At 41.8% G+C, this 72,089-nt stretch overlaps 1 protein-coding gene and 1 long non-coding RNA gene across 2 annotated transcripts; both read right to left on the bottom strand.

Moving 5' to 3' along the window:
- Positions 1-37,197: 37,197 nt before the first annotated feature.
- Positions 37,198-42,777, bottom strand: LOC108641973. The gene is made up of 2 exons (XR_001922363.1): positions 39,152-42,777; positions 37,198-37,694 (listed from the first exon to the last, which is right to left on the bottom strand). It is a non-coding gene; the product is annotated as an uncharacterized LOC108641973 (long non-coding RNA).
- Positions 42,778-44,658: 1,881 nt separating this feature from the next.
- On the bottom strand, positions 44,659-61,384 carry FEM1C (fem-1 homolog C). Its single transcript, XM_018086130.2, has 3 exons — positions 61,347-61,384; positions 60,084-60,813; positions 44,659-47,200 (listed from the first exon to the last, which is right to left on the bottom strand). The coding sequence occupies exons 2-3, from the start codon at positions 60,625-60,627 to the stop codon at positions 45,891-45,893; spliced, it is 1,854 nt and encodes a 617-aa protein (XP_017941619.2). The 5' UTR covers positions 60,628-60,813; positions 61,347-61,384; the 3' UTR covers positions 44,659-45,890.
- Positions 61,385-72,089: the final 10,705 nt, after the last annotated feature.

Below are 72,089 nucleotides of genomic sequence, written 5' to 3'. Positions count from 1 at the left end.
TGCACTGCTAGCCTGGTTGCTGGTGTGGTTGGGTGAGGAGCAGAAACATCTTTGGCTCTGTGTAAGCACTGCTCAGCAGTAATGAAAACATCTCTGTAATATCAACACTGTGTTCAGCACTAATACAAACCACAGCCCCATACTAGCTACTGTGAAGAAATTTAACTTTATCCCAGACAAAACCAGCAGAGCGTGGAAATACCTACCTCTGCTCAGACCACCTCCTCTCTTTCCAGCAGGAACCTGTTCAGGACACAGACATGCCAATGCTTTAAGTGTCAAGAGGTACATCATGACTCACCAGATCTGCATGTTTCATGTGAACTCACTGGCTGTCCCTTGGTTTAGGTGAGCTGGTGTTCCTGCTCAAACCAGGATACTCAGCAAAACCTTAGGGTTTTGCTCATTTATTATTTACCTCTGATGTTCTTCTCATTACTGGCTGCAGTACTAGTACTAGTCATTACTGGCTGCAGTACTAATACTAGATGGGGCTCAAGAAGTCTTACATGACAGCAGAAAAAGGCTTCACTGATAAAAAGAAAAACTACCTCTCAGATGAGCTCTGCTATGGTGATGCACTACAGTAATCATATTAAAAAACTGCACAGCCTAAACACCATGTGTGGCAGATAACTTCTTACCAAAAAAAAAAAAACCCAAACAAAACAAATAAACCAAAACAAAACCACCACACCTTTCTAAAGTACCCAGAAGGCAACCTGCCAAGCAACTAGAAATCATCCCCAATTCCATGAGCATGTAATGGAAGTGCCCAAGGCATTTGACTCTTGGGCTACCCAAGGACTTGGAGCCCTGTTTACCATGAGAAAATATCTACAGAGACATCAACCATGAACTGCTCCGTGCATGTAACTAGGGTTCACATCTGTGTGGTACAAAGCAGGTGCGATAACAGTCAGAACCATTTGTTTGCCTTCAGGAAGTTCCTGGCCTGGACCTTCCTTGCTCTGTGGATAAAGTGAGACTGTGCCCTTGTCAAAGAAGCCCTAAAGGAAGTCTCCAAGAGGCATCTGTTCTGATTTTACCTCATCACTACAGAATACTGCTACCATGTAAATGCCCAGTTAATCTAATTTTAGGATACTACCTTGTTATCTTACAGATGCCTGTAAGCCACAGAATATTGCTACACCATCCAGATGGAAGAGGAAGATGGAAGAAGACAGATATTTATTTTTTTTCTTTCTCTGAAGTCCAACTTTTCAATGGGATTGCTGTGGTTATTTTTCATCTCCCTTCATAAAGGACAGACTAAGTGAAATAATTACAGACCTTCTCTGATCATTCTTATCTCCTAGAACACAGAAAATACAACAGAGCACTCACTGATTTATCTGTACAAAGAGAAGCAACTAAGAACACATTCAGGCAAATCCCCTCCTGTTTCCCCCTCTATAGTTATTTGGAGTAAGTTATTCATACACTGTATTTTTCTGAAGTTTGTGTTATCATTACTAAATATATGGTGACCCAGTATTTACCTCAGTAAGTAGGTCTGAGAGCTTTACGACTGTTACAACTTCCGTGTAGGAATATTATAGATCAAAGAAGATTGTTCCAGCTCTAGTGAATTTTTGTAGTATCATAGCCATTGCATTCCTCCCTTGTGCTTGCAACCACTACTTTGGTTAACAAGATATACTCTGACATAAAACAGCCTGAAGAGTAACATGGTGCTTTTGCAAAAGCAGGGTCTTGATGCACCGTTTTGCGTAAAATATCTTCCCAACAATCAACAGCTTTAGCAAGAAAGCATAGAACTATCAGTTCTACTTATACCCTTCTGAAAAGAAAGTTTGTACATGCCTATGTAACAGTCCTCAAAATTGGTTGATGACTCTTTGCACACCTCATGTGACAGCTATATGTCCAAATACCCAGTGTGTGGGAGACATAGTCTCTGTGCAGCCCCCCAAATTTATCTAGCACAACAGTTTGTGCTAGATATTTTCCACATGAATAAGAAATAGTGAATTCAGTGCAAGGTTGGCTGGGTGTAATTCCTCAGCCTGACTTATGCAGAGATTCTGAAGGGTGACCAAAAAAGCATCTGGCTCTGAGCTCTGGTGGTCATGTGTACTGGGCAGTAGGCATGGGTGGCGTTTCCAAACTGGAGTGTATGAATGTGTTAGCTAGCAAGCTGTTAGTGGTGATCAACAGACTTAGGAGCCTGATCTATGTCACCTAAGGAAAGTTCATAGCTTTTGTCTGGTCCACAAATAAAAAAAAAATCACTGTTTTTAAGCAGGTGTGTAGAGATGGAGAGTTAGCACTTTTAGTGCATGTGGAGCCATAATCTTTAAAAAATATATATCTTAGTTGATCCAAGTAGGTTCTCAGTTTTCCTTGCAGCCTTTCAGTTCTTAAAGGGGGTTATGAAAAGAGTGAGAGAGACTTTTCACATGGGTATATGTGAACATAGGACATATGTGACAGATCTCACATAGGACAAGGGTGGACAGTTTTAAATTAAAAGAGGACAGATTTAGACTGGATATTAGGAAGAAATTCTTTACTCAGAGAGTGGTGAGACACTGGCACAGGTTGCCTAGAGAAACTGTGGATGCCCCATCCCTGGCAGTGTTCAAGGCCAGGCTGGATGGGGCTTTGAGCAGCCTGGGCTAATGAAAGGCATCCCTGCCCATGGCAGGGAGTTTGGAACTACATGATCTTCAAACTCCCTTCCAACCCAAACCATTCTATTATCCTAGGATTCTGTGATTCCCTAGATGTGTTCCCATGATGGCCAAAACAGGTGTGTTTTTCCAGCCATGCTAGCTCTGTGAAATTATGGCAGAAGCAGTCCTAATACTTCCTGAAAGCTTGTTAGGAAGCTGGAATGCTTGATGCCGGGTTAGCTGGCCAAAAAGGTTCTAGGTTTCCCCATATGCTTTACCTTGGCTAGCTAAGCTTATCTGAAATCAGAATGCATATATGCATCTTGGAGTCTTTAGAAAAGCACAGAAACTTATACCACCAGCTCTCTATCCCAGCAGAGACAGGGCCTCTTCCCTAAAGGACAAAGTAATCACAGAAATGTGGTTACATGGTGATTAAACTGTAGTGTGCAATTAATATGGCAGTTTTAGAACTCACTTGGACAAGGGTTCAGTAACAAGATCATGTGGACAAAAACATAATTTTGATGGTTCCTGTCCTGGAAGGGTGGAAGTGGGGCTTGAAATCAAAACTTTACTGGTTAAGAGAATTTCTGGGAGCAAGGGCACCAGTGGCTTTGTGCCAGTGTCCAGATCCTGATAGAAAAATGTGTACTATTGCTCAGATTTGCATAGCACCAGAGCTGCAGGAAGGGGAGATGGCTCAGCCACTGGTCCTGCCACGACAGTTCTGAAATTCAGCCCTGGAAGCCAGCAGCTGTGCACCCCATTTGCCAAACCTGCACTGTGGCATGTGAAAACATGAAAAATGCATTAGCCTCACAGTTGTAGCTGCATGAAAAGTCTTGGATGCAAAGGGCTTTTGATGCAGAAGATTTTAAGTTGTCATTAATTACAGAGACATTTTTAATGTCTCCATTACATCCAGAGATTATATTACAAGACATAATTGCTTTTAGAGTGCAATTAGGCTGTAAAATTACTATACTAAAAAGTAATGCATTAATAAAATACGTATTCAGGTATTTTGTACATCAGTGCCTTTTAGAAGATAAGGAACTGCTCTGTGTTCAGTGCTGTTCCCAAATAGCTGTGATAATTTTCTGGTTTCTGCTGTGACCTTTTTATTGTTCCACTGAATCCTCCCTCAACCATGTGACAATATTGGGACTAAGCTGTGATGCAGGAAAAAGGTAAAGAGTTGTTCTAGTTAATAAGAATGGAAAGACATGGGATTTTCTATTGACATTGAAGACTTGCTTTATTATCTTTTACCAGGAAAAAAAAAATCTGCTTAGAGACGAGACTCATACTGCAGACAAGAAATGGTTCACAGCTCGTAGCCTCCCTCCATTTAGTGCTGTCCACTGTGGAACAAAGGAGAAACCTGAAATTCTCACTCCCAGTTTCTCAGAAGAGGGTAAATGTGGCATTAGGTCTCAGCTCAGCCCCCAGAGGTACCTGGGTCTCAAATCCAGCAATTCATAAAAATAAATGTCACTTAGGCTGGGAAAGGAGGAGAAGGAGGAGAAGAAGGAACTGTTTGTGTAGCCACTGAGGAATGTTACTGTGATACAATTAATCAGTTGCATCTCTCTGCACTTAGCAGAAGGAGTATTTTAAAAGGAACTAAAAGATGCAGTAGAAGATACGAAGGGTAGGAAGCATGCTGCATGTTTGATAAGAACAGGGAGTATACTCAGCCTAAAACCACCCAATTGTTCATTTGCCCTGAACTGAAGCAGGCGCTATGATTTTAAAATGTTTTTGTTTAACTCTTGTTAGTACTGAATATGTATTTCTGAAGACTGTGAAGTAACTATAAAACTGCCATCTTCTATGAAGAATTACTTCAGTGTGCAAGCACAGCCCCTTCTACCTCTCCTTCACCCACTGATGCTCCATGCTAACTCCAGCCTTCTGACCCCTGAGCATGTGTTGTGCTCACAATCCTCCTTACGCTGAAGCACAGCCTCACTGAGACACTAGCCCACACTGGGCCAGAAAAAGGACTGTTCTGGACAGTCTGCCTGGATGTGGGGGGGTCCTGGACATAGTGTTGGTTCTCACAGTCCTGTGCAGACCACTGCATGCCGTTTCTCCCTGTGTGCCCAGTGAGTGCCAGGTGTCTCCCAACTCCTGCTCCCATTGCAGCACCCTTGGTGTTTTCTAGTGTCAGCTATGTTGGATTTCCCAGACTGATTACCATGCTGCTATTTATTTGCTAGAACTGGAATAATTTCAGTCCTGGCTGACTCAAAATCTTCACTGGAAACATCTCTGCTCCAGCTTGGTCCTTGGTGGAGAACATGCACAACAGGTAGAATTTCATAAGCAACCTACACAAAGCTCCCACAGAAACCACAGGTACTTTCTGGGATTGTGGAGTCTGCTCAGTGAGGAAACCAGTGCTAAATATAACAACAAATTGCTGCTTAATGAGTAAGACTTCATTTGGCAGAAAAGATTCCTCCACCGACTTCACTGGCATAAACACTCAAGGTGTAGGAAGCCTTGTAGTAAAGAGGATAAGGAAGGCGGGGTGGCAGGGTGGGACTAGGGGGGTGTCTGGAAGTAAATAGTCTTAATTTAGTGTCAAGCAGATCCTCCAATATTTTCAGAACCTGAACAAGTTCATATATTTTTGTAGAAGGACAGGAAAATGCCTAGGCCCGACACAGTCATTTGAATGTGACAAATGCAGTGGAATAAAATGTCTTTATTGCATATTATTCCTATGGGAAATAAAGACATTTCCATAGGAATAAAATAGTATTGCAAACATTTTCTATGGGAAATCAAATGTAGAGCAGCTGATTTCGAATCGCAAAATTTACTGAAGGGGAAAAAAAAATGATGAAGTGTCCATGGCATCTTGCATGAAAAAGACTGAGTATCCTACTGTATCTAGAAAATATATTCTAAATATGCTTAAGATAGGACAAAAGTACCACTGCTGGTACTGGTGATAGAGTTGGCTAGTGGCTTGGGAAATCACAATTCTTGCAGGTTAAAGTGGAACTGGAGGTCAAATTTTCTCTTCAGCAGGGAAGTCTGAAGTTAGGAGCCCAAGCTGTCCCCACAGTGCACAGTGTCCTTGCAGACACCAGTGTCCTCCCCAGCTCTCTTGGGAAGTTTGCTCTGTTTGCTTTTGCTATGCAGTGCAAATTGGCAGCATTCATTCCTGGTCTGTATGTGGTGGTAGGCTGAAATGATAGCATATAGGCCTGAAAAACAGGAAATCTAATTATTGGAATGCTGCAATTAATATAATAGGGTGATTGAGAGTCCAACTGGTAAACAACTAGATAATTGGACAATGAGGAGGATGTCTGGAGTCCATCAAAGGCTGTCTAAGGCCTCCACAGGGCACCTGAGGTATTTTATGACAGAGACATCCAAATATAGTCCTTGAAGATGTACAGCATGAACTGAACACATGGTGCTGCTAATGACAGATGCTGGAGTACATGCTTTGCCTAAGGACAAATAATTACCCAGTTAAAAACGCGTGCTAAGTGCATGATAGATAGTAACAACAAAAAGGCATGATGCAAAGCGTCAGAGATGAATGAAACATAAGTCCCAGGGAGACAGCGATGTGGACTGCCTCCATGGCTTTTGCCTCATTTACAAACACCCAGGTTGCTCACACATGGTCCGGTGCCCAGGCAGCTGGCTCCCCACATCTCTTCTGGGTGTGCAGAAGCCCATCCAAAAGAATTCAAAACCCATGCACCTTCGAGTGCTTCCTCCAGAAAGTGCCTGGGGAGTGGAGGGGAGAAGCTGCTGCCCTGTCATTGAGGTGACACTATTAGTCACTGCTGGGAAAACTCAACTCTACCAGTGGGTGTGAGAGGAGGGAAGGGAGGAATAGGTTGGGAAAACACATAAAGGCAGACAGGGTTAATCCTAGTGGGGCTTATGCTTCTTCCCTCTCCTGTACCCCTAGAAATTTCAGAAAACTCAGGCTGACTACATAAATGCACATGCACAACAAAGAATTATTTATACAGGTGCAGCAGAAGGGAGTTTTTGCATGGACATGAGTGCCATTGTCAGAATGAGAGTTGCCAGGGCACAGCCATGGGTGGCTGCAGCCTGCCCATGTGGTTTTCACCAAAATATGAGCCCAGGCCATGCTGAAGTGGTAGGGTGTTTGTTGCCAGGGATGTAGCTTTCTCTTAGGCCAAAAACAAAAAAAAAAGATAAATAAATGTATAATGATTAACACCAAAGCTGTCCAATCAAAGAAGCTTGCCCCAGACCCCAGCAGACAGACTGCTGGCCTTGGAGACTGAAAGTCCAAAGTCTTGCACTGAGTGTTAGGTTCGTGCTTCCTTTCCTCCTGGAGATGTTCCTTGCTGCGTGGATGATTCAGCACCTGCTGGATGGCAGCATGGCAGGTTGGATAGACAGATGGCTCAGGTGTTCACCTGAGGCACAAGCACTGAGTTCAAACCTGCGCCCCAATTAACAGGTGCCAACACAGAGTGAAACTGCTCCACTCTGGGAGCTGAGGGTGACGATTAGATCCCTCATCCCACAGCTGGGGCAGAGAAGGACTCTGCACTTTCACCCACTTGCCTTCCCTCCCTTTGCCCTGCTCAGCTTTAATGTTTGTCCATCCTCCTGTGCTGTAGGAAGACAACCAAAAAGCTGGAAGAAATAGTCATGATGGGAACAGCATGTATTTTAGGGGATTTACATTCCAGTAGGGAAAACTTGCATCAGATACAAAAGTATCAGTACATTGCACTTCATGAAAGGAGGATAGTGACCTTAAAATGCTTCCAGGATCAGTAAATAAAGTAAAAAGAAGAAATTTGAGGAACAGCGCTAAATTTTAAAATGCAGTACATTATACTTAGTCTGTCACCCTGTTCTTTCTCCTTAAAGAGTTAAAACACGGTTTGTGAGAGGAAGAAGGTTAATATAATTTATATTAGAAATTATGATCATTATGGCAGAGAAATCAGGGCAAGTATTTTTATTCATGCCCACGTTTTAGAAATGACAATTTACTTTTGTAATGCCCTTGGGACTCTGCTGAAGAGCTGTAAATGGTATTATCAGCCATGCCTCAGTGAACCGGTAGCACAGACACACGGGTGGCATGCTGGCAGGGCAGCAGCTCAAAGAGAGCCCAAGCAGGATAGCAGGAAGAGCCACTTTACATCCTGCAGCCTTGTGTGTTGCTTCTCCACCTGCAGGTCAGTTGTCAGTGGGGTTACATCAGGGATGAATTGATCTGTTATGTGCAGAAGTTTTCAATAGCCATATTGTTGCTATCGCTTGAAGACAGTCATGGCATATGGGATGTACTGAACACACAAATTCTTCAATTATTCACCAAATGCTGTGAAATTTGTAGGTGGCTTGGTACTCAAGCAAACAGCACTTGCAGCTCCCAATTACTAGCAGGATGCCTTGTACAAGCCCACAGTGTACTTGAGAAATTAGTGGATAATTAGCATAGATTGGGAGAGTTGAAACATTTCAGATTTTTCTACAGGTCTGTTGCTAACACATCTGAATGTGTAATGGCTAGTTCTGAGTATGTTTATAACACCCGGTCTCCAGCTCTTTAAGGCAGAGCCCATCTCTCAGCATGGGCATAGGTACATCCCAACCAAATGATGCATTTGGGCTCCCAAAAATCTAGCTCTTGTAATCAAGAGCTAGTCAATTCATAAAACACAAGCTAGTCTTGTCAGAGAAGGTTTTGTATAGAAATGTTAACTCTGAATAAATGCTATGTTATATTGATTGAAAAATGTGCAAACAGAAGATTTCACAACTCACCTTTGGTAGGATATACAAAGAGGAACACAGTGTATGATAAAGCCCATGTCAAAGGATTATTTAGCAAGTCCTGAGGGGAAATGGGATCATATAAGCCACTGGGAAAGAGTCATAGAAAAGCAAGGGGACTGTCCTACAATATAGGTTATGACAGCTGGGACTGAGTACGTTATTTCTGATCTACTTAAATTGGCTTAGAATGGTTTTGCCTCAGATTGAACTAGAAAAATAAATTGGGAAGGAGCTGCTTCCCCAGCTCTGAAGAGGGTGGGGAAAGCCAGGTGGCTTGGGATGTGTAGAAGGTATTTTGGGAGCTACAGATTAAAAGAAGACAGAATTCTTGTTACTGTGTCATATTGCAGGGACAGTTGCCATAGCATCGTTTGCTCTAAGAATAGATTTCTATAGCCCAGCAGCAGGTCAAAACATTTATAAGAGTTCGGATTTTTTTCAAGTCCAAATCAAACAAAATGCAGGACCCTGTACAGAAACTGCTGAAAAGCACATAAGGTAGCTCTCAGAACCCATCCCCAAACTAGAATGAGGTGGGACAACTTGAACACAGACATTTGGTGTTTGACAAGAGCTTCCACAAAAATCGGAGACAGTCTGCCTTGCCTGAACCTTTAACTGGGAGACAAAGAAACAGAGCATGAACTGTGAGGCATCCCATTCTAAAGCAGAAGACTTTGTAAATGAGGGGTATATCTGAGACAGAACAACAACCCAAAATGATTTCTTCTCTCATTCACTGATTTTTTCCTTGATAGGGAACTTGGCAACTCTTTGCACTCCTTATGGTGCAGAAAAGAGATTTCCAAGTCCAAATCAAGACTCTGTTCTCTCTGCAGTTGTCTCCAAGATGTGGCTGGCAATCCAGATGCCCCAGTCAGAAGCAGGTCAAAGGCATGGTAATACAGTTGCCCCTTTCAGGCACAGGAATAACTTGCGCCAAAGCAGGAGTTTGGAGGCAGTAGCTAGAAGCAGGTTGCCCAACTGAGCTTGCATTGTGCATTGATGCAGCATAACTGTCCTTGCTTACCCAGCAATCATCAGGTAGAGTCAGAAAGATGCTGAGCAGCACAAAGCAGTTCCCAACACTGTGTTGAATCAGAATCTGATCATGGAAACATGCAGCTAATAACAGACCTTCTGCAATGCAATGGATCTACCTTCACTCTCTCACCTGGGCCATAAGGGCAAACTGCACAAGTGTCTCTCATGACATGGAGTGAGGTTGAAAAGGGGAATTCAGACTGTTCTTCAGGAAGAAAAATAAAAGTTGATGACAGTCTCCATAAAAACAACTCCTTTTGTCACTTAGAACACTTCTCACATAAAATAGTATTCATTTATGATTATCACAGTTTCACACCTCATCACTCACTTGATTAAACCCAAGAGACTTACTGCAGAGACAGGCAAGATGTGGGCAGAGAATGCTGCCTTCTTTTTAGCACTTCTGGAGGATTACAGTGGAAATGTCAGATACTGTGAGAAAAGGGTGAGCAAGAAAGAAAAGGCAACCAGTAGAGTCTGTCATCTTTAGAGAGTATCAATTAAACACAATGACTCTCTGGAAATATGTGATACACTCTGTGCCGCTGAGCACTACTGCAGAACAAGTAGCTTGTTCTGTGCAGGGCATCTGCTAATTGCTTATCTACTACTCTCATCAGAATATCATAATTTTGAAACTTGGGTCTATAAAATAAATGAGATGGCCAGGGGCTTAGTACTGACAAAAAAAACCCCTTCCAGACTATTCTTAAAACTCACCAAGGCACTAATATCTTCTTATTATTCTTTTCTGATGTGTTTGAGCTACACACAACCTTCCCCCAGCATTAGCATGATGAAACATTTTTTAATTCCTCACTGTGATGTTCGCAAGAAGACGTTTGCTGACTAGATGTATTTCATGAACATCTGTATGGTGCCTCCTCTTTTCCTTTCCCCCACACATTTCTATACCAGCTCATCTTTGATTCAATTAAATCTCATCATTTTAGACGAGGATATAGGCTGGGCTGCAGTGGCAGCCATGTATGTACCTAAGTGATTTCCCATAAGGCTGTGTAAGAGAAGTCAAAGTGGGATATGGACCTGTCCTAAAGTTTTTGTGCCTTAGTGCTTGTCTTATTGCAGTGAATAGTCATCAGCATACTGAAAGAGGCACCTGGGAGGAAACCAGAATGTGCTATTGACAAAATACACAGCATGCCTTCCTCTTAAACACAGCCTAACTTACCAGTCCGATGAAATGCACAACTCTGCTTGTGCTGACCTGTAGCAAGGATGATTTTGATAGCACAGCTCAAAAATAGAAGCCAGTACAAACAATCAGTGTGGAGATTTCTTATTATCTGGAATGTCCCATATCAAGCTTGTCTTTGAAATCGAGTAGGAGTGTGGAGAAATGGATCCTCTAAGCATATGAAGCTCTTTGCAAACAGTACGAAGGTGGAGCAAGTAAAAAGGAAGAGGATAGGAGTAGAAAACAAACAAAAAACCACACCAAAACAGCCCCAGTCGGGTCACTTCTCCAAAGACATTGTGTATGGGCCAAAACCAATGCTTTCTGTAGAGCACACACCTGTAGGATAGGGACTGTAGCCAGAGAGGAGCCACTGGAAACGGGCATATAACTCCTCAGGCAAAAATCCTTGCATCAACTGCATGTGAGACTGGGTCAAGAACCTGGAAAACCACTTTAGCTGCTGTTCCACTGGAGTGTGGCCTGTGTATAGTCGTGCTAGGCATCACTAGAGTACAGAGTTTCACTCAGTGCTGCAAGGCTTTAGAGTGGAGGCAAACAGCACTCCTTACCAAGCTGGCGAGTCTGAATTACAGAACGATGTTAAACCTGCAGCCATTCTCACTAACATATGCTTTAAGTAATTGCCCTGCCTTCCTAAGGAACACAAGACTCACCTGGGAATGTACCTGTTCTCAGTGCTGTGGTAGGGTGGGAGGCATGGAGACCCAGCCCCTGTACCTGCCTTTCTTACAGGGACATCCCAGTACAGAGGTGAAGAGCCTTCCCTGCACCCTTTCAGTTGGTGGGTTTATCTGTGGGGTTTTTGGTTCCCATCTGGTAGCTTTTCTCTAGATTAGAGGTATGTTTTATCTACATGACTGCTGTGAAGTCTAATGCTTACTATATGGGAAATGTAGTGATGATGCTACAAATTATTCTGAATCATTCCTTCTATAGAAATGACAGGATTTGGGTCATAAAAGGCAGAGAAACCTTATTTATTCCTGGACATCTGGTATCAAATGAATGTGTGCACTTGAAGAAAAGTATCTTCCAAATTAAAGAGAGGAGAAACCTCATTTCCCTTTAACCTGCTACTTTGCTCCCTATGGGAGTGCTCCTTATGGGAGATACTCCCTGTCTCACTGATCTTTGCTAGTGACTCCTCAAACAGTTTTCTTTTTCTGATAGCTTCTTTTGATACTTATTTTCTTTTTCTGATACTTCCTTGTTTTCTCTTTCATCTTTCCTTGCTCCTTTGCTTTCAAACTTTCTTCACTGCTCAGAAGTGTGCACAGTTAACAGCTCCATCCCTGTCACTTGTCACTGCTGCCTTTCCCAATTATCTGTCCCAGTTTCTGTGGACACCTCACATTGAATTAGTGGTGGGGGGAGACACTAAGCTTGGAGGCAGCAGTGGGGAAGGAACTGAATTTGTGGCCACAGCCTTGGGAGGCCAAACCTATGTGATGAATGTTCTCAACACACATGGCTGCTGGCAATCAGAGGAGATAAAAGCACCCATTGTTTTCCTTTCATGCTCTAGACTCTCCCAGCGATATTTTTGCTCACTGTGTTTTTTTCTGCCTCAAATTATGCAATTCACAGGAAGCTTCCTCATATAAGAGATTGTTGAGAAAATAACTGTTTACACAAATCAGCTGCAGGCTTAAAGATGTTACACACTGAAAGAAGTCAGCTGCATCTTCTTGACATATCCTGTTGGTTACACTATGCTAAGATGCTGAGACACTAAGTCCATTGAAATCTTCATTGTTTTCTGTTCTAGCAACACTGAAACATACAGAAGATGGACAGAAGACTTGTCCTATGTTTTTATAAAAGTAGCATTATGATTTACAAAACAGCACTCAGAGCAAAAAGCAAACATAGTCCATGTGAAGATTTGATGGTACTATTTTTCTATACTAGGGCAAATAAATAAATAAAATATTAATGGAAAATTATTTTTGTGCGGCCTGTGTAAGGTAATTAAAAAAATAAATCCCAGAAATCATCAAGAAGAGCACCTTGTGCATTTCCTCTTTGAGGGACTCTCCACAAACTACTCATCTTCTTGAAATCTCAAACCGTGAACCACTGGAAATGGGAAGGCAAAGCATGAGGAAAATAAAGTTTTATAGATACAAGTAACACTTATCATCTCTGGATGGCATCACATTTATATCCAGTGATTATAGTTTGGCAAACTGCTTAGTCAGTTCTCAGAAAACAATTTAGGAGATTTAAACAACCTCCAAATTTGGGAAGCCCCACTTTAATAGAATTCTCATTACAGACATCTCTTAAAGAAATTTCATTTTTAAATGCAGTTTTTCCACACTTTCATTCAGACAAGAGTTTTAATTTTTTTTTCCTTGTTTTGGCTGACCTAGATTTCACCTAAGTTCCTAGTGTCCTTCTGGAGAAAGGGGGTTACAGCAGCTGCCCAAACCATGGGAGCTGACTTAGAAACCAAGCCAGACAAACAAGCAGGAGCCTGCCATCCAGGTCAAAAGCAATCTGGCTTAGCAAGTGTACTTCTCCAAACACAGAGGATTTGTACTTCTCCAAACACAGAGGATTATGCTGGTTTTGCTGGGTTTTTTTATAGAGGAGGACAGTACTTCCAGAGTATTGCATTGCATGGTTTTGAAAGTAAAAATAAAATGTCCTGTGAAAGGCCAGTGGAAAAGAGCTGAAACACATCCTATCTTTATATTTCTGCTCCACGGGAGTGTTAAACAAGAAAGATCTGCAGCACTTTCCACAGCGTCCCTTTTCACATGTGCTTGGCTAAGAGGCCTCTGGTACCCCAGGCTGTGCTCTGAGTGCCATGAGAAACACTGACAGTCAGACCTGGATGGCTCCATGGTGTCATGGCCATCATACACAACCTTGGGCACTGCAGGCCTGGGTACTGAAGGCTCCTGAAGGTCATAAACTATGCTTACAAAAGTAATTAAGACATTTTATATTTATATTTAACTTTCCAGATGGATCAGCACCAGCCACTTGCATGTCATGTGTCACCCCAGTGACAGCACCACTGAAGAGGTCACCAAGCCTTTTGCATGCATGATCTCACCATGCTTGGGACCCTTGGCTGGAAGCTCCAACCAAGCTGGGACTGCTGACAGAGAGCACAGCTATCACACCTGTGTGAGTCCTACCGGGATTTATCCTCTGGGAACGAGAGCCAGAGGTCCTTTTGATGACTGCCTGGAGAAGAATCTACTCTCCAGTGCTTCTGCTCCTGCTCTGCAAGGTAGTTGGGGAAGAAACATGTCTTTTGTCTTCGTTGGTCCCCAGCACCTCTATAGTAACCCTTCATGGCACCATCACAGTGGCACTGAGCATGAAACTGTTTGCAAGATGGGATTCAGCCCTGCTGAAGCACAGATACTAAAGCTGCGGATGATCTCAGCTGAGGATTCACAGAGAGAAGGGCAGCCTTAATCTCCCTCAGGAACACAGGCAGAGTCATGTAGTTGGAAATAGCAGCACGCGTGCAGTAAACAAGCACAGCATTAGCTGCTTCCATCCATGTGCCAGCACTACCTGCCCAGTGCAAGGGGCATCTCAGGCCCATGATACCCACCACATGAGCCCCAGGCACTCAGTTTCCCTGCCAAGCACCAGCTGTGTTTTTGCTGTGTGCTTGCTGCCTGTCCTTGCAGAACTTCACCTCTGCTATCACAGGTTGTAGCATTATCTGCTCTACACCAGCAGCTCAGCAACCTGGGAAAGACGAAATCATCTGCAGCAATCAGCCACTTGCCAGGAAGAAGAACACACTGTCCTGAACTGACCAGAAGTTCAGCTGAGCTCTTAGTGATCAGCACTGTCACTGATGCATCCACTGCTTACTGAAATAACTTTTATAGCCTGTTCTGTCTTAGTATAGCAACTGAGTATCTTAAGAGAAGCTGCCTTTTTGCAATTTGTAAATTTGTTTCTAATGCTCTAAATTGCATTAAGGAGAACTAAAGGAATGGGATTATCATCAGCTCAGGCAGAGGTCCACTGCTGACAGGGCTGTTTCACAGACTGTGTCAGACCGAACTTGTGCACTTGTCAGTGCACTTTGCTCATGAGAGGTTGTCACAGATCACTGCCGGCCATGGAAAAATCAGCTTTAACCTGAAACAAATCCAGAGAGAGCTGATGGGGTGGTTTGTACAATCCAGACAGGGGACACCTGTAGTGTCCACATTAGGATGCTACATGCATCAGCAGAAGGAAGCTGCTGTGGGAGAAGCAAATCTGTCCACGCACCTCAAAACCATGCATGGAATAGAGCCAGTGCTTAAGGCAGTCTCCAACCTCAATCACAGAATGGTTCAGGTTAGAAAAGACCTTTAAAGACATCTAGTCCAAGCCCCTTGCCATGAGCAGGGACATCTTTCCCTACACGTGGTTACTCAGAGCCACATCCAACCTGGGCAATGAACACTTCCAGGAGGTGGCATCCACAGCTTCTCTGGGCAACCTGTTCTAGTGCCTCACCACTCTCACAGGAAAGAATTTCTTCTGAATATCTAATCTAACCCCATCCTTTAATGGTTGTTTAAAGGCATTCCTCCTTGTCCTATCACTATGCTATCTTGTAAAACATCACTCTCCAGCTGTCTTGTAGGCCCCTTTTAGCTACTGGAAGGTGCTGTAAAGTTTCCCCCGAGCCTTCTCTTCTCCACCACTGATCATCTTTGTGGCCCTCCTCTGAACTCAGTCCAGAAAGACCACAACCTTCTTGTGTTGGGGACCCCAGAGCTGGATACAGCACTCCAAGTGGAGTAGAGCAGAGCAGAGTAGAGGGGCAGAATCCCCTCCCTTGCCTTGCTGCTTTTGATGCAGCCCAGGATATGATTGTCTTTCTGGGCTGCAAGTGCACATTGCTGAGACATGCTGAGCTTTCCATCCACCAGTACCCCAAAATCTTTCTCTGCCCTTAACCCCTTCATCCTTCAGCCTGCACTGATACTGGTGGCTGCCTTGACCCAACTGTAACACCTTGCACTTCACAAGCCTCACATTGGCCCAAACCTGTCCTCAAGCTTGTCAAGGGCTCTCTGGATGATTCTTGCTAACAGGGGTGCAAATAGAAGGCTGGTTCTGCATTTATTTCTGCACCAGTGAGGTTTTAGACCCCAGCAGCTTAAGTGAGAGAAGACCTTGTCCACAAAGCCAGCTCTACAAGCCTGGCACCCCACACTGTCCCTGGACACATTGTCCCCTCTGTGGCTTCACAGACATTCTCTGGCACCCAGCAGTGACAGCTCTGCACAGAGCATGGCAGGCTCCCAGGAGGGGAACAGACGTTGCTTTGTCTCCTCACCCATCACCCATGGGTTCCTGTGGGTGCCAACACACAGGACTGGCTGCTGATGCCCTGCCACATCCATATCCAGATGAGCTGGGCTGCCCAGCCAGGCACTGCAGGAGGGGTGACTGCTCAGAAGTGGAGAAGCGATGCTGGCAGCTCACTGGAGGGGACTGCAATGTCCTGCTCCTGCAGACAGGAGCAATAATGCAGGATGGTCAACCTCTGCTCCTTCTAAATCTGACCAGCAATGATGGAGACTGGCTCAGAGCCTGGGTCAGCTCTCCTCTGCTCAGGCCACCAGCCAGTGGTGACAGCGTGTGACAGGAAATGCAAGCGCTTCGTTGGGGCTTAAATTGACCAGGCATTAAATCATCCCTCGTTAGCAACTAAATGATTTCATATATGTCCCTGGCTATACTTTGGAAGGGATAAACAAGTGATTATTGTTAATCGTAGCAGGACTCAAGTAGTGGTATGGAAGTGGAAGTTGTGGGCTGGCACTGGCACTGCCCCTGCCTCCACATCTACTGCAGGCAACAGAGCCATTTCACATTTGTGCTTCTCACTGCTGCTCTTTAATATTTGATCATCAAGTTATGATAAGTAATCCTGGGACAGCCCAGGTGCAAGTTATACTTCTTCAGACATGGATCCTATTGCTGAAATTGTTCTTGGTTTTGGTTACTTAGGTTTTTGACATTGGCTGAGCCAATTAGAAAGAACAGAGAAAACAGCATGTTTGATGTTAGTTTAACAATACTAATCTCTGTTCTCCATCTTCCTATTATTCCATTACTTTTCCTTCTCTAAGGACTGCATAGCTCCCTTATTTGGGATTAATTTATGAACAAAAATGTTACATTTCATTAATCATGCTCTCAGTTTTTTTAATTGAAGTCCTTTACTCTTGCTTGCCATAAAAAACCTCTTGCTGTGCTTTTGTGTGAAACTACAGAACAAAATATGCTCCTTTCTAATGTTTTTACTTCTTTTTGCTTCATTGCTTACAAACCCCCTTACAGAAAATAAGTTTCTTTCCTGATGTAAGTCACTCTGTGTGGCAGCTTCCAGCAGCGTAAGAAACCTTTCTGAGCTGCAGTTCCTGGCACCACTGATGTTACCCACAAAGGTAAGCTCACCTTTTGTATGTTTGGTCACTTCCCTAAGTTAAAGGCTTTTTCTTTCTTATGGATAAAGTGCTGCACAAACGTATGTGTGCATGTGCATCTATCTGTTTAGGTATGTTCTGTGCTTACCCACATACACTCAACACGAGTGCACTAGGACTAAGATTTCCCATTCCACACATTTGAGATGATTGCTTTGTTCAGACCATGAGCAGAAAAAGAAACTGCACACACCCAGTACTCTGTAACCCATTAGTCACATACACCAAAGCCACTTTACAGCTTCAACATATCAGCTGCCCCTGGACTTTAATTCCTTGCCCAGAAAAAACTGCTGAAACACATACAATCTAAACCGGCTTCAGATGATAAGAAACCAGAGGGAAAAGTCAACCATAAAGTAACAACAAGTACAGAAAATGTGCCTGAGTCCTTGGGGGGAGTGCAGAAAGGAAAGAGGACACAATTCCAGATTTGCATCCCTTGCTTTTAAAGTTGACTTTTAAAAGGGACAAGAAGACTTTTAAATGGCTTTCTTGGGCACAGGGTGGCATGGCAACATCACTGACCATGGCTTGAGAAAATTTTGATCCTCAGAGAGGGCCCAGGGTCTCCTCTGACAGAGGGTACCACTGCCACCATCACCAGTACTCCAAAGGTGACAGTACTGTCACAGCAACCACACCACTGCTCTGGCTATAATATCCAAGGGTAATATTCCTTGGGAGGGCTCATCTTAGTAGCTGAGGTACTACAACAAATACACAAAAGTATGGCACTTTGAAGGAGAAAGGCATGGCATTTCTCCAGCTGGCTTTCTATCTCTGTTTAGCTTAAAGAAATTCTATTTTGAATTTCAAAAGTCTCCTGATAGAGAGAGCAGTGGACAGGGGAGAGCTAAGTTAGTCAAAAGTGCATAGTGAGTCCCTGCAGTACCTGCTGGAACAGCTTCTCCATGCAGGTGTGTTAACTATACTTGACCCCCTCCCTGCAAGTACAATCACGTCATGCCATGAAATGATACATAGGGCTCAATAGCAGATGCAATTCTATGCTTTGGAGTATTTATACTACACAGACTATTAATCTTCCATGGGCAGGCAAGTGATCAATGGTGCTTTTATTAATTTTTATCCAAAGTAAAACTGAGTTCTAGGTAGGAAGGGGGCATATTTTTTTCCCTTTCTTTAAGAAAAGCATTTTGGAGATGGATCTGATGAAGCTGTTGACCTTCCATGTTGAAAAGGTTTCAGTTTGGGTAAGAAATAACCTCTTTAAGCACCACTTACATTAAACTTCACCCCAGACTTAATCAAACAGAAATGTGCTGTTTGAAAATTAATAGTACAGTCATGCCATTTGAAATGCAGCAGTTCATCTTCATGAAGTAACTCTAAGACAGGAAAATGCCAGTCACAAAAGCAAGCAATTAGAGAGTTCAGTGGAGCAGAAAAGGGTAGGGCAGGCAGCGGCAGGGGGGGTCAGAACAAGGGTAGGATGATTTTTACAATTTCTCATGCAGGTAGCTTCACTAGGGGCCTTGTTAGAGGAGGTCTTACACAGAGCATAGCTCTCTGAAAACTGCTGAAGTAAAACTATGGTGATTTCAAGGAGAGAGATGGGGAAAATGCAAGCTTTTAATATTCAGGAGGGTCAACTTGATGTTACTTACTTATTTATTTATTTATGGGCAACTTTATTTGTGATGTCAAGTTGAGCGCTCAAGAGACCCATTCTGGGATCTAGCAATATGTTTACTTTGATTGTAACTATGAGGTATTTTTAAGCAGAGCAGAAGGAACTGTGTGGTGACCTTGCCTCATGCAAGCACCACATTTGCAGAAGCTTAGAGAAGTATTTTTGTCCTTGGAAAGGTGCACACTTATTTTAGCTGTTAGTTCCTATATTAGAAATCATCTTTTCCTGTAAAAATGCTTTGAAGTAATAGAAAGCAGAAACAGTATCTTATAGTCAAGTTTGGTTTCCATAAAGAAGCTGCAGCTGACAGCACACTGCCTGAGACCCCAAGAGACCCCTGGCTTCCTTCCTCCCTCCTCTATAAGTTTCCCGTGTTGTCTTGTCAGTGGACTATTTCTGTTTCCTCTGTTTCTTTGCCTACCAGTACAATCTCCTGGGGATGTTTTGTGACTTAAATCATTTGCTTTCAGGCCCCAGGATGAGAGGCTCCATGAAAGTCCAGTGATAAATACAGTCAAGATTGCAATTTAATTAAAGTGCTCCAATTATTTAGGGAAGAAAAAATATAAACCAGAAGCTGCCAGATGTTCTTTGCAGCCTTTTTTAAATTTCTCTGTCAATAAATTAGCAAGAGTTTGTGCTTCTGGGAAGTTTTCTTCAGCTTTCAGTCTCTTCTTGCATCTCCTGTTGGAGAGAAATCCAAACCAGCAGTACTTCTCTTAATAGTTATGTGAATAATTTTCTTCAGACCTCTGGTCTTACATAAAAAATACTGACACAAACAAAAAAAATGTACTGATGTTTACTCTGGGATAGACGTCACCATTAACTTGTTTTTCAGCCAGGGGAAGACATATCTAAACCCCCTCCTTTAAAATGCAATTCAGTCATTGACAAAAGGGTGCACCATAGGGACAGAAGGGAGAATCATAGAATCACAGAGTGGTTTGGGTGGGAAGGACCTTAAAGATCATCTAGTTGCAAGGACCTTAAAGATCATCTAGTTGCAAACCCCCTGTCATGGGCAGGGACACCTTCCACTAGACCAGGTTGCTCAAAGCTCTGTCCAACCTGGCCTTGAACACTTCCAGGGATGAAGCATCTACAGCATTTCTGGGCAACCTGTTCCAATGTCTCGCCACATTCATAGTAAAGAATTTCTTCTTAATATCCAATCTAAATCTCTTGTCTTTCAGTGTAAAGCTATCATCCCTTGTCCTGTCACTACATGCCCTGGTAAAAAAGCCCTCTCCAGCTCTCTTGTAGGCCCCCTTTAAGTATTGACACAATAATGTCTCCCCAAAGTCTTCCCTTCTCCAGGCTGAACAACCCCCCACTCTCTCAGCCTGTCCTCACAGGAGAGGTGTTCAATTCCTCTGACCATTTTCACAGCTCTCCTCCTAACTCACTCCAAAGCTCTGTTCTTCTTGTGCTGGGGACCCCAGAGCTGGATGCAGTACTCCAAGTAGGGTCTCACCAGAGCAGAGGGGCAGAATAACCTCACTGAACCTTCTGGCCATGCTGCTTTTGAATTGTGAATTTATCTTATCCAAGTTGAAAGAGTAAAATAAATGCTCTGAATACTGCTGTGCTCAGTGTTGTGTATATTGTCCTAAATACCTTATTTTGTATGAGTTGCTATAGAATTATAACTCAGAAGACCATGGTAAGGTGTTCACAGTGCAGGGCAAAGCTGTGTCCCCACATCCTGTGACGTACAGGACACACACTGCACTGCCTGGCACTAATGTGGGGGCAAGGAGCTGCCTTAGGCTCATGGCAAATCCATGGCCACAGTGACTTCTCTAGCATTTACTGGGTTTGCCATTGACTTGATGTTGCACAGATGAAAAATGCGAAAAGAAGGGCTGGGATCAGCAGCTGTACCCCCAGCACAACCCACAGGCCGTGCAGTCTGCACCACTAACAACAGCTGCCTGAGCTGTCTGCCTGCTGCTCTGCTGCTCTCCCCCCTTTAGAGGTGATGATGTCTGAGATTAGGGAGGAATGACCGAAATTCCCCATAGTGACCTCCCTTCAAAGACAGCCCTATGAAGTACTGGCTTACAAAAAAAGAATGACTGGTTGTTTTCTCAGCAGAGAATGTCTTTGAAGAGTAGCAAAGGCACATAGCAGGGAGACAGCCATGTTTCACTTTGGGAGGTCTTTCTATTTAGTTTAGATGTTATAGATAACAACCAGGAGGCTGGAAATAGACTAGGGAACACACAAACCTTTGATTATAACTAAATTCCTGCCTATTAATGATAGCTTAATTTATTTTGATGGGGCTTTTGGCTTTCTTTGGGATGTGCTAAATATTTACAGCAGGCCTCAGACTCTGAAGTGGTCTGTGCAGCATGTACTGCTGGTCTGAGGGTCCAAGGATGTGTGCAATGCCAAGAGCCTCCTTTACTGGGTGCAGGCTCTATCACCCCAGGAGCTGTTGATTTCAAGCTTATAGACAATAAGTAGTAGGGTTCTTTTCTCTTGAAATTAATCAACCTGGATCAACAACGTGTTGGTTATACTTGCTACTTAAAAACCTTTCATGGTCACACATGTCACCCTGCTTGTTACTTCCCAGTTTTCATACTTCCACCTTTTCACAGCAACCAGGACACAAACTATTCTAGCAGCTCCAGGACCCAAACTATTTCAGGTTTCACATGTGAAGGCCCTTGCATCACTATAAATCATCTCTGGCCTCCAGGCTCCCATCACCTATAAATTCATCTCATAAATCAATCAAGGTCTTCATCTGCAAACCTCTCAGTGTCTCAATACATGGTATATTACTTGAGGCCAGTCTCATCTCTTCATAGCAGCCCTTGCCAGCCACAGTTCAGGTACTAAACACCCACAGATACAAAAGTTTCTGTTCTTAAAGGGCTAGAGAAGAAACTTTTGAGAATAGGTCCAAACTTTGTATTTCCTTCCAAGGAAGACCTGTTTGTGTCTAAGTGTGATTGTCATCATGTAAAAGTGAATCAAGTGCCAAGTAATATTCAGAAAAATCCACACACAAGCCCACATACTTGTTACTAAGGGGGAACACATTAAACCTCACTCCATTTCCTCAGACTCCTCCTTCACAATTCCCAGTGGTACTTCAGTTGGCAGAGATGGACACTTTGAAATGGGCAGCGGGGAGAACTTTTTTTAGTACCAGTTGAGGCTGATTTTCTCCTGCACTTTTACTGTCAGATTTTTAAAGGCAGACATAAGCCCTACATGCGCCTATTTCAAATTTCACACACATGGTTTAATTGCTGTTTCAGTTAGGCTAATTTTCAAACCTTTCCCCATTAGCTTGCTTGCTCTAAAAGGGTACAGTTGAAGGTGACCCTACACAGGTCACCGCAGTTTCCTTTTCTTACTGCCTCATAGCTCTTTACACTGAATTTCATTAGTACCTACTAACTCAATACACATGGTCTAAGTAGGTCATTCTGAATTTAGTTACTGCCCTCCTTTTGTCTAAACCCAACCTTGTTATGCCTCTGTGGCTATGCTGAGCTGCAACTCACCAGGGAAGGATTGCTGTAGGGTCTAAACCTTCCACCCAAAATCACCGTCAGCCCAAGGAGGGTAAGGTCAATCTCACTGACCTCTCAGCAAGCTACAGCCACTGTCACAAAGTCCCTAAGACTGACACAAACATCATATAAAAGAAAGCTGATCTGCATTGCACAAAATGAGAAGGAGAGAATGCATCCATCCCAAGCCTGTGGCTAAGGATAGACAGTACACCATGTCTGCTCTAGCACTGTAATAGTTTTACCACCTAGCCATCAGTATAATTTTCTAACACAGATTTTGATTTCCCAGCCAGATCTCTAGCCAGCAGACTGGTACTTGAAATTTAGTTGCTCTTTCTTTGCAGAATGATTACACATCTTTACATTCAGGCTTTTGCAGGCCCCCTCATAAATTTGACACATTAGTTGGTTTGACTTTCTGCTCCATTGGTGACATGTAACAAATTCATCCTAGCCTAACTGGTGATTACACCACCATTTGTACAGACCTCAGGTGGGACAGAAAATTACACAGCAGGAAGTCTTAAAAGTATCAGAGTAGATGACAATCAGGGAGACGACAGCCCTGATGTTTCCACTGATTTGGAGTGGAAAACCAGACTCAGTCTTCATGAAACAGAAGAGTTTGCAGGTGTCAGCTTTCCAAGATGTCATTTAAGCCTGTGGCCTCCAAATATTTTTGGTTGCTCAACCCCTCTCAGTAAACAATCTTTGAACTATTAGGTACGTCATAACACACACACAAAACCAGAGATGAAATAAAAAGGATAAAGTAAACACTGTTTTAAAACTAAAATTTTCTTTTTTATTAATGGTACAAAAGTTATTTTCTTCCTGCACCCCAATGGACTGTCTTGCACACTGCCTCGAGTGCATACCCTGCCGCTTGGAAGACCACTGTTGTACCCTAGCAGACCAACACGAGGGAGAGAATCCACACAGCAAGCTGTTGAAAGCTGGTTAGAAGGGGAAAGGGACAAAAATAGCACTGTGCAATGAACACTGTGCTCATGTACTACATGTCTGGCTATTCTAGGGTTGAGAGCAGCACAGCTTCTGAAACAAGATCTTCATTAACTGCTCTTCTCAGGGCTCATTATCCACAGATGTTATCGGCGCTCTCCAGTGCCAACGCAGACAGCTGCAAACTGTTTTCCAAGAGGTGCAGCAGGAAGGAAATGAGCAGGCCCAGGGAGGGATTTTGCTGGTCCTGGTTTTACAAAAAGGAACATAGGGTGAAAAAGCCCATTCTTAGGCACTTAAGCAAGCAGTGTGTAGAGTGACACAGGTCAGATCTGCCAGAGCCCTGCCATTGGGCAGGTTTGGGTGGCAGGTTGGGGATCCTTGGTGCAAAAGGCAGAGCTGCAGAGATGGCAGTGTGCACTCAGCAGTACAAGACAAGATGAAGCAAAGCAGAGGAACAGCTTGCTGGCATGAGACCAGTCTGGTCCCATATTTCAGTCAGACATCAACCAGCAATAAGTGCTTAAGGCAGGAGCATAAAGGACAACCCAAGTATGAAACAGTCCTTTCCCTAGCATGCAGTCTGGAAATCCACAGTTTATGGGCTCAGGTGCATGCAGACCATGCAGTGCTTCCTGATAGTGTCAATTTAATATGCCTAATCCCTTTCTATACCTGCTGGTACTTTTGTTCACTTCAGCCCTATGGCAAATTTGCAATTAAGAGTGCAAACTGCAGGCAAAGTAGCACACGTAGGCAGCACTAACAGCCAGCATTGGTACTGCTTCCAGAAGGACCTTACTGGTCACTTCCTACTGATGATGCAGCTTCAGCAAAAGCTTTAGCATCCCCTCCCCTGGCCAATGCAGGGACTCCAGTCATGTTGATCTGAGTGTCAGTGGGTAAATTCTGCTCCTGAACACATTAGACAGCAGAAGCATACATTTACCTGGAGAGTTTCCAACACTCAGCTCTTCTGAAATGGATAACAGTTTTTTAATACTGAACCAGTGTACCTAAGCTAACATCTTTCAATAATGTAGCCCTCAGTTGCAATTTAATTCGTTCATTCTGAAGCCCCTAAACACAATTGCTTAATTTATTTTAGGTAATGTTTTTGGTTTACAGTCAGTTGGTGTTAAATAGGAAAAAAAAATGCAACTAACAGTCCCTTTGGGAGGGACTTGACTTTTAACCATGTTAATTTCTAAAAGTGGACAAAGTAGTGCCATACTTGCTAGTACTGTGGGCTGAGCTGTTGTATCACACTGAAGCTGTATTCAGAAGCTTTGTTGGTAGAAATGTAACAACAAGTCTTGGCAATATCTCATCTCCTTTCATACATCAGTTGTTTTCTGTGTCTGGTCTAAAACCAAGATTTCTGCTACTGAGGCCACCTTCCTCCAGGTTAAAACAGATCTGCACCACTCATTTCCACCTCAGGACAGAGTGGGAAATTTCAGCCTGAAAAGTAAAACCTTTAGTTTCTACAAGATCACACCCTGCTTAAACTTTAAGAAATGCTTCAGGAAAGGTTTTTACAATGCAACATTTTATCCAATTAAACACAAAATTAAGTAAGTCTCTAGAATACTTTAGGAAAATCAATTGGACTCCTCAGAAGTGAATTTGCAAGAGTAGCGGAGAAGCCCTTACACCTCACCAGCTACTTCAGCAGGCACCAGTGGGCACTCACTGGTGGTGATCCTGCAGCCACCTGGCATCTCCCACTGCAGATCAGCTGCCAGAGGAGCACACCAGCACTTCGTTTCATTCACATCTCTCCAAAATAAAAAACTCCCCTCAAAATAGCCCCAGCTGAGCAGCCTGGTCCACCAGACCTGTCTGTTGAGCAGGTGGCAGGCAGGAGGCATCCAGACTTTCCATCAAGTCCCTTCAGTCACTGCTGCTGCTCGCCAGCAGTCTATAGTGACAGACGGCCTGGGAGATAAACCCCCTGTACGTGCCATGCCACAAGCAGCATATGCCTGTCCCAGAGCAAAAGCAATGTTTGCTTTTTCCCTAGTCATGGTGAGTCCTTGTTCCCAAAGGCTTTTAAAACTATGGAAATCTGAAAAAGGCAGAGAGAAGGGGAAAAGAGAAGGGAACAGAGGAAACGACCTCTCTGACTTCTATATTTGTTGCAGTTGGTTGCAGTATTTTTCTCCTGAGGACATTATGAGCATCGATTCAGTCATGACCAGACAAATGAACTGCAACACAACCCACAGAGATTAGAGTCAAGTGGGCTGCTGGCAGTATTATGATATTTGGTACTAAGAAATGTATAGACACATAAACCAGAGAGCTGGTATAAACATAATCATGGTAGGAGGGAGAGGCAGGTGACATAATCAAGCAGCTGCACTGTCAGAAGAAGTTTATATAAATCTTTGATCCCTTATACCATCCCACAAACATTAGTCCCTCTCATCAAGTTGTGACTGTGCTGCTAGGAGATGGGGTGAGCAGTAAGAAATACATTTTTGGAACTGGTATTAAAACACTACTGAAATGCTGTGAATGCAAGACAAACAAGTGTCTAACAATTTGGTCATTATGAAGTTTTCTTATAGAACTGTTGTGTCGGTTCCATTTAATATCCGATTGTAACCTTCTTTGAATCCAGTGTTCCTTGGAAATGAAACAGACATTGCTTCCTCACAAGCTTTTGGCCAAGATTAGCATTGCACTCACTTCACATCAGTCACACACTTCACTGGGGGCACATGTCCTGCCGTTGTCCAGGGGGAGCAGGGAGCATCAAGTAAATCCTTCCCATTCAAATGTCTCCATGCTCAAGTAACTTACATTTTAACAAATGCAGACATGCTAAAATGCTATGGCAACACTGAGGTTGTGACATAGAGGAAGTGGAGCAGTAAATTCAGCATGAAGGATTACACATAGACCACTCCTTCTGTTACAAAAGAAAACCACGGGGCCATGACCGGGCATACAATTAGTCCCAACACCCAGACATCCCACTCGTGCCAATTCATTTTACTACGTAAGTGCTATTTAGTGGCTCTGTAATGCTTTGTCACCTGGTTTCCTAGGATAATTTTCAACGTTATGGTTCACTCCCTTCTGTTTCTCATATAGCCTCGAGGCAGATCATACCCTGAGGTAGCTCACTCCCATCAGCAAAGGAAAGCTAGAAATTTCTATTATGCAGACCTCACGCTTCTCAGCTACTTTGCTTGCTAGGAGCATTAACAAGTTTTTATCAACAAAATTAAGGGCATGTCCTAGTCTGGGTTACAGCATGCCAGAGCACCCTGCAGCCACTGGTTTCCCAAGAAAGTGGCTCCTCTATAGACAGCAAAGGGCAGGAGAGTACGCCTGTGTCTCCTCCTGTGGTCTGGACTGAGCTGTGCTGTTGATTAGCTAGCTAAAAGTTTCACTGATCAAGAAGGTGTTTGTAAGATACAGGCAAAGCTGTAAGTACATCCTCTATGTCCTGTGCCTACAGACAGACCTCCCTAATGTCTTGGGTAGAGGCTATGGAGATATATATTTTAGGGGACATGTCATATAATGTTCTACAGGAAGTTGAAAAATATATTCTTAATGACAAATGACCCACTTGTTTGCTTTACTAAACTAAATTTCATGTGACTGACTGCAATGGTTAGGTATGAGAAGTCCTGAGGTTGAGCTCACTAAGGAACAACTGGGTGAGGCCATCTAGTTTGTTTTGGTTTCAGTCATAGAGGTGTGCACTGTCATATTTCACACACAGCTAACCTCTAAAACATCTTGTTCCTTTTTCTGCTCTCCAACGCTCTTTCGGCCAATTTAGTTGCCTCCAATTTTTGCAACAAAAATTCACTCTTTGGCAGTGTTCAGGTCAGAGTAATTTTTCTGCTCAAACTACCACATTTGATTATGGACTTTGGTAACTACTAACCCATTTTCATGCTAACTAGCAAAACTGACAATACTGTACAAGATTTAAAACACACAACTCTAAACCTGCATATTGCATTTTAATTCATATCTGAAACCACTGGTGTAGCTGTATATCTGGCCCCAGTATTTTCCTGTGGACAAAGCCCTGCAGCCACTGTCAGTGCTAATTCATGGTATAGTGATTCAATGCCAAAGATGATGACTGTACTGAGAAGCACTGCTGAGACTGTATTTTCTTGGTGCAGTGTATGTTGCTTAGTGACCTGTCACCAAAACAAATGCAATCACTCGTATATTTAAAGAGCAGCCTTTTCTGAAGGGTCCAGCATTTTGTAGGGACACCTGTTACTTGCATGCTTGAAATTTCTGTCTTGAAATGACAGGCTTGATGTCGTACTAAGGCTGGTTAACACTTTTTATAAAGCAGTTGTGCAACATGTGCAATCCTCTCTGACTCATCTCGCACAAGAGCTGGTTAAATCACACTTCAGTGTGCAAGTCGTCAGACTGACTGCAGGAGCAAGAGTCAGTAAAGACCTACTCTCTCCCAGACACATGGTAGTTTATATGTTTATTTCGTATTTCTCCATCGTTTGTGGAAGCTGAACTTAAATGGCACATTTTCTATCAAAACACATCATTCAGTTGCATATGAACAAGGACATGGGGCAGTATCTGAGGGAGAGGGTTTCCCACCAGCTGGAACTCAAGTTGTCCTGCCTCATCAGATCACCCCACACAGCCACAGCAGGGCTGAGTACTGAAGTCCGGCTCATGCAGTGGGAGAGCTCTGCTCTGGAAAGGTCACACCTCGTATTTTGTGGCTGGGGGTTAAGTGATGAACTCAAAGATTGTGTGGGCAGGTTGGAGGGGCATGGCAGCCAGTGCAAGCTCTGGTAGAAGAAGGGTCCAGGTATACTGGCTTGTTTCTCCTCATACTCAACTCCAAAATTAGCTGAAGTCTCAGTAAATACAAATTGAGTAATAAATTTATGTAATAAGGCTTCAAATATCTGTAACAACATAGTGAATGTCAACAAAAGAATGGGAACTTAAGAGTCACTGATATCCATGCCCACACCTTATCCTTCTCACTTCAGTCTGTCACCCACAAAATATAAAAAGCCTCAAGCCTAACAAAACAAAAATGAATAGAGATTAGCATGCCTATCATATCTGATGGTGGCTTTCTTCTAATTTTAGAGCTTGAGAAACATTCCTGAAGTTGTCTTAAACAAGCTGCGACACCCTTTCTTCTAGGCTTTTGATGTCCTATTTGAAATATGAAGGAGCCAATTTTTTAAGAATACAGAAAATTTTTACAGAATACAAAAAACATATTTCTTTGTATATTTAAAGCAAGTCTTTCCCATTTACTTCAGTTCCATCTGTAAAGATAAGACGGGTTTCCAACATCAGGTATCAAGTAGGTAAGCACCTGGGAAGTGTGAAGGGCCCAGGGAAGTATAACTGCCTGTAAGAATTTAGGCAGAAATCACTTGCTTTGCATCACCAAACTCATGTAACTGAGTCATGTGTCATCCCACTGGCCTGGGCAGCAGTCAGTCACCTTAACCACAAGGCTATCCTTTTGCTTTTCCTGCAATTGTCGGGCCCTTTTGCTACAAATATCTCAGCTCCTGCAACAGCAGCTTCTTGACTCACACCCAGAATCACATCCTGTCCAAGGAACGAGGAAGGGTTTTGTGAATAAATAACTTGATCATATAATTATCAGCAGCTTGATCAGCCATGTGCATGTGGGAATACAGAATGAGACTGCTGGCAGTCCATACTGAATTTTTAATTGTTTGACTTTGTCATTATATTTTCCCATTAACTTTACTCTTCTCCATAATTATATACACCCTTGTCTATCCACATAGAAGAATTACTTAGAGAAAACTGTTCAGAGAGAGGGATTAGATGATGCTGGAAGAAGCGTAGAGTCAGAGGGGTGAGGGCAAGTGGTACTTGGAGTACATCTGGTGGCTGAAGAATAGTCAGTGACAAGTAAGCATAAAAGAGAAATGAGACCAATATGGACAATCAGAAAATGCTGAGGAAGGAAACCTGCAGTTTGATGATCTATTAAATTAATATTAGGGGAAGAAAAGCACAAATCCAAACAGATAATGTGTCCCTGGACAACCTGGTCTAGTGGGTGGCATCCCTGCCCATGACAAGGGGGTTTGGAACTAGAAGATCTTTAAGGTTCCTTCCAACTCAACCAATTATATTCTATGATTCTATTCTATCTTAAACAATGCTTACAACTTACAGATAATGTGTTCATGGAGCTTACTCTCCAGAGGCTGGTGCATTGAGCTAGCCAGGAAAAAAAGCAGAAAGACTCCATACATTGGTCTGACTCTTGCATAAGTTTTACTCTGAAGAGCATAAATGAGAAGTTTTTTTCTCAAAATATGCAGCAGAGAGGCCAGATGATTCTGTAAGAAACATTTATGATCAAGATTTTCAATACCCAACTGGATAAAGTGCTGAGGGAACCTGACCTGGCTTCATAGCTGGCCATGCTTTCAGACAGAAGTTGGACAAGAGACATCATGAGGTCCCATCTGCCTAGATTATTCTGTGAAACACTAACTAATGGCACCAACAGCTAGAAAATATGCAGTGTCTTATGTATGCTTAACATTTGGCTGACAGTCACACATAAAGTACATTTCCAGTCTCCTTGACAGCAGTGAAGCTACTCAGAGGAAGAGGTTGAGCATGAGTACATGCTTAGGTATCAATCTGGTTTGATGGGCTGTGATACTATAAAATACACTGTTTCAAAGACACTCTGATTTTTAAGTTTCCAACAGCATAACAAGGATGAAAATTGGCTGAAAAGCATGACTATAGTTAGCCTAATCATAAGTTCTCTGTACTCTGCGACAATCTTTTATAATATTAAAGGGATTAATATGCCTGGCAAAATTTCACTTTGCACAGCTGCATACACAGTGAACTCCTATCTTCGCAGGAACAGTTTAATCCTATTTCAACATACTGTTGCTTGATAAGAAACAAGAACACCAATAACTCCAAACCTTGCAGCTGTAAAATCCTCCCAGGAACGAGAGAGGACAAAGTAATCACAGGGCCTCACCCCTGCACACTTTACAAGAACACCCTTTGGAGCTGAGGACTCCGTGAGCCTCTACAGTAAGGCTCCCATAGAAGCATTTCTCCCATTTCCTATATCCATGGTGACGCTACTACTGTCTCCATTTTGATTCCTCATACACAAAGTGAAATATAATCAAAAAATAAAAAAATAAAAAAAGTCATCTGCTTCCATCCTTTTTGACTTGAGAAATTTCTTAACTTTGCAGAGGACCTGTGCCAGACTGCTGGCACAAGGGTCCCTCCCTGATTTATGAAGCCTTAATCCCACTGCTGGAAGGCAGAAGGATTCCCTGCTGCTGAGCCACTGTATCTCTCTCCTCCTCTGCCCTTCCTCAGTCAGGTGAAGTCCTTACAGTCTTCAATGCTGTCTGTATTGTAGTAAGCAAAATCTAGCAAATTTGATTCCATAGTACCTTCAAACACTAAGAAATACCTTGAGTTCCTGGAGGACAAGGAGGGTCCCAGAAGCCTGTCATTGTAGTGCTTCATTTGCCTGACATGTTTTCATGATGCAAACTTCCCTGTGTCAAGCTCTTAATGCAACTTAGATCTCCTCCCAGAGAAGACTCTTGACCACAAAGGGCAGAAAAATGGTTATTTTAGCTGGAAGAACACATTGCCACCAGTCAACTAGTGACTTCTGTACCAAAAGGAAAGAAGAAAGCAGCACAGGTACCCTTCCAAAGAAGGTGTTACCCTCACAGCTCATCTTTAATAATGTAAGCTAAAGGAAGTCTGCAGGAGCATTGTAGAGGAGTTGCATGCGAGACAAGTGTGGATTCCTGGGGCAGCTGCATCCGGGCATTCTCACAGCACCAGGTGGGAGGCAGTGGGAATCAGGAAAAACAAGGAATATGATGGCACCCTCCAAAGCTTCACTAAGTTTTGGGAGCCAGTGCACCACTATTAATAATCTTGACATTTCTTTGTCTTTCCTAGGAGCTTTAGCTGGTATTTGCATGCTAATAATGCTGTGTATCATTCTCATCCTGAAGAGATGGCTGGAAAACAATTCCAAATGCCAAAGCTTCAGGCTGACTGCAAACAGGAGATCTCCACCACCAGTTCCGTCCTGAATGCTGGCATCACAGCCACAAACAATGATGTCTTTATTTAATTTTCAAAAACACAGGTCAGAAGTTAAGGAGTATGCAAAGGAGATACTTGGTAGTTTTGCAACCTGCTGCCTCCATTCATTCCTGCTGTTGATAACTCACACTTGCAATTTGCACTATTTCAGAGGTGCCTCTTCCCAATACATGTTCTGCAGCACAAACCACAGGTAGGGCTATGTTTTGGTAATAGCAATTACATACTGAGGTACATGCCAACTACACCATGTTCTCCCTACTGCAGCATTTCACTGAGCATGATGAAGAATTGCTGTGCTTTGACCTCTCTGACACTGGAGGTAAGATATTGCTAGTCTTTATTTCTGTGTAGAATCAGACAAGTTCTCAGTTAAGTAGTTTTACAAGTGAGCTAATTAAGAAAATGGCATTTCGACTTTGCAGTTAGTATGATCCTTTTGCAGCAAAACACAGTCGTTTTGTTACGGCTCGCTTTTACACACAGTAATTTCATTTAGAGAAAGAAAAAATCCAACTGGCAGAAGATTGTAAGAAAAAAAATCCTACAGAAAAACCTGAGTCTGTAGGTGTTCCTCTCAAAAACATCATATCTTTATCAATACTGGAAAATACTATTCTTCCTCTTTCCATCCAATGAACAGCCTCAATGGAAAGGCTGAATTATCTGCCAGATTTAATCCAAGAGATACCTCAGCAGGGCAGCAAGGCAAAAGTATATGTGGTGGCCTGCAATTGATAGTAAACTGCTCACAGTGCAAAAGGAAATAAAGGCATTTGGGTGTTTCTTTTCTCTTCTGCGCTAGGTTGTCACACATTTTTCTAACCATAGCAAACCAGAAAAAATAGTGTCTCCTCATCTGTATCTGCAGTTGCATCATATGCCATTGGATACACAAAATATAGCTATGTCTGTGAAAATCAGTGTTCTGCTTAGCACATACCTTGGTCCAACCACACTTTTTTCCCAAGGACAGTATCAAACAGCCACACAAGCCATAAAACAATGACTGTTAACACTTCTGGTTTTCTTAATGCCTCAATTTAGCTATCTGGTATCTCTGCACTTGCCTCAGTCACTTTAAGTGACTCCATTTTGCCTTTGCTACGTTGGGCAAATGAAAAGAGACATGTTAAAAGCACAGTTAATGATTAAGGAAGGTTCACAGCTCTCTACCTATAAGCACATGCATGCCTGTGAACATGCCTAGTGTTTTGCTGCAAATGCACAGGCATATTTATGCCATGAGCTATACATGCATACTTTGATGTAATACAGGCACTCTTGCTGGGCTCTACCTGGTTAACAGCAATGGAATGCCTGAGCCTCTTTTACACAGTTCATCACACACACGTCCTCAACCCCAGGTGCTATTCCAGGAGTTCCAAGACTCCTTTCAGCAGTGTGCATGGTTCAAACATTCAGGCTGGAGACAGACTAAAAATTCCATGAAGTTTTTTGATTTGTAAGTATTTCTGATATCCTTGATTAATTAAAAAGTCCACTTTTGTATGAAAGCAAATTATTTCACTGATTTGCATAAAAGCAAGCACTTCTTGGAAGAAGCATCCTCAGCCATCTTCCAGAGAACATATAATAAAAGATCTATACAACATCACTTAACCTTTTTCTTTTAGAGGTCTGTATCCAATTTTTACAGAGAAAGCAAATGGGTAGTTTTAGCTATAAATAGACAGATCTCCTGAATTAAGGAAATATGTATGTTTCTACCCACCTTCTGAAATTTCTATTTTGAAAAATAACTTAATGAGGACTGAGTGGCTTTTTACATTTCTGATGCTGTTACACAATGCTTAGAACATTTCTGTCTCTGTATTTGATGGAGTAGTTCCTCGTTTCAAAAGTGCTTTTTCAGCTGAGCAGATTGCTGAGCAGTTGACTATGTAGACGAACTCTGCCTAGAAGGTAGAGGGCTTTGTGCTGAGAAATCCTTTACAGAAGACATTGCAGTCACTTTGCATCAATCATGGTGGAGATTTCAGGAATTTTTAGCATAATGTCAGAGAATAGTTCTATGACTACACGTAAAATCTTAACTGGTAAGAAAAGATACAAAGCTACATTCCTACTTATGTTTCTTTTCCTGGGTTCAAACCTTGCTAAAATTACTGAAGTGGTATTTCAGATTTCTTTTCAAACCTGGCACAATATGTGAGCACAAACTCTGTTCTGTCTCTAGTCACTGCCTTGCACTGCTTTCTGCCATTAGTACAGAAACAATACTTCATTTTCTCACTGAGTGTGAGTATCCTCTCACCATCCAAATAAAATTTACTACTGCCTGATAAGTCAGCTTGGCTTTGCAGTGGCTGCATGGCCTTCTTTCACTTTTCTTCTTGACTGCTTTCTGCCAGTGTAAGACTGATGTCACACAGTCAAAGACTAAATGAGACAGGGTTTGAGGATTTATTAGGAAAGAGTGGCACTGTCCCAGCTTGTGGTGTAAGCTTGTGCCCAAGCTTGAAAGCTTGACGACTTTCAGTCAGAGCAGTGTGTTCAGATACCTTGACTGGTATTTCACTCAGCTCCAGATCACAGTGCAATTCAAAGAAGGAGGCTATCTAGATCAAGTCTTTCAGTTTTCTCTGTTCTGGAGAACTGAGGGACAGCTGCTGTGTTCAGTTGACAGAAGAAAGGGACTTCTAGCAGCAACCACTGCTATCCCCCTTGCGTCACTGCTGGCTGCAACATCAAGAGCTAAGTGTGCGCTCTTCAGCCTCATCCCTCACACTTGCTGCAACAGGAATGAGCTCAAACCTTTGCCCAACATGCAAGATGGACAGGAAAGACTGCTATGAGAAGCTGGTGAATGCAAAGGTTGAGAGACATCCTTCTGTGGCACCATGAAGTTACGTATAGCCTGGTAACGTCCCACTGACCATCACATCTTCCTCCTTCTGTAAGATCTTTTCTGGCCTTTCTTCCCTCTTCTGCTGCAGTTTCTTTTGCCTACTTTGCCATGAAGCCTTTGGCCAGCTCTGTGCACTTAGCCTTATTTGCTCTAAGTACATAAAGGTCTAATTATCTAAGTTATCAGTGACTGAGCAGGGTCAGAAGTGAATTTACTTGCTTCTCAGTCCCACCAGTATCAGCATGCTTGGCATTTAACTTATTAGAATTATGTCCAGGTTCCTTTAATTTTCTCCTTTTTGGATTTAAAAAAATAGTTCCATATGTAATTCAGGTTCCTAAACTATATTTCTACAGTAGTAATTCACATATTTTTGTTATCTCCAATTAAAAATTTTAGCCTACTAGAATTTATCCTGAGATAGATGACCCTGTGCCTTGTGAATGGCAAGACAGAGCCTGGCAGAGCACACTGTAAGAGGCAATTTTTATGCACTTTCCACTTTTGCAGAGTCAATAAACATATTCAGAAGAAACACACAAACTGTCACATTCCTAATATTGCTACATATTTCTACAGCATAGAAGGGCAAAATGGAGTCATAAAGCAGCAACCTGGTGGACAAACTAGTGGGACCTGCCAAGATACTGAGAAAATTACACTTTTCAAGGCAGATTTTCAGGAGCCAAAAATCAGCAAGTTAGAAAACAGCTGTTTAAACAGGGACAAAGGTTTTTAAGTACCTTCTTCATGGGTATGAGTACTGCTGATTCGAAGATGCGATCTGCTTATGGAATCTTTAACAGCTTACACCAGCAATACCTGCAGAGTACATCTGCAACCTCATGGGAAACAAAACACACTGTGCAGAGCGATTAACAGAGCCCACACTTCACATTAATGAGGATGGGTGCTGGTTTTGGTTGAGGGAGAGCTAATTTTCTTCACAGTGGCTAGTACAGGGCTGTGTTTTGGATTTGTGCTGAACACAGGTTTGATAACATAGAGATGTTTTTGTTATTGCTAAGCAGGGCTTACACATACTGCCTTGCTGGCAAGGAAGCTGGGAGGAGACACAGCTGGAACAGGTGACCCAAACTGTCTAAAGGGATATTCCATACCCTATGATATCATGGTCTGAATACAAAGCTGGGGAAGAAGGAGGAAGGGGGATATTTGGAGTTATGGTGTTTGTCACACCATTATGTGTGACAGGGCCCTGCTCTCCTGCCTGCCCATTGGAAGCAGTGAATCAATTTCTTGTTTTGCTTTGCTTGCATGTGCAGCTCTTGTTTTCCCTATGAAACTGCATTTATCTCAAGCCTCGAGTTTTCTTGCTTTTATCCTTCCGATTCTCTCCCTGATCCTGCTGGTGGGGGAGTGAGAGACCAGCTGCCTGGGGCTTGGTGGCTGTCTGAGGTTAAATCATGACAGGAGGCTAAGCACTATCACCTTGCTTAAGAACCAGGCAGATGAAGAAAGGACAAGCAAATTGAATCCTGCGTTTCTGCCAGCCGTCCCCCTTCCAAATCGACACAGCTTAGAATTAGCACAGCTGATTAAGGCATAGCAAGTGCCAAATCTCCCCAAGCATTTCCCATTTCAGCGCTGGGTTGAGTCAGCCACAGTGGTGGCAGGGGAAGAGTGGGAAACACGAAACTCCAGGGAGCAACTGGGAACAATAAAGACAGGAAGTGGAGAACATTTTGAGAAGAAACAACAGCATGTCTAGAAAAGGATCACAAAGGATGGAGGGAAATCGGAGCATTTAGGGGTTTTTTAAATTTTTAAATAGCTGCCATTGCACATCACCAACACTGGACTGCCTCAGGCATCTCGATCAAAGAGGGGATGACTGGTTTGGCAGCTGTCTTTCAGCAGCAGCACAGGGTAAGGGCAGCTGGAACCAAGCAGAGTGCACCGCTGTGGTCAGAGGGGCATCAGGGCGAGGAAACACTGCTGCACTCAAGAGAGCTAGAAAATAAAGCCCATGCATGGACAGAATCGGGAATCTCAGAAAATTCCTGCTGGAGGCTCAAGAGAGAGCAGACCTCACTGGGCAGAAATGTCAGATCCCTTTTCCCCTGGAAGTGTTCTTCACCTGAGACATGTTTTCTTTTACAGATTTCATATAACTTTAAGCTTTTTAATACAACAATTTCTACCCCTGAGAACTGAAACGAAGGGTTTTGAAAAAGGGTGATCATGGAGTCTGGTCTTGCTAATTCCTTGCACTGAGGTCAACAGAAATCAGGACTCAAACAAGGTCAGAACTCTTACTGACAAACTGGGAGTAATGCTTTCCCCAAACCTTCTTAACAGGCAATACCTACTCATCAGAATTAACTGTGGACCATTTTGGCATGTACAGTGCAACAGTATACAGCCAGAAAAGGTCCCAGAATTTCTAATTTTTGAGCAGCTTGGCCAATTCTCATTTACATTCTGTGCCATTACAGCTAACTGCAACAACTCAGGACCTAATGAGGGAGATCACACACACACACACACAAACCAGGATCATCCATTGGTCAGATGCTACCACCTTGATGAAGAGGTGCAGGAACTGTATGACATATGATGTAATGAATGTGTGACATGTCTAAAACACTGACCCAATCTGCTGCTCTCCAGTAAAGCTCAGGTTATGAGCAGACTTTTTCGTGGTCCTAAATAATTTAATCCCTGTGTGGATTCTCTCATACCTAGCAAGAGTCAAGCTCCTGCTGAATCCTCTTCTTCAGCTGGAACTGTCAGAATGGACTCTGCCATCTGCTCATTCTGGTGTTCCCAAGGAAGTTACAGACACACATATGCTGCTCTATTTCTGTTGAGTTTATTAAACTGGCCCAACATGTTCAGAAATTACTGAGAAGATGGATAGACACACACATTAAGACTGTGCAATGACACTAGCCTGATTTCTCTAAGAAATTCTTGGTGGTTTTGTTTTGTTTCATAGCAGACTCTTCATGTATGAAATCACCATGTCAAACCATACCCGGAGCAAAGAGTCTTAAAATTAAAGAACCCTGTTACTTGCCACAGCCCAAACTTCCTGTGATCATTTTAAGAGTCTGTGTCTTAGTTTCTGCATTTGTATAATGGAGTAAATATTTCTTTACAACATATGAACAGCATTTTGTACTAAGGTCAGTAATGCTGTCAGGAGGAAGCATCAGCAATACATACAGCACAGCTGACTAATTTTCCAGCAGTTAATGATGTGGTAGATCCATCTTAGCAATCAACTACATTTTCATTTTCCAGCTCAAAGTATAGATTATGGGATGTTATCCTGGATAGGCAATAACCACCTACAAGAAAAAGAAAAGAAAAACCAGTGTAGGTGCTGGAGCATGTCCAAAGAAGGGCAATGAGGCTGGTGAAGCGATTAGGAGCGGCTGAGGGAGCTGGGGTTGTTCAGCCTGGAGGAGGCTCAGGGGAGACCTCATCACTCTCTACAACCACCTGAAAGGAGGCTGTAGCCAGGAAGGTATTGGTCTCTTCTCCCAGGCAACCAGCAATACAAAAGGGCATGGTCTTAAGCTGTGCCAGGGGAGGTTTAGGTTGAACACTAGGAAGGAGTTCTTCAGAGAGAGAATGATTAGACATTGGAATGCGTAGTCCAGGGAGGTGGTGAAGTCACCGTCCCTGGAGGTATTTAAGAAGAGACTGGATGTAGCACTCAGTGCCATGGTCTAGTGGACAAGGTGGTGTTGGCTCAAAGGTTGGACTCAATCTCAGAGGTCTTTTCCAACCTAAGTGATTCTGTAATGTTTAATACCAGAAGAGAAACTGAAAAGTACGCTACCCTTGTATTAGCAAGACGCAGATCTGTCACATGGAGAAGTTGATGCCAAGGATCAAAAGTCTGTGACACTTTTGAGGGGGTGAAATAGGGAATGGGAGAAGGTAAAGTCTTCTCCCATGAACTGGACACCCATTAGTGGTCAAAGCCTGTTAGGTGAGCTTTTGGAGCACATTTTTCAGCTCAGTTGCATTCAAAAGGAATCCAGTCTGGGGACTAAGAGACCTCAGTGATATGAACACAAACAAGCAGAGTAAGGACAATCTGGAGACTGATTTGAAAAGCACACCCCTGATCTAAACTACAATGCAGGGGTGAGTGTTCCCTGCACAGACCACTCTTCTCACAGATCTGCTCTTTGGCCATGGGGTTACCACAAGGTGGGACTGGAAGTGCCATGAGCACTCCTCATGTACAACACACTGGGCATCTCCCTCACAGACAGAGTAGGTGAGGTAATGATAAAGCAGGTGATGTATTTCCCTCAACCAGCAAAGCCAGAAAAACAGAGAAAGAGCACAGTCAGCTTAGGACTCTAAGTTACAGGATAGCAAAAAAAAGTACAGTGCAAGCCTTGTAGCCACACATGCGAAAAAAAAAAAAGAAAAGAAAAAGCAAGTTCATTATTTTGAAACTATGGGATGGAAATAAAAAATAATCCATGTTTGTCTCATTCACTGAACATTTTGCCTCGCATTCTAGTTAGGATAATGCTGTGTGTGAATAGAAGAAAATAACATCTAGGGACCTAAAAAATCAGAATAGGACACAAGCTACAGTATCTGAAAACAAGTGACTATTTACTGCAAAAAATCCCTCCCATTGTAACAAGGAAAGAATTGGCAATTTAAATTGCCAGTTCAGCAGCAAAATATGTTTAATGAATCAGTGAATCCTGGTATTTGTGGTAGCATACAACCAAGAGAGGGGGAAAGGGAGAACAGAAACATTCTGTCGGCTTACCTCTGGATTATTCTGCTTTTTGCTCATCCTTACATCTTAGGGGGAGGTTTGGCTGGTTGGTGTAGCCTAACCACATGAAGGCTGAGAAAAGGAACTGGCTGAAGGACAGACAAGTGATAAAACTATAAGAAGATAAACAAACAAAGCTGTGAATTGGGAATTAGGTTCCTAATCACTGACAGACTGGAGTCCCAAATGCCTTCTAAAGAGAAATTCTGGCAAGGAACTTATGACTCAATAAATTTTCAGGAGAAGAAGCAATCCTTTGAACTTCAGATAGGAATCCACATGTCCTATGATCTGATGGGAGACATGGTTGCCATTTTCATCATCTACATTGCCTTACACTTACTGGCTTTCAACAAGCACTTACAGGGACCAGAAAGCAATTCTTTTTTCCTCCGGTATGCATAATTCAATATTGCTGTTCCTAATTCCTGAGTATAGCCTCTCCTCAATTTTTCTGAATGCTAGAGATCAACTGCAAGGTAAGACTTTGATTTAGCGTGAAGGGGAAGGGCTTTCTGCTGTTCACTGTGGATGGCATTTGGCCCTCTGGATATTATGTGGGAAACAAACAAATGGATTGCCTTTGCCAGAGTAATATACCACACACTTCGTCTCTTTTGCCCTAGTCCTGCATGACTTGGTACGGTGAGTTTGGGTCTTCAACTGACAGCCAGCATTTGCTACTGCCAAGAAGCATTTTTGCATAGTTACACAGCTTAGGTAACAGCAGACATCTTTCAGCATCTGCAACTGCAGAGGGATGAATAACGATGTAAATGATCCTTTCCAGTTCTTCCCTTTCCTAATTAAGAGAATACATTCAAATCATTAAAGCCATCTGTGTGACAATTATCTTACTGTGAAAGCTCGGATCAGTTTTCCTCTTCCAGAACCTCATCATTTCTGATGCTGTTGTTACTGATTAGGCCTAATCTAAAATTTCAGCTCTCTGAAATGTGCACTGCCTTATCGGATAGACTGTGACTACTGTGCTTAACTCTAAAGATATTTTGAACTTATAATGATAATGTTCTTCAAAGTGTTCAATTCCCTAGCTGCCTTTAATAAGGATCCTATACTTCTTTCACCCTTGAAGTATTTTATTAGTCTATTTTTCGAATTGTTCATGCAACAGGGGAGATACTTTAAGAAGAAAATTAATTTGTACAACCTTTTTGATAAAGTGCCTGTTGCTTACTTCTTCTTCTACTTTATGCTAAAAGTACGGTTTCCACAGAGTTAATAGTATGACTAACTGCTTTTTTCTAGAAACTGGGAAAATAATCTCTACTATATCATCCAGTTTAAGCCTTTTCTTTATTATTACCCACTACCAAAATTCAAAGGCTTGACTGGACCACCATTTCACAGAAAGAAACAGCATGAAACATGACATTTTGTTTAAGATACAATTCTTAATGACATGAAGATCAAAGTCTAAAGCTGCAGCAGTCACATTTAGCTACTCATACTCAACAGAAAAAGCAGTTTACCAACCAGTATTGCAGTACCCTAGAGGAAACAGATATATAGACTCACACAGGTGTTCTCCAAAACATATTTTTAATGTATTCTGCATCTGGAGCCTAAGGAGAGTAAGAGCAGAGAAATATGCTTGTTATTCCTTTTTTACATTACTGTTAAAGCTAAATTACTTCACGTAAAAAAGAAACTGCAATATTTCCATACACGGAGCTAGCCCTGCATAGGAAGTCTTCACAATAGAATGGAACACAAGGACAACGTTAGTTAAAACCAAACCAACAACAGCTTTTTGTTCTGCCCTCACTGAGGGCTCAACAGTTGCTTTTACACTCACAGCCAAGAAATAAGAGCAGTCTAGTATGTCTCTCATCAACTTCCCCAAAATCACTTTGAAGTATTAAATACCAGTCGGATTCATTGTAGTCACAGAAGGTAAAATTAGTGTTTAGTCTACTTTTTTGTGCTTCTCAGCATTTTAGAGTATAACAGTCCTTCCACTCTCTACTTCAATGCATGAGGAAGCTATTTCAAGAGCAGTTTTATCCTGCCACTGTCACCTTGCAGCTGATACAAAACTGAGAAGAGGCACATTTTTTTCTCAAAAGGTTTTTATCTTCTTATTAATCCTCCTTTAAGGATTTTGCTTTAGCATTGTATTCCTTTTTTTAAAGTAGTGTTTTGTAAAAATGGAAAGAAGTTAATTTTAACCAGTTACAAAACAGTTGTTAAAAGACAGCTCTTTGTGGACTTAGTAAATACACAAAACTACTTCCTTTCTGTTGTAAAGTATATATGGAAAACTAACACACTGTTGCCTTGCATTTCAGAAAGCATCTTTACACTGCACTGAACAAACAGGACAGAGACACCGCAGACAGCTGGAATCTTGTTTCCAGCCTAAGTGATACAAAAATAGGAATAACATTTTAGAATTTTTTTACGAGAATATTTTTCATCTTCCTTGTTGAAGTGCTTCAGTTGAAACCCAGAATGATTAGAAGCTGCTTTAAGCATATATCCCCTTCACAAAAAATGTAACTTCAGAGGTTTCAACAAGCAAGGAGGTATCAGTGTCTTTGTCTCAAGGAAGTTTAACCTGTAAGTTGTTTTATCAATGTAAAACCTGTTTCACCCCTGCAGGGTGTACAATTATTTCCGCAGTGTTGTCAACATTTTTCTGTGTCAGTAGCTCAGAAGCAGTGCATCTCATCAGAAAAACAAAAAAGGCCAAATAGGAAGAAAAGAGAAGAACAGTAAAAGAATGAGTTAAAAATATGACAAAAATAAAACCATTCTTTGTGTTCTGAATGCTTTTTAGTTCCTTGTCCTTACCACAGCTTGCAATACCACTGCATTTAACATCAATATGTTTCACTAAAATAAACTTATTCTCACCTCTGAATAGTAACAATAATAATAATAAAAAAAATAAAATATCTGGTCCAGGAAACTGGTATCTATATTGAAGTGGAGACAAAACTCTTTGTATCAGGGCTGAGGAGGCAAAATGGCTACTACCCATTAGCACAGGCCTTAGTGGCACATGCATCTCAGACAGGGTCTGCTCTCCCAGCCCTCCTTCCCAGCCAGTAAATCCTAAACTAACCCCTAACACGTTACTCAGCACAGGCTCTGTACCAAACTGTTTTAAAATTAAGAGAAATAAAACAGGGTGGTGTAAACACACAGGGCTAAATGCAAAGTTGCCATAAATGCATGAACTCTCCTGCTGGGACACCTAAGTCCAAGTTATCTGGCAACATAAGTGTTCAGCAGAGAGGCTCACCACCATGAAAAGTTAAATTCTGCATAGAGGTGATAAGTCTTTCGGATTGATGCACTTCAGTAGATATTTAGACAGAACTACATGCAATATATCAGCATGTCCCAATAAACTGGTTTGTTTCTAAAGAGTAACTAACACAGTAAGCCTTCCTTGTAGCAACATTCACTAGATTTACATAGATGTAATAGTGATATGTTTTCATTTTGGGAATGTTTTCAATTTTAAAAATTTGCTAGTAAAGAACAATTTTTAGATTATATTACTGGACTAATGATCATAAATCACAGAATGGTTGGGGTTGGAAGGGACCTTAAAGACCATGTAGTTCCAACTCCTCTGTCACAGGCAGGGACATCTTTCACTAGACCAGGTTGCTCAGAGCCCCATCCAGCCTGGTCTTGAGCACTTCCAGGGATGGGGCAGCCACAACCTCTCTGGACAAGCTGTTCCAATTTCTCACCACCCTCACAGTGAAGAATTTCTTCCTAATATCCAATCTAAATCTCTCCTCTTTCAGTTTAAAGCTATTCCCCTTGTCCTATCACTATATGACCTTGTAAAATGTCCCTCTCCAGCTCATTTGTAGCGCCTTAAGGTACTGGAAGGTGCTATAAGGTCTCCTTGGAGCCTACTCTTCTCCAAGCTAAACAACCAAGTAATAATGTCCAGCTAATACTAAACAGGGTATTTGCCAGTTACGAAGACATAAATTTAAATTATAACCCCTGAAGAGCAATACAGATTCCAAAGTAAAAACTCTAAAAATCCCTTTCTCTGTGACCTATACAAAAAGAATTATTCTTATGACTTGACAGATAATGTGTTTCTAGCATGGTATGATTTGTTGATTATCTCTACTTACAGATTAGCAGAAAAGCATTGAAATATATCAATTCAAAAATCAAGCTACATGTTCTCACAAATGACAAGCTGAGTGGCATGTGTCTTAAGCATTACAAACCAGAGCAATTCAATCAATTGATTAGAATTTTACTCCTGTGTGATGCAAGCAAAACCTGCATGCTGGCTTATATCAGCAATGGCATGGCCAGTAGGACCATCCCCCTGTATTCAGCACTGATGAGGCCACAACTTGTTGTGAGGCCCCTCACTACAAGAAAGACATTGAGGTGCTGGAGCATGTCCAGAGAAGGGCAATGGAGATGGGCACAAGTCTGAGCAGCTGAGGGAGCTGGGGGTGTTTAGCCTGGAGAAAAGGAGGCTCAGGGGAGCCCTTATCGCTCTCTACAGCTATCTGGAAGGAAGTTGTGGCAAGGTGGAAGTAGGTCTCTTCTCCTGAGTAACAAGTGATAGGACAAGGGGAAACAGCCTCAAGCTGAATGAGGGAAGGTACAAATTTGATATTAGGAAAAAATTCTTCATGGAAAGGGTGGTTAAACATTGGAACAGGCTGTCTAGCAAAGCAGTTGAATCACCATCACTGGAGGTATTTAAAAGATGTGTAGATGTGGCACTTAAGGACACAGTTTAGTGCTGAACTTGGCAGTGCTGGGTTGAGGGTTGGAGTCAAGGGTTTCTTCCAACCTATGATTCTTATAATTTTATACAATGTAGACATAGCAAGGGACAAACAGGTGAAAATTGCTTCAAAATAGCAAGTCTTATAGTGGCAATACACAAACAGCACTGCTTTCAACACATCTTTGCTTAAAAATATCCCCATAATTTTCCTAAGAATGGCTAAGCTAGTAGGCACCATGCTGTGCACTGACAGAAATGCCAAAACAGACCAAAAGCGTGGAAGTACTATTCTTATATGCTCCCAACACACATTCTTCCTCAACTTAAATGACAAAAACGTTCCAACATCAACTTAAAAAATAAACATTAAGTATTAAAAAGACCCTCCTAATCTAATTTATTTGGATTCTAAATATCTTTCTCTAAAACAGTTTGTTGAATTTCTGGAGTAAGAACCCCATAGATACACATACTGCCCACCACTGAGATGAGACATTTAAGTCAAAAATATCCAGTATGCTAGACCACTAAATTTGCAAGTAACCTGTATCCTATCCAGCAGAAATTAATTTCACTTTAAGACATTTGCAGGGCTAATGTGCCGTAATAAATCCTACCAATAATCAACAGTAAAGTGCTGAATTATATTAATTACCTGAATCGCACTCACATTTATGATCTTCATTTATAGACTTATCGAGTCAAAAGAGCCCTTTCTGTTGTAGAAGCTAAGCTGTTGTGCAAATATTATAAAAATATGTACTTTAATTAGGAGCTATATACACAACAGAACTTCCGCTTTTGTTAAGTAGAGCTGACACAGTAGAGATGAAAAATCCATGCAAGTATTTCTAAAGATACTTAAAAAGAAGAAAAAAGGACACTGTTATAGAATTTCCAATATCCTGGCAGACAGCCACTTACTATACTAGGTGATGTCTAGATCTGGACTGATAAGCATCATGCCACAAACATGCTTTAGTTTCTTCTGTAGATTTGCAGATTTTAAAGTACAGCATATATTTGAACTACTTCTCATTAAAGTGTATCATTAAGGTTTGAGGTTAAACTCTGAGCAAACTTCACATCTAGTCACATAATCAGCACAAGCAAGACATTAGTGCAAAGGGGAAGGTGTCAGTTGTACATAATGAGGACTCTTCCCCCAGTTGCACGATGCAATAGAACAATTTTCAGATTTAAAGTTCAAGTGGACTACAATCAGACAAAGCAAGATTTCCTTTTCCCAAATTTAGGACAAATTTCCAGAGGAACAAGATGAAAGCAATCTCAGTTACAGCAGTCAAAAAAGTCAAACCCAAGTTTGGAGAGCTGATAAATAACTCCAAAATTTATCATGCTATGAAGACAGCATTCTCAAAAGAGCTCCAAACGAACTGCAAAACAAAATTGGCATTTAAGTTGAAATTGGCCAAGTGCTGCATAGAAATATGCTCACACACAACAGTCATGTTTAAGCCAGTGCATAGAGAAGATAAAAGCACTTATGGTAGTTGCAAATGTTAACAAGTCCATACAACTTGTACAGTTTAGCAATGAGTCCATAGAAAAAGAAGAGAGTAAGAGTAGAAATGCTCAAGCAAAACCAAAAAAAGATGACCTTCCAACTGTATAAAATCCACATGACAATTACAGTAGAAAGACATCAGTGGAAAATACTCGTCTCAGTCCCAAACACTCAACAGGCAAATAAGACCAGAAAAGACAAGCCTTTGGCAGACAATTTGAAAGTCTAGATATGGCATTACATTTCTAAATAATCCACAAAATATATTATATGGCATATTCATATTAAATACTGGGTAACCAACTCTGCAGATCTGATGCTAACAACACTTTAGCCAATGAGAGCAAAATGGAGCAAGCTAAGGGAACGCTGGTGTATCACAACAGTGCTCAAGGAAAATATTATCACCAAGTCGTGCTTCAAAAACAGTGCTCTGGGACACTACACTATCATCTATGAAGCAAAACAAAGTTCTCTAGTTTTTCAGGGATGTTCCCTGCATAGGATATGTTATGATTCACTATTACACGAGCAGCAAGACACTGCAAAGTAGTATGATTTATGGGCTGGATTAAATTTTTTGCTATTTCCTTCTCATCCAGCAAATCACTAGCAGTTTGTTTATGGGAGTTTGTGGCATCAAAATGTGAACCTGACTTGATAAGAAGATTCATGATGTCTGGATGGTTGTTCAGTGCAGCAATGTGTAATGGACTGTTGTTATCAGAGTCTCTGACATTTACATCAGCACCACATTCCACCAGGATAGCAGTAACTTGTAGAGAGGGGAATTTACAAACTGGGTAGCGACCGACACAGGTAGTATTATTGTCAACAGCAAGGTGAAGTGGACTGAAGTTATTCTTCCCTCTAGGCTGAAGTTTAAGAAACTTGTAGATAGTCTGTTTCTTAAAATGTTCCTGTTCTGCGCTGCAAGGTACTTTCTCCAACAAACAAATCAAATGCAAAATGATGGAAAGGGCTTTGTTCAGCTGTGTTGGATCAGGAAGACACTGGGTTTGTTTCATGGCTCGTTCTATTTCAAGAACACTTTTGCACAGTATACCCATTAGATCATCAAATGTGACAGTAGTGCCTAGCAGACCTTTTGCCCTATCCTGAAGCATGAATGAGAAAAGTTCAGCAAACGACAGCAAACTGCTGGCTGTCATAGGGCTCAGTGGATCAAGGTTGCTCTGCTGCATGTCCAAAGCATATTTCCATAAGTTGATGCAACGCTTGAAGTTTCCAGAGTCTGCATAGACAGCACCTCTGTATCTAATATAATACGATGTGTCTGGGTGAGAAGGGCCAAGAATACGTTCTCTAATTAATAATGCTTGCATTCTCATTTCATCAGGATCTGCAATAAGATTTTCTAGCTCTTCTGAGCTGTTTACCTCTTTAGCATAATCATACGCCATAATCAGTGTTTGTGGCACAGGTTTGCTCAGGATATTAGTCCTATCACTGTATCTCATTTCCATAGCTCGCTTCCAGTATTTCAAAGCACCAAGCAGATCTCTCTTTTTGTCCACGAATGTTGCTCCTAGAAGTTCCAGTGCATTTATGCGCTCAGCCTTACTAGTCTGTACGTGCTGGGTCAGAAAGTCCACGATATTTGTGTGGCCTGTAACACTGGCTGACAGAAGGGGAGTCATTCCATAGCCGTCCTTTTCCATTTTAGCACAATACTTGAGAAGCATCTTCATGATCTCCAAACTTCCAGATTCAGCACAGTCATGTAATGCTGTATTTCCTGCAAGAGAAGAAACATGACTAAATGAATCATAATCAAGTTATAGTCCGAACCCCACCATGCTAATAGTTAAAAAAAAGTTAAAAAAAGTCAAATATTAATAGTTTTAAAATAGCTTTTTCTACACTTCTGTATTATGAAAGCTTAGATGACAAGTCAAAATATTCAAGATCTGATTAAATATCAAGGTTACCAGGCAGTTATGAAAATAAAAATGTTTGATATTATGGCCCCAAGTTTTTAAAAAAAGCAAAACTAAACCAGAATTAAAATGCAAGTCTCCACTACACAAAAGCACAGGAGTAGGAATTCCACTGTGTCAAAAGTCAAGCAAATGGGAGACCAGTTTGGTTGAACAGGGAACTCCTCATGCTGCTCAAGAGGAAAAAGAAATTGTATGATCTCAGGAACCAAGGTCAGGCTTTGACAGGGAAGGTGAGGAATTTGACAGAGCTGTGCTTGACATAAGTAGGGACAAGACACAAAAGGCCAAAGCTCAATTAGTATTGAAACTGGCCCATATTGTGTAAGACAAGAAGAAAGGTTTTTAAAGTACGTTAGTAGCAAGAGGAGGTGTAACGAAAAAATTAGACTGATACATGTTGGAGACGGTCATCTGATTATTAAGGGTGAAGTAAAATGGAGACATTCAATGTTTTATTTTGCCTCAGTCTTCAATAACACACAGGGACTGTCCTCTGCCCAGTCCCTGGCTTCAGAAGATGACTGTGGGAATAGTGACTTTCCATTTGTCTGGACACTTCTCAGGGACTGTATCAGCTGAATGTTCACAAGCCCACAGGACCTTATGGGATTCACCCTAGAGTACTGAAGAAGCTGAGCGATGATATGGCAGGTCCTGCCTCCCATCAACTATCAAAAGTCTTGGGAGGTCCCCACTGACTGGAAGCCAGATGTTATTTCATTTTATAGGAAGGGCAAGAGGGATGACCCAGGAACCTACAGATGTATGAGTCTAACCTCAGTACTTGGACAAATCATGGAGTAGATCATACTGAATGCTACTGAAAAGCATTTAAAGGACCCATCAACACAGATTCACAGAGGAAAGTTCTTTTTTAGTTAATTTGATATCCTTCTAGGATAAGGTCATCCACCCAGCAGATGAAGGGAAGGTGGTGGATGCAGGGTTTTTGCATTTTAGTGAGGCTTTTGATAATGTCCCTCACAGCATCTGCCTGGGCAAGTTGTCCAGCTGAGGAACGAGTAGGTTCAGGGTGCACTGGGTGAAGAACTGTCTGAAGAGCTCAAAGGATTGTAGTGAACGGGGCTACAGCCTGCTGGCAACAGGTCACCAGAAGTGCTCCTCAGGGCTCAGTTCTAGGGCTGTGCTGTTCAATACATTTGCCTATAATCAATATATTTGCCAATGATCTGGATCCAGGAGTCAAATGCACTGTTAGTAAGCCTGATGATGATTCCAAACTGGGAGGTGCTGTTGACTCTTCCAGATGGATCTGGATAGTTTGGTGCATTCAGCAATCATCAGTGGCACAAACTGAACAAGTACAAATGCACCCGAGATTTAGTAACACCAGGCACAAATATAAACTGAGAGAGGAGTGGTTGCAGAGCAACCCTGCAGAAAGGGACCTGGGGGACCAGTATGAGTCACAGTGTGCCTGGAGAAACCCCATCTTGCGGAGCATCAAACACAGCAGAGACAGCTGTCCAAGGTGATTATCCTGCTGTTTGCAGCACTGGCACAGCCCCACCTTGAGCAATGTGAGCAGGTCTGGGCCCGACAATTTAAGAAAGATGTGAAGGTCCCTGAATGCACCCAGAGGAGGGCAACCAAGCTGGTGATAGGGCTGTAAGGAATGTCCTGTGAGGACTTTGGATTTTTCTAGTTTGGAGAAAAGGATGCTGAGGGGTGACCTTGTTGTCTTTACAGCTTCCTGAGGGAGAGAAGTGGAGACAGAGGTGCTGAGCTCTTGCCCCGGTATCCAGTGACAGGACAGATGGCAACAGCTCAAAGCTGTGCCAGGGGATGTTGAAGCTTGACAATGAGGAACCTTCTTTGCTGAGAGGTGGCCAAACAGTGGAACAGGCTTCCTCCAGAGGTCGTTGATGCCCAAGCCTGTCAGTGTCATTACCTTTGGTCAATGTCCTTAGTAATTTGATAAAATTTTTGGTCAGCCAGAAATTGGTCAGGCAGTTGGACTAGTGATTACTGTAGGTCCCTTCCAACTAGAATAATCTATTCTGTAAAGGATTTTGTAACTGCTTCCAAGTATAAACCAGAAATTTAAGCTGTCTATCTTCACATTGCTTTACTTTTCCCTCATCCCTTGTTAAATTTCCCTCCTTCTCTATCTCTAGCAACAATTAAAAAATAGTGAGATGTGTATGAAAATTAAAGCTGGGATAACCCAACATTGGCTTTCTTTTCATCTACCCTACACCTCTTCCTCTCTCCATCTGCCAACCCTTTTGATGGGTATGTTTTGAAGCAATGATTTTATATAGACAACACAATCCATCAGAACAGACCCTCCATCTCAGCTGGGACCTTTGAGACTGCCAGTATATTCTGAGGGGGTAGAACATTTTGTCAAGGGCATGTATATACCCAGACAAACTATTCTTAATGCTTTCTTAGGCCTTTATACTGAACTCCCATCTTAATCCCTCTGCTCTTGTAGTTAGGATTCCCAGAGCTAAGAAGAAAAACATGCCCTCAACACACAGCATGCAGCCATCTATCTTACAAGCATCTTATCATTTACATGCAGATTATTTTTCATTAGCATGACATTGTAAAGTCTTTCATTTAATGGCATTCCAGTTCCAACACCATGTGAGGAAATTTCTAGTAAGCACTAGTGCCACCTATTTGAAAACTCTATTTACAGAAAATTAGAGAGCAAGTATTGGACACCACAGTTTAATATCTAACTATTAGGCTTCAACTAGATTAAAAGTTTGCTTAACTTCAGATATGAGCATTTCAGTGGAGAAGAAAGGAAAGATGGAGATAAACTCTTCTGGTCCTCTCTCAACATAACGGAGTCTATTACGTAGTTGACTGCTTTAAAACCACACAATTTACATTTTCCTTGTTCTTTATATTATGTATATACACACTACAGACACAGGCACAGAAAGTTTTCAGCCTCACACAAAATTAATTAACAGAAAATTCATGTTAAAATCTGCCCTCCAACCCAATTAAGATCTCCTAAATAATTAGGCCTGCAAATTCCAGTTAACTGTCCCTCCAATCATCACTTTCTGTTATGCTGTCAGCAAGTTTCCACATTCACAAATGAGAACCTAATTTTCTAAGGGTTCACTGCCTATTCCTAGTAATCAGATTTGGCTTTTAAAAGTTAAGACAGACAAGTTTCAGGAAACTTCCTTATTTGCATTTTTCGTAGGCTTTTTTTTAATGCCAACAAGAGAGCGATTTACGGTGTGCTTTGCCACTGTATTTCTAGTCTCTAACAGAACTTACGTGGGTTAGGAAGGAATGCAATAGAAATCTTTAGCTCATGTGAGGGATAAGTGTATTTGTATAGTCTACTGATCTGAACAGCTTCTATTTATCTTCATACACTTTAACTTTTTTCCTGACTCTGATCTCTAGAATCCACGGTTCACTCTTCATTCTATAGCATTAGTTAATGAAACTCCAGTCAAAAGCACGTTTGAGATCTGCCTTAAAAGCCTAACACTGTATAGACTTAAATTGAAACTAAAATGAAGGTGAAGTCTTTACATTAGTACATTCTTTCTGCAAAGAATGTATAGTTTACACTGGCCTGAATACAGTAAATTCAAAAGCAAAACATGTCAAATTAGTACACATATATCTATATAAGAAAAAAGGTTTCATAATTATTAAATACTTCAAAAATAGAAAACGTGTTCCATTTTCAATTATAAGAACTTATACAAATAACTTTGACATCTTCTAGCTTACCTCCTTTCTAACAGGACACAGTAAGAGTACACAAAGTTGAAGAAAAAAAAACCCACAAAAGCAAAATTCAGAAATACTTGGTCAAACCATAATGACTGTCCTCTGAATTCCACATGCACTTTTCACCAGCAGATTGAGACACCTTAGATCCACAATGTAAACCTATATTCTGTGCTTTGAATTAGCAGATTGTCACACAGCAGCTTGCTTTTATCTTCTGTTGGCAAAGCCACCGAGACAAGAAAATGTTCACCCAATGCTTTGCAAGTTTTGGTATGCAGAAGAAGTATGCAGAGACTAAAAGACTGTTTAGATGAATATTTTCCAATGGGCACCGGGCATTTTGCCTTGGTTTCCTCACTAGTATCCAGATCATCCACTCATCACTCCTTCTCTCCTAATCTTTCAGTTCTTAAAACTTCACATGTATATTGGTCTCCTACTTCTTCCTCAAACAGGTTTGTTGACCATCTGAAAAAGAACTCGGCATATTCTAAGGCCTCGTTGTTGCTCTCAATTCCAGCAACCAGAAAACCAGCAATAACAGAATATGCAGTTATCCAGGACAAACCGAGTCTCAATCCACGCTCAGCAGAAATCAAAATTTAGCTGACAGACTAATGAAATTCACAGAAAAATGCATAAAAAATTATTTTCAAAAGCCTGTGACTTAAGTTTAGCAGGTTTTTGTAAATATAGCAGAGCTATGAACACATTTTTTCCCCTCATATTTTAACTGTAGGATCCAAACATTTAAATAAAAAAACCCACAGAAAATATTAGATTGTTTTACAAACTGAAAGTGAGCTTAACTTGCAAAATATTATTTTCCTGAAATATTTTTGAATAGTGGCCAGTGATTTCACTATCATTTACTAACAAGTAAGCAGAGGAAGACATCTCAACACAAAGTGGCATCTGAAATTATCTGCTAGATCAACATTCATAAAGCTGAATCTAGCTCATGCAACAGAAAGTGATTTTCAATCCTTGTAACACTCAGGCAATTTTTACCATTAATAGAGAGCATTAAGTTAATTATAGGTCTGGCCACACTACAATCTCTACCAAGACCAACAAAATTTTCAATTGCAGGAACAGAGATTTAACCAAATTTAGGTGGATTAAGAGTTGGTGAATTTGGCATGCATAATTTATCAGCTATAATTCCCTCTGTCCTTACTGCACATCGCAGACCAGAAAACTGTCGATACCTCATTATTGAGAAGGACAAGACCTTTATATTCCTAAAACAGGAAGGTGTCACACGCAGACAAATATACAAACTTACCAACACACATACATTTTAAGTCTTCTTGGTATGCTGGAAAGTGTAGTTAAAATGCAACTACAGCAGTTAATCCAGAACTAAAGACTGGCTGGTTGCTCAAACCAGGTGCAATCTGTACTTATTGGTGAAGGCAAAACCAGAAGCACCCGGCTGAGCCACCAGTTAACACAGGCACTTCAGGGTGTATTCAAATCCATACACTATCCCTCACAGCAGAGCTCTAAAACACTGGAGTTGGCACTACAACTTTCTACCTACAAGTCAATACTTTTGAGGTATTTAAAAGTCATAACACAAAAGTATTTTAAAGACAAATAAGCCCAAAGGTATCAGTAGCACTGAAGTTCTTACTATTGCTTCACAACTACAAACATACATTTTGCCATCTTGGATCAACACCAGTTATTCATATTACATACTGCAGATCCATCACTGTATGATTGACAAAAATCCATACAAAATAAGGTTGGCCATTGTCTGGGTAAATTCAATCCAACAGTCTGTATGCCATTAATTTACAATGCAGCTATGTAGAACATGTGGAAATATGTTTAAGACTCCAAGGAATTTCACTACTCTGCCCAACTGGATGTCCTTAAAGTAATTTAGTTTTTTCATTCATATTACAATTAAGTTTAAACAGCTGTTAGGGACAGTTTATCAGAAGTAGTGTTGTTTTTTAGTTATTTATACTGCAGTAGCCCTTAGAGTTAAAATAACCACAGTTCATATTAAACCATGTAAATATTAATAACACAAGGCCATCACCACTAATTTTTAGAGGCTGCACCTCACTTAGTTTGACTGGATGGTACAGGTACAGGAGTGGGAAGAATATATTGTAAGAAACACAAGTTTCCACATAAAAGTGGGTAGTTGTAGACAGATAGTTGAGAGCTGCCAACTTAAAAAAACCACCAAAAAACAACTTAAACCCCAGTCTTAAGAAAGAACAACATTACCAGCCATCTACACCTAGCAAGTATCAAGTTAAATGTGAGGAAGAACTTGAAAGAAAACATGGCAGTGGCCTTAATATCTAATTCGAAGGCTAAGTTCCATACATTGGCCAGGAGTTGAGCAGTTCAAATAAGTATGGCAAATCAATCATTATCCTGTGAATTAACTCATCCATTTCAAAACACTGTACTGTCCATACTGACAGTAATAAGTAGCTGAACACAATTCAGTAGTTAATGAAAGTTTTGTAACATTATTTATTCAGCAACAATCTAAAAATCAATATTTTCTCTATTGCTGTATTAAGAAGGAATAAGGTTGAAAATAAGCAAAAGTAATTTGAAAGTCATTCTCTTTGATAAGCCATTTTCAAAGAGACACATATAAAGGTGTTGGCCATATTTAGAGTATTTTTTTTAAAGGTGAGAATGATTATTTCCAAGTAGGTTTCAGGTAGTCTTTTCAACCCATTTTTAACTGCAAAATGACCTGCAGGAATTTAATCATGTATCAGAGATAGTTAATATTATGACAACATGAAGGGCTCCTCCTTCTTGCCCAGACACAAAACTGGAGTAGAGATACTCTGGTAGCCCCGATACTTCTCTGCTAGAATGTGTCACTGTATTGTACTGCTAATACCGCTTACAAACCGTTTCTGTCTGTATAAAACTTTACCATTTACACTATCTAATAACTTTCTCTAATTAGAAACAGCAAAAAGAAACAGAAAAACCACACCTCCAGTCCCTCCAAATCTTGTAAACACAAATTCAGGAAAAGATATCGTCAGTTGGCACCATAGCTTCGTATTTTATTCTTGGGGTAACAGTACTCCTTTAAAAGTGGTTATGAACATTACAGAAACACTTCACCTATCACAGAACTAATTCTCTAACTATCCTATGTTTCCAAACTTACTGGACTGGGGGGTGGGCATTCAAATTCACAATGAGGACAGGTCTTTCTATGTCAGAAGAAAGTAATTCCCAAAATAGACTGGTAGCTTGTGACAGGGGAGTGAAAGAAAATGAAGCCATGACACAGAAAGTGATTTGCTTTGATTTGCAACCAATTAAGTGCATCCACTTCCCAGTACTTACGAAATGCTTGATCAAATTTCCATGTGATAAAACTTAAAATTTAACATTAATCTGATTTCATATCCAAGATCATTAAACATAAGAGAAAAAAAAATTATTTAAATGACTGAATACTGTGTAAAATTAACCACATGTATATATTTTTGCAGCCCTACAGATGATCAACCACTTTTATAAAGTGAAATTGTTCACGTAATGTTCATTTTTTTTCTATCACAGCACTTAGAGTAATTCAGTCTTCCAAGTATTTTACTGATTAAAAAAAAAGTAACATTGCTAGATGCACACACACGGACAGTGCACAGGAAAATTGTCACATATCCCTACACTCAGTATGCATGGCAAAGAAAAACTAGAAGTACGTCTTCCCTTTTAGCAAAAATTAAGTTAAAAAGTAAGTAATTCAGTAAAAAATGCAAAGAACTGCTAATCTCAACAACTGATTTTAATCTAGTTTCCATATGCTGTAATGGAATAATTCCTCTCTTGCTCACCAAAGTACTTAATGAGAACAAGATTACCAGTTATTAGATTAATAACAGTGTGCTGCTAATAATTTAATTTCAACATAACCTTCTTTTTAGTTGAAATTCAAGAATTTATTCCCTTAAATGTATCTTTTTAATTTAATTCAATTTACGGACATTCTTACTGAAGTTCAGTTTCCACACGGTATCACAAACAATATATCTATAAAATGCAGTGCACTGCACCATGTAATACCTACCAAAACAGAAATAAAAGCAACACAGCACACTTTTAGAGCAAGGGCTTATTCAAAGGGGGGGGGGGGTGAAGCAACAACTAACAAAACAAACAAGCAAAAATAAAGCCCAAGGGGTTTTGGTCTTTTTTGTTCCCTTCCCAGCCCCTGCCTTGCCCCGTCACCAATAAATGTATGAATCTTGGCAAGCAGACAAGACAAACAACCTCAGCAGCAAACAAACCTGTCAAGACTCCTTAATGTTTACTGTAAGAGAAAATGAATTATTTTTAACACATACTAAACCATACTGATCACAAAGGAAAAAGCATGCATCTCTATAATCCCCCTATTTCTGGGTCTTCCGAGTTTGTAAAGGATTTTTTCCCTTACCGGCAGCTTTCAATGTTACACTTTCCACTAGCCCATAAAAACACAATACTGAAACAGCACTAGCCCTTGATAAAGTACTACTGCACATATAACCTTGATACAGTACCCATAGAGACAGAGGTCTGTATGCTTCTGTGCTTTCCAAAGTGAGGAAGCAAAGTCAACAAGCCTTGTTTTCCATATTATTCTACAAAGCTATTGTAATCAAACACTGTGCCAGTGGAATTTAGGAATCATAATATTATTTTCAATTTTTTAAAATGCAATCAAATGCTCCTGTGCAGATCCCAAGAGACATCTAAAAGAGTGCCTAGTTCAGCAGTTCTTATTAGACTTTCTAATAATCAGAAGGAGAAAAAAAATTAGTCTTTTGGCTAGCTGACAAGTCTGATAACTACAGAAGAGGGATAGAGTTAGCAAAGATGACTTGCAAAACCACAAAGATCACCTTGAAGAGACCATATAACAAACATCTGAAGAATGGAATGACTTGTTCAGAAAAAATACCTGCCTTTCAAGCAGGTATTTGGAAAAAAAGTCACTGTGCCATTGCATTCAGATCATCCTGGCTATCAGCATATGTTTACTTAATCTACAACTTAACTCATTAATTCCTGCAATAATGGATATTCATTCCCCTTCTTTCTGCAAATCTGGCGGAGGAGGATAAAGCATAACACAAATTATCAAAATACGCATTCCAAATTTTCAAAATGCAAGATTTTGAATCTTGTGTCACGTCTGGAGTTAAAACAAAAGTATAAGATTCCATTAAAAACAGTCTTCATGGAAAAGAATTTTATTCCGGGCATTTATATTAAATATTGTATTATTAAATATAAAATCCAACAAATACAGTCTCAAAGAGCCCAGATCTGTAATCTGAAGGCCCTAAGCCCACTGCCACTTGTATTAAGAGAATAAGCATTTCCCTTCCTACACATCGCCAGACGAAGACTGTGCACAGAAACAAATCAGTGAAACGTGTTAGAGAATCAAAAGGTCTGTTCTGAAGGTAACTGTAAGGGAGCACCACCCTAATAACAAATCACTGGCAGGCTTTGCAATGCAGCAAACATAAATCTGCATGCAGCCGTCACAGAACGTCCTCCTCATCCGGCGCAGAGGTAGAGCTCTGCTTCACTTGAGCTTTACTTCTAGGGTTATGCCTCGTCCTGAAAAAAGTGGGGTTCCTGCCACTCTAGCATTATCCACACCATTCCTCCTTTTAGAAGCAGCATAGAACCTTGTCACCTGAGTATTAATATATGCAAGCGAAACTTATTAAGCTTTCTTATTTTTATCTGCAGCTTCTCAAACCAGTAGACTAGAGAAAGTTATTAATTAGGAAGACAGTGGTGAATTACCTATGTAAAGCACTGCTTTGGCTGCTTCACATCTAGAGATACCTTTCCAATTTTCCACAATTATTAAATAAAAAATCCCACCTACCCTTCTTACCCTAGGTATCAGTTTGTCCCCATGGCTTATAAAACATTTTTAAAAAACCCTTTGTTTACACTTCTGTGGCCTATGTGCTACACGGAAGTTTGGGGAAACTGTGAAAGCTCAGATTTGCAAAACAGTAGAAACTAAGACAACTAAAGGTTTGTACTTTCAATTCAGAACCATTGGCCACCTTTCACAGGAGAGCACTCATCTACCCCAAACACCTTATAACCTCCTTCTTCAGCACCATCTCCTATGAGACAGTGCCAGATCTACACTTCACCTCAGTGTAGCAGCTAACTGACCCAGACTCTGAAATCTTTATGAACACCTGTACTTCTGCACTTTCATAACTGTCTTTTAAAAACCTCTGCATTCTGAATTTCCACAGTCCAAAATACAGCTGGGGGATTCTGCCTGTATTTTAGAATCGGTATTTCACCTTTCACCTGCTCTATACACTTAGACATATGTGAACTTACCTGTTTTCTCTAATATCAAACTATTTGGATTTTTCCCTGGAACTGCCAACACTTCAAAACATTTTCATATTTACATTTTCCTGAGTTTTAAAATATGTATTAAATTCGACTTTGCAATATGAAAATCCAGTGGAAAACCACAAGAAACAGTCCAAGTAATTTTTGTCCCCTGTCCCACCCCAGGCTGCATAGTAATCTCCCACAACAGCACCTCCACTGAAGTTACGTAGTTCTGCTCTTACAAGGAGCATTGCAATTTTAAATGCAACAAAATCTGAAATAGTTAAAGCTTTTTACATCTTTCACAGAACAACAGGTTTCTCTATACATGGCCCAAGACAGGGACTACCTAAAAAGAGCTCACGTACAAGGGCAGCAACAACTTCTACTACTGAAGAGCAGAGCACTCAGGTGCTCTGTATGTTCCAGCTACAAGCCCAGACACACTTGTCAGCTGTTTACTACATAGCAGGGAGGGGTAGAAACTGAAAGTAATACAAAAAGTCTTTGAGGTGGAACGTGACAATGTAAAATGAATCCTGCTGGATCCATTTTAAAATTAATGGCATTTCTGCATACAAAACTTAGAAGGTGAGTCTGCTGAGTCTCAGAAACTGCAATGCCCATAATGTCGCAATACTAAGGGTTACCAGTTTTCCTCAGTTCTTCTGCCTTTCCACAGATGACTTCCAAGGTTTATAGTGCTTGCTTGCTTTACTTCACCACTGCTTAACTTCAGAGATCAGACTTCTTTAATACACCAAAAAGTACGTTCCTGTCCTACCAGAGATTTCCACATACTTACCAGCAGATAACTATTACCTACAGACATCCATTTGTACACGTGGCAGTTCAAAGTATAAAATGAGTTTTAATGAGCTAAACCATATTCAATGCAACTTTAATTACAGATCAATTATATACCTTAAGAACTTTTGCTAGTGTGCCTAGGTGCAAGTCACACAGAAACTAAAGGAAGAAGCGAGAAAAAGGAATTAAGATAATAGACAGTACTGAAAATCCTCAGGAATGTGTGGCTGCCACTCAGTCAGTTAAACAAAGACAAAAATGCTAATGTACTAATAAAGTGAACAAAAAGAACGAGTAAGGTAAAGCCTACTCCACCAACACAAAATGAGGGAGGAAAAGCACTGCAGAGTTACGTCTTTTTTCTCTGTTACATCAAATATTTAACAGCACTCTTCTGTTCATACCTATTGTATGAAGGGATAGATTTAAAACTAAACCCCAAGTTTTTAATTGTTTACACACTTTATATTTAGCTTGCTATTCCAAGAACACTGTTTAGAAAAATGACATTTTTATCCTACCACAAGTCCATGATGATTCATAAGCAACCTCAAATCCTTACAAAGTAAGATTTATTTTGCTCTGCCCACCTCTGTGACAGATCTGTAGTTTAGCTTCCTTTACATTAGACCCACATATCTGCACAATTTGCTGAAAAACCACATATTTAACCAAGAAGCTTTTCCAAAGATTACTCTCATAGTTGGTGTTTACCAATAATAATAATCTAGTCACACAATAATCTAGACACTAAGTATATTTTAACAGAAATAACAGTCAAGGTACAGTATACTATTACAAATGTAATAGCCTGAAACAGGCTGTAGAAGTATTACACTACAAAAAAAAATTATTACTGATTAGTAATATATATATGCATATATATACAAAACCCAAAACCTGCTGAAATAAAATCCTGGCCCAGTGAGCTAAAACATTAACTGTAACTTGCAGTAACTGGTTGCTTTTCAGGTAAATATCACATCCAAATGCCAGTTTGAGATGTAATAAAACCCCCAGTATTCAAGCCAAGAGATCCAACTTATGATCCCATCAAAAAACCCCAGAAATCTTCATTTTGAGTGGTAACACCAGGGCAAGTGCAAACAGGGGCAATTTTGAGATCTGTGAGCCACTGGAATTCTTCTGTTGAGATCACAGTCACCTGCAGCTTCATTTCTTTAATCCTATTATGTGTTTTTGTTTACCAACAGTGAAAAAGGTCAAAAATTACTCAATAGTTCGGAGGCAGAGGGTGAAGAGCAAAGTCGTTTTTAATTTTTCCAATGTAGAAAGTAATTTTTTCTCCTTTATGCATACTTTCTTGTATTACCCTTACTGGCACAGGTCAGTTTTACATACAGCATTTTGCTTTGTCAAGAAATAGTTTGAAAACCAATAACGCACACTCACATATTTGAGTATGTTGTTACACCAGCCTACTAAAAAGAAGAGTTCTCAGCAAGTTTATTAGCTTTTAACACATGCATGAATATGACATTTCATATGACTAAGTCTTTTTAAGAATTAGGGGCTTAAGATTAAAGTTTATCAATTTAAAGTGAAATTTTATAACCCATGTTAACAAAAGAGTACATTAAAAAAAAAAGTAGACACACAGCTAAATACACTTAATCTCTTACTATGTCACTTCATGAAAGCAGAGTACTTTTGCACATCAGCCTCCTGAAGAAGTGAGTACCTTTACTGCTATTCACCACAACAAAAGTGAAGAAACTATCTTACCTTTAACACTTTTTCTGTTAACATCAGCTCCTTTTTCAAGTAAATACTGAGCAATTTCTTTGTGGCCTTTGTAACAGGAGATCATCAAGCAGGTATGCCCGTGGCGGTTTGATACTTCCAGATCTGCTTTGTGCTCCACAAGGTATTTTACTATTTCCAGGTGACCATCAAAACAGGCAGCTCTGAGAGGCGTCGAATTTGTCAGGGTCGTGTTGTTGACAGATGCACCGTGATCCAACAGACACTGAACCACCTTTAGGTGGCCAGCGGCCGACGCTGCCCACAGCGGCGGAGCCCCCTCGATGGTCTCGCCATCAAAATTCACCGAACCACCAACTTCTATGGACGCAGAGCAATGGTCCAACAAGTATTCCACCATGTCGAGGTGACCGTAGCGGGCTGCCATCAGAAGTGGTGTGGCACCATTGGTTTTCTCTGACATCAGTTGGGCCACCTCTTCCCTTGTTTTGCTTGCCAGTAGCTTGGAAAGGAGCCGCAGCTTGCCATCACGAGCTGCGTTGAAGACTGCTGTCTTTAGATCCATTTAGTCTGTACCTCTCTGCTTCCTGAAGGATACAGGCCTGCCTTTTTCACAGTCAAGACCTTAATGGAAACGCTCAGCCCAAACAGAACGTCCCCAGCTTCTTCTCAGATCAGTCTCATCTCGATGGGACAACATGGAGACTCTGAACAGGGTCCTGACGAAGCGCAGGCTGTGCTTGTCAGAAATCTGCAGAAGGAAGAATTCTCAATGTTTTCACGTCCTATTTGGCAAACAAGTAACCGCATTGTGTTTTCCAGCAGCTATACCCAAACAAGTCGCTGTTGTGGCGCGCCGGCGTCCAGCTGCATTCCATGGGACTCTCCCTGGCCGCGCGGTGGCCCCTGAGGAAAGCTACTCGGGGGGGAGGGGGCTGATCCTACCACCGTGTTACCCATACCAGCCACAGAACGATCCTCTTTCCCCTCACAGCGCTCCGACCGCCCCCCCGACTCGTTCGGATCGCACCCCAAGCGCAGAGCCCCCCGCTCCCGCCGGGAGCCCAAGCACGCACCCCCAGGGAGAGCCGGGTGGAAAGGCGCCGGCGGGGCTCCGCAGAGCCCCGAGCGGCGGGAGAGCCCGAGCCCGCGCCCCCGTCACGGCTGCCCCCGGTGCGCCAGAGCCCCGGCCCCCTCCCTCTCTCCCTCCTTCCTCTCACGGTACCCAGCCCGCCCCGCTCGCCTCCCCGGAGCTGGCCGGAAAGGCGGCCAGCCGCAGGTTACCTTCCCGGAGCGCTCCGGACCGCCTCCCCGCCGCCGCCCGCCGCCGCCGCGATGGACGCGCCCGCCACCGCCGCCGCCGCGCGCTCGCTGCGACGCCTCCATGACAGCCCGCCCCCCCCGCGCCCGCCCCGCGCCGGCCGCCCCGCCGCCGCCAACAGTGCAGGGCGGCGGCGCCACCACCCAATCACAGCTGCCGGGGCGGACTACGCCGCCGCTGGAGGGCGGCGGGGGCGCGCGGGAGGGCGGCCGCCAGGGGGCGGGGGGCGCTCCACGCTCCGCTGAGGGCGGGGTGTGGGCAGGGAGGGTGAGGGCACGGGTGAGGGGGGCGGCGGAGGGCGGCGGCGGGCAGGGGGCGAGGGGGGCGGTGAGGCAGGGGGCGGGGTGAGGGCAGGGGGCGAGCACAGCTCATACGGACGAACGTGTGCCTAATGTGTGTGTGCAATTGGTATATACCGTACTGTGGCCAGTTGTGGGCTCCTCAGTACAGGACAGACGAGGAGTTACTGGAGAGGGCCCAGCAGAGGCCACAAAGGTGGTCAGGGGTTTGAGGCATCTCCCTTACGAAGAGAGACTGCTGGAGCTTGGGATGTTTAGTCTGGAGAAAAGACAGAGGGGATCTCATCAATACATACAAATATCCTCAAGGCAGGTGCCAGGAGGATGGTGCAGACTCTTTTCAGTGCTGTCCCGTGACAGGACAAGGAGCAATGGCCATAAACTTAAACACAAGAAGTTCCACCTCAACATGAAGAAGAACTTTACACTGAGAGTGGCAGAGCACTGGAACAGGCTGCCCAGGGAAGTCATGGACCCTCTCTCTCTCTGGAGACACTCAAAACCCACCTGAACCCATTCCTGTGTCACCTGATCCAGGTGACCCTGCCTTGGCAGTGGGGTTGGACTGGATGATCTCCAGAGGTCCCTTCCAGCACTAACAATTTTGTGATTCTATGATTCTGTATATATATGCTTCATTAATTAATAAGCTTTGGGTTAAATGTCCAATTTTTGCAGCACAGAGAATGCTCTGGCCCTGGACAATGTCACTGTTCGGTGCAGAATTTGCTTTTGATTGACATTGCAAATGACTTGCTAAAGGCTTAGCACTGGATGTTTGCTTTATTCCTATGATAACAGAAAGGGAGAAAGATTTTAAAAGAGCAGAAAAATTTCTGTCACAACAAAGCATGTTACCTGCAGGCCTCAGAAAGGAAGAACACCACATGCAGAAACAAAGATGGAGAAGGACCATGAGCATTAATGGGCAGTAATTTGGACATGAGTTTGAAAAAGAATCTAGTGTCCTCCCTACTCCAGAAGGGGAAAAAAAAAAAAAGCAAGTGAGTGAGAGAACAGTTCAATTTGCAATTTTTAAAAGCAATATATCACAGCCTGGGCGGCCCTTTGTCCCTTTGCACCCTGTGCTGGCAAGATGGTGCATAGGCTGGTGTTTGTTTTGTCTGCAAGCCTCAGAAGCAGAAAGATCAAAAGACAGCAGTTGGGAATTTAGAGAAAAGCAATCAAAATTCTTAAGCAGCCGATGGTATTAATTAATGGAGAGAGATTAAAAGATGTAACTGTGTGTAAATGCTAAATTAGAAGTAAGTGGGGGTAAGAAAAAAAGAGAACTTTTTCAAGAGATGTGAGTGGAACGGAGGAATCCTTTTAAGAGCTTTACAAACTGTAGTCAACAGCAATTGGGAAGAAAATGAACAGAGGAAAAGGCATACTTATCATCCGAAATAAGGAAGCCTCTGTCAAGCCAGAAAAATAATTTCAAAATTGTGGGAGCAAATTGATAGAGTCATGATGGGGTGTGCAAATCATATCACATGTAAATAAGGTACAGTAGGGAACAGTTCTGTGCTGGAGGGAACACAGAGAGGCCTGAGAGACCTTCCCCCTTCAATCTCTGAAGTTTTCAGGGCAGGCAGCACCGATGGATCTGCAAACTACATGGCAGTGGGTGCAGTAATGCTTCTATGGATGTCAAACACAGCCTATCCTCACTCTCTCCCAGCTCTGAATTAGGCCAAGACCTGGGACAGGGTCCTGGGGAGAAAAAATGGTTAGGTATGCCAGAGGGGAATTGGAATGGCTTCTGCCGAGACCTACCACCTGGACTATGGCAGATCAGTCCTTGAATGCAAGCACAAGGCTTGCACTCAAGGGGAGTTTAGCCCCTGCCTGTCAGACCACTGGGATTCTTCTTTAAATAAAAATCTCAGTCTCCTCAGGCAAATAATAAATCTGTCTTGGTATTTCAGAAATCTGCCTTAGAATCATGAGGTATAAGCATCTAAGAATTAAGCAGAGAAATGAATTATTAAAGAAAATTTTACAGAAGTTCTTAGAGAATGAATCGCCCTTCTGCCATCTTTCATACCTCAGAACACATATGTCTTCAAGAACAATTTAATCATATTTATATTTTAAGAACATTCTCATGGCATAAGTGGATTTAAGAAGGTCTGACAATGTGGCTGCATCCTGACTTCTGTTCTAGGAGTTTCACACTTTCAGACTGCCCTGTGGAGGGAACATTTACTTGGCAGTACTTGGCTCTTGGGGGCAGTGGGAACCAGCGTGGTGTGACCTCAGCCAGCACTTCCCACCGCAGTTATTTTCTGACTCCCAGGAAGAACCTAAGCCCTACCTCCCAAGGTAAAAAGTAAATATTTTGATGCAGTGTACCTGAAGCACAATGAAAAATAAGAAATACCAATACCTTCTTTAAGGTTTCAGCTTTAATCTTTTGCGTCATGGGAACACAGGTCCAGGGACAATTTAATCTCTTACCTCCCCCTCTCTTTGGCCCCATTCTGGATGTAGAAAGAATGACTGCATGTCCATGGGGAAGAGAGATGTTGTTGTCAGGCTGGGATTTCTGGTGGTGCCCCAAACATAGCCTATGCCATAGAAAAGGCCAAGCCTTGATGCTAGTTCAGTTTTGCAGCCTTCTTCTCCAAAACTCTCTGTTTTTGAAAGCTATGAATGGAGAATGGTGTTAAGTTAAACAATAACTTGTGTTGCAATGACTTAGTTCTCACTTTAGGGTATTCTTGTCCTCACAGCTGATCACAGTAGACAGCAGAAGGGATTTGTCACATGCACAAGGGACTAATGTGCTACCCACCTTGAAGACACCTGTGGTTTGGTGTGGAATGATTGTCCTTCAGTGCCTGGATCACAGCTCTGTGGCACTGTGTGTCATAGACCAGTGCTTTACTGTTGTGTTCACATCCTTCATTCCAGACTGAAGAAGAGATGTTCATTTAGTGTACAAATGGTAGCACTATATGGAAAAAAGACAGTTTCACAATTATCATTGTAAAGGGAGTTCAGAGTATTTAAACAGTCTAATTAATCTACATCTTTCCTCACTATTCTGGTATTTGATGTGCAAGCTGCAAAATTTCCTTTCCTCTCTCCACTGCCTTGGTGCTCTTTCAGGGGTTTGAAAGTACTTTGACAGAGATTGCAATTTTCAGAAATTTAAACATTTATAGTTTTAAAATCAGTGGAAGTTGTGCACCTAGCTTTCAAGGCAGTATTTGCCAAGCTTGCAAAAGCTGAGTTTCTCTCCAAGAAGACAAACACAATTTTCTCCCTCTCCTGGCAGTTCCTAGCATGCATTGTAAAAGACCTGCATGTCTGAATTCATAAAACCATATGACACTCCTGCTTGCCAGTGCATGACCATCCTCTTCAGTAACCACAACCTGACATTCTGGGAGAGGCTGCCCTAGGATGCATAGCAGATCTGGAGCAGTAAAACTTATAAATTTAATGTGCAGAATTTAAATGTAACAAGTCAACTACTAGAGTAAAATTCGCTGCCAAAGCAACATTTGCAAAATACAAAGCTGTCTCAGATTCACCAGAACAGTTGTTTAAAGTCAACAGTTGGCCAAGATTAAAAAATGCATAAAAATACCTTAACATTTTTATGTTCACTTAGCTCACTTAGCTCACTGTACTTTAACCATGCCATTATTAGGTAAAGCCAGTAGTGGCCATACTGGGATTGAACAGTGCTCTGTGATGGTGTGAACCTCTACCAGAGATGTGTTGGACATGCACTGTGACTTTGCTTACAATCAATTGGTTTGACTAATCCTTAAGCTCTGTTAAACTTTGAGTAGTGCCCTTCTGACAGCAGGAGCCTCTCCTGTCCCACAAGACTGTAGCCATTCTGGTATATTATAGATATGAAACTTTGAGAATAAGCTGCTCACAGTCTCTTTGCTGCCCTTTTTACACCCTATATAAGTTATTCCCCTGTTATTTTCCTTTCTTAGCTTCCAGGGCAAGGAAAAGATGGGCCCAATTGTGTTGATAAAGATAAACAGAATTCACAAGATTTCCACAGTGGGTGGAATAAAAAAAATAAATGGCATCCTCTGCTTTCCAAGGATAGAACAGACATTTCACCTACAATGAAACCTACTAGGCTAGTCATGATACTTGAGAATATACATATTTAACTCTCAAGCATTTGTACAGAACCCTAATTGCTAATTCACTGCGGAGAAAACCTACAGAGCTGATCAGTCAGGGAGTACTCTGGGCTGACAGAGTGCCCTAAAGGCTCCAGGGGGTCCAAATCTGTTGGAACCAAACATCTATGTGGTAAAGCTACTTTTCCTCAAATAGATGGCAATAGAAAGGGGGTCCCCGGGGGTAATAGGATAAATACTCCATTTACCATAAGCTGCAGCCAGCACAGGCACAGAGAGCAAACAAAACAGAGTACGAGTGCTAGGCAACGGTCTGGATTGCGGCACGCCACGTGCTGCCGCTCCCGCAGAAGCTGCTGAGCGGCTGGGAGCACGCCGGCACTATTTCAGTCCTTGGCTTCAGATGCGAGTGCCGTGAGCATCCCTACGTTTTAGTCATCTGCAGCTGTAACTGTCACTGGAAGTCTGCAGAGGCACCGAGCTGTTCAGACCAGCCATGACCTTTTACATTGCCATATATATCCTGAAACCATTCCATCTGTCAGAAAGAATCCCAGTTCCCAGTGGTTTCTGGCCACGTGGGTGTGTGTGTGAGTATGCATGCACCCTGTCACATGCTTACGTGCTTTGGAGAGTTCTGCTCTCGTTTTCTGCCTTCTAACCATTTCCACGAGCAGCTGGTCAGAGTCAAGTGTGCGGCCTCTCAGCAAAGAGTTCTCTGGCAGTAGCTGCCTATTAAATTGTGACTCGGGACTTTTCTGTTAGTCTATCTCTGATTGCTGACTCTAGCTTGACTCTGAAGAAAGACAGGACATGGACTAACAGGGAAACTACTTCCAAGCCTGGCTTAATTCTACCTTAGTAGGCAGAGAGGTTTTTGTTTTGTTGGTTTTTTTAATGACACTATTCTCAACAACTGAGATTCTCAGTTCCCTTGTGCAGGGGTGTCTCTCCCTGTCTGGTGGTTTTCTAATAAGAAAGACTGGTGTAATTTTGGTAGTGGTTCTTCTCTTTGTGGACCTGATGTTGATCACAGTTATTCCCCAGGCATTGCCCCACATCCTCCCATCTGACAACCAACCAGCCTGAGGAAATCCCACAAGCTCTTAGCACTTGCCTTTAACATCAGGGTTTCACATTTCTTTGCTAGTCTGCACCCATGTAACCAATTCCTTTCTTATCTAAGCTTCCTATTCCACTGCTGCAGCATATAAGCATCTACTCCATTTTCCTCTGCAAGCTGAATTTCTGAAATATACTTTACTGTGGCTTCTTGCAAGCAGTTAGAGCAGATTGGAGATGTTTGCTTGGCTTTTAATGCTAATTTATTAAAACTGTTTTCCACAGATTGCCTTAGCTTATTTGAGAATTATAAATCTCTTGCATTTATGCCATTAGTACCTTGGGTATTCGAGTACTGTGTTTGGTACCTTGGGTACACCAGAACTCTGGCTGTCAGCCAGAGAGTGCAGGCAGACCATCCCCAGCACCAAATCTGAGGAAAAGCTGCCTTATCTCCGTTTTGATTTTTGCTTTTTTTTCCCTGTTTCATGGTTGCACCAAATGAGATTGATGTTTTTCTGAGATGGAAGAGCTGCTGATTTTACTTTACTCATTCTCTAAGGGATGAATGCAGTGCAGGGCATGGTGGCAGCCAGATTTTCCACAGACCAAGTTGATTGAGAAACATTTAAGATGTATGCCAGAAATTTTGTAATAGTATTATACTTTTAAGAGGAAAAAAAATCCCAGAAAATGGTTTATTTCAGTTAATATGTCTCAGCATTTTTTGCGGAAGTTTTTGTAGGCCTGCAGGCAGAACAAAGGTAAATTTAAAGTCACAAATAACCAATTGCAGAGAAAGCCAAATACACCGTTAGGCATATGAAGCTCTGCTTTCCAATGTCTTTTATGGCAAGATTTTGTAAATAAAATATGTATAGCCATAAGGATCAGTGTCCTTGCTTAACAAATGAACATAGCGAATCATGGAGACATCTCCCAACACCTAACCCGCTATGGAGAGAGGGGGCTGAGAGTGATGCCAGAGAGTGTTTTTCCAGTGTGTTGCCTTGCTGTCCCAGCCCGTGGCCTCACCACTACCCTGCCTCATCTGTTTGAGCTCTTCGGATTTCCAACCATTAATAAATCACCTACTTCAAACACCATTGTTGAACCAGAGTACCACCATGCCTCACCCACACCACCCAGGCCACTTTCATTCAAGTCCAGCATGATGCTCAAGTACTCTCCCCATCTCTGATCCTTTGTTCACTCCTGCCAGGATAAAGTGTACCAAGGGACATAGGGTGTTATCAAGGACACTTGTGACCTCCAGAGGGAGGAAACAATGCAGAGGCTGCTGGTTGCAGAGTGCTCTGAGATGCAGGTGAGAGCATCCCTGGCAAATGCAATAGTCATGGCAACAGCATTGCAGCTTCTGTAGTAGAGCAGTAATTCAGCTTGAGACATAATTCCATATATTCAGTTTATACTCAAAACTCCTGAACTTATCTCTCCCTGAAGGCAGGGGAGGGTCGCTCAGCTTGATTTTCCAGCACTCACATCCATGACAGGTCACAACTGGATGACATTTCTTAGGCTTTTCTCATAGAAGGATACAAATTTCTGTTCTTTGCCAGAGTGTCCCTGCATACCCTTGTGAGTGCTGCATTCTGCTGCAGTGCTCAAGAAACTCTGCACGTACCATGGAGGCAGCTGCCTGGGAGAGGTGTAGCAGAGCTGCAGTCATCAGAGAACACAGCCTCAGACGAGTAACAGGAGCTTCATTTGGCTGGAGTTGCAGCATCAGCTGGCAGGTCAGCACACTAAGCATCATGGTAAGCCTGGCAGGAGGATGGGCAGCAGTCAGCAGAGGCAAGGAAACACATTTTTGCATCAAAATGAGATGGCAATATTTATTTGTAGGCACCCAGCATACAAGACAGCTGTCTGTGTAGCTCTTGAAGGCACTATGCAGCACTATGAGCAGACAGTAACATTTATGGGAACACTTTTTTCTGAACTAGCTATTGAAAGAAAATAATGTTAAAGTGTGAATGACCTGAGGACTTTAACTGTCAAACACTGCCTGAGAGATACACAGTAGGATATTACCTGCAAATATGGGCTTCTCACTAGCAAAGCAACTGGTATGTCCTGGGCTGACACGTAAGGAATGATTTTAAAGAGGTGGAATAAAAAACTAGCAACAATGCTGCAGCAGCTCAGGAGCTCAAGAACAGGAGTCTCTGGGTTGCTGAGGTTTGGACCAAGCTTGTTTTTCCTTTTGGAAACACTCTTCTATGTAAGATCCCAGGACAGACCACATCTCCCCTTGTTTCTCTTTAGACATCCTCCTATTTTCTTTTCTCTCTGTTTTCTTTGCATAATCCTCCAATTGGTGTAATTTATGGACTATATGCTACAGACACATTGCCTTACATTTACCATTTTAAACATCACAGAAAAAAGTACATTTACACTGCAGGGAAAAATAAAAAAAGGTTATAAATACAGCACTTCAATGAATCAGCACTGGCAGAGGAACTACAAAAGCCTCCCACAGTTGAAACTCTCCACCCATGCTCACAGTTCTTTGGGCAGCTCTGGCCACCCCACTATGGCAAAGGGAGCAGAGGGGAGCAGAGACCTTGTGTCCAAAATCACACAACATATAATATCACAGCTGTTGCAACAGCCACCTCCCACAGGCATGATGCTGAACAACATGAACAACATATTAGGTGCCGACCCAGACATTAAAGCCCCTCTCACTGCCTTTTCTCTTCAGCAAGGAACAATCTGTTTTGTTCAGAGCTCACTCTTCTCACATTTGGAATAGCCAGATTTCAGTGTTCAGAATGTAATAAACTATCACGTTTAATATCATTTCAACCAGAAAAAGCAAAGATTTCCAATGCTATTTGAGTAATTACATTCCACCAATACAAAACCATAGTGATACCTATGGCAAGCTGGTTTACTGACTCATTACCAAGTACAGGAGGAGAAAAGAACACTGAAGATCTCTCTTAAATCTGTTAAAATATTCTTGAGAACCAGAATACATGAAATGCACAAAATACACAAAATACAAATAATTCAAACTGATGCTATTTCTGTGGCTCTCCTTTTCCAGCTTCAGCTCAAAACACTTGCCTTGAAGACAAACATATTCTCTCACACTATTCTCTACAGTATAATTGCCTAATATTTTCCCTTAAAGAACATGCCAAACAAATGTCAGAATGAGCCCAGAAAATGTTTCTTAATGTAAGAAAACTCATCAGCAAATGTTTTCTTTATAGAAAAAAAACTTCAAATGTAACAAAACCAAAATATCCTTGAAAGGCCTATTTCTCAAAGCAGCAGCACATTTCATAGAATGCCTTTTATAAGGCATTGATTTCACTGTGATAACAAGTGTTCCTCTTTTGTTAATATTTTTCAGTTTCAGCTACAAGATGTAGAAAGCTGTACATTGCTAATGAAAAACAATACGTGTCTGCCAGAGCTCACAAGATAAAGCCAAACATAGCTAGGGTTTCAGTTTGGCAGCATCTTGTACCTCTAAGCAGACACAGTGACAGGCATGCCTTTGTATATGGCATGCGTTCAGCAGTACTTAATTAACATGCCTTGACAGAGAACTTTACCATTAGTTTTGTCCAGTAAAGAGTTTCCCTTCCTTCATAAAAAAAGAGCAAGGAATGTAACTTCTGCTTTATTACAAATATGGTCTGCTTTCACAGTTTTTCACCATGACAAATGCTATAGTTTCTGTTTCATTCTTTCCTCCTTCTGTATCACTCACTGTTGCCTGTATGTAGAGTCATGGAAAATTTTCTCCGCTTATTTCACAAAGTCAGGGCTATCCACTTACAGCGCTTTAGCAGCCTGCAAAACAAAAAAGTCCTCTGGGTAAGCAGGTGTTCAATGGCCTCAGAAGAGTTGTAATTTATGCTGTTAAAAGCATTGACAAGGGAGGTGAAAAACTGAAACACATAACAGGATTAATTCAGAAAATTTTGTCAATAGCAAAACAGTCTATGCTCAGCCATTGACAATATTATTTTATTTTTCCAAAACAGGTTCACTACAGGGCATCACTGCAAAGATTATTCCAGATTTAACACAAAATTTATTCTGCAGCAGGATGAATCTGGATTACTCCATCTGCATCACTGTCAGCATGCAGAATCACAAACTTAGAGAAAACAGCCTCAGTAGTCTCATTACTGCTGCAAACTCCTGAAATGCTGCTTATAGGCTCTCTAATTTCAGCAGACACCCCACAGTTTGTTAATTGACTTGGAGTCTCCCAGACCTGTACTCAAGCTGTTAGCCTTCTGCTGCTGAGAGTGGTTTATCTGGAGTTACTACTGCCCATTACAAAAAAGACAAATATATAAAAATGTTTTTATGGTGACTAATGTCTGCTTTTTCCATTCTTAAAAAAAAAAAATCAGAGAAAGAAAAAAGCAAAAGAACCACTATTAGGACAATGTGAAACCAAGAGTTCTTTGCCTGTCTTTGAACAACAAACTTGTTTCACTGGATGAAGCTATTACTTGTGCTAATGAAAGAAGGCAGAAATGCTGAAATAAAAGCTGACATTCATAGTTCCCAGACTGTGAACTCAAAGCTGAGCACTCTCCTGCCTGCAGTGGGGACAGGCACTTCCCATGGAGGCCCATCAGCCACCACCAATAGGAAAGTCCATCCAGGACGCTAGAGCTCTTCTTGTAGTTCCTATGCTGCAAAGGGAGGTGTTCTGCTGAATATATTGGCATAGAGATGGCAGGGTGGAAGTTCATCCATCTGCTGTGTGATTTTGTTTTTTCACTCAAATGAAATGGGTGACTCAGGCACAGGGTCAGTCCCACTGCTGGCAGCACTATGCAGTCAATGTGTCAGCTCGGGGTGGGGGTGATACAAGGTGCAGCACCTGCAGAAAATGAATCATCAGACTTTTTGCTGTCTCATTCCTATTTATTTCTTTAATTGTTATTTCTTTAATTGTTTATTTCTTTAATTTCAGCTCGAGCTGAAATTACAGGAGTATTATCCCTTTGTGCAAAGACATTGGAGGAGCTGGGGTTTTTAAATCTGCTAATGCTGCTCACAGATCTGAGCAACCCCCCCAGGGGGAGAGCAAGGCAGGAGAGTCCTTTCAGTTTCAACAGTTGCCAAACCAATTTAGCTGTAGCATGAAATTGCAGCCAAGGCTCACACCCTTCTGATAATTCACACAACTGAATTGGCCTTTAAATTAAACTGG

Source organism: Manacus vitellinus, unplaced genomic scaffold (genome assembly GCF_001715985.3).
Source record: "Manacus vitellinus isolate BGI_N305 unplaced genomic scaffold, ASM171598v3 scaffold_9_pilon, whole genome shotgun sequence".
NCBI lineage: Eukaryota > Metazoa > Chordata > Aves > Passeriformes > Pipridae > Manacus > Manacus vitellinus.
The sequence above is the reverse complement of the archived record's forward strand: the minus strand, read 5'-3'. Positions and strand labels throughout refer to the sequence as shown.

Coding starts and splice junctions, on each gene's coding strand:
- FEM1C (XM_018086130.2), bottom strand. CDS start 60,627: ATGGATCTAAAGACAGCAGTCTTCAACGCAGCTCGTGATGGCAAGCTG. Junction 47,201..60,083: donor TAACAGAAAAAGTGTTAAAG/GTAAGATAGTTT, acceptor CTTCTCTTGCAG/GAAATACAGCATTACATGAC.